Here is a 72,089-nt window from a genome sequence, read left to right as displayed (position 1 = left end):
GAAGTCAACACAGGTTCTCCATTTCCCACTTGCCTTTTTCACCAGGACTACGTTTGCCAACCAGTCCGGGTATTGGATTTCTCGAATGAAGTCAGCCCTCAGGAGCCTCTCCACTTCTTCTTTGATTGCCTGCCGCCTCTCGGGGGCGAAGTGTCTTCTTTTCTACTTCACCGGCCTGCAGGTTGGGTCAACACTGAGTCTGTGCGTACTGACCTCCGGGTCTATACCGGGCATGTCCGCGGGGGCCCATGCAAAGACATCTGTGTTGTCCTGAAGGAATTGGGTGAGGCTGTGCTGAGTGTCGTCGCCCAGAGAGGAGCCGATCTGAACTACTTTTTCATCATCATTTTTGTACAAGGGGATGGAGATGAGGTCCTCGGCTGGCTGAGTTCCCTGGGCTTCATCCTTAAGGTCGAGAAACTCAATTGGCAACGACTCCACCGCATTTTTGCCCTTTAGTGCCATCGCATAACACTCCCTAGATTGCGGCTGGTCCCCCCTCACTTCCCCAACGCCGTTTGGCGTAATAAACTTCATCTTCTGGTGATAAGCTGACCCGACGGCGCGGATCAGGGTCTGGCCAGGCCGTCCTAAAATTGCATTATAGACCGAAGTAGCCCTTACTACTAGGAAGTTGACCATAGCGAAAGCTTGGCAGGGTGGCTCTCCGACGAGGACAGGAAGTTCAATTTGTCCCTCTACCTTGACGACCTCTCCAGAGAAGCTGAAAAGATCTGAATTCGCCGGCCTTAAGCGGTCGTCACCTATCATCTTCCTTTCTAAGGCATGATAGTACAAAATGTCGGCTGAGCTCCCATTGTCTACCAGGATTTTCTTCAGCTCCCAGTTTGCGACGAGCATGGTGAGAACCAGAGCGTCATCATGTGGTAATATCAGGTTGTCAAGGTCCGCATCCGAGAAGGAGATCTCATTCTCCGTCTTCGCCTTCTTGCTGCATGCGTGCATGGCATTGACTCGGCGTGCGTATGCTTTTCGAGCAGCGGACGAGGTGCCCCCAGCTGCCGGGCCACCCATAATTGTGCCAATGACCCCCCTTGGTTGGGAGCGGTGTGCCTCTAGTTGTGGACTGAGCGGCGGAGGAGATTGACCCCGGGCGGGGGACGGTTGTGACCGCCGAGGGCTCCGGCCCTGGGGACCTTTCTCCTTGTGCTCACTTCGGCGGGCGTCGCTTCGGACGTATTTTTTCAAATAGCCCCTGCCAATCAACTGTTCTATTTCCTCCTTCAGCTGCCAGCATTCATCCGTGTCGTGGCCGTGGTCCCTGTGGAAACGACAGTACTTCGACTTGTCTCTCCTGTTTCCTTTGGAGATCATCGGGGTTGGCCACTTTACGAACTCTTCTCCGCTGATAGCGGCCAGGATATTTCTTCGGGAAGTATTGAGAGGGGTGACGTTCTCCTCCCTCCTCTGGGGGGATTTTTCTCTTCTGACGGCCTTGTCATCCCTACGCTGTTTAGCAGGGTTCTTATCTTCAGAGGTTCTCCTTCGATTCGAGTCCAGGGCAGCCAGAGTCTCCTCTACTAATATATACTCCTCCGCCCCGGCCACTAGATCTGCTAGGGAGTGAGGATTCCGGCGGGCCACTGCTCGGCGGAAATCATTAGATCTAGCACCTGCGAGAAGTGCGTTTGTAGCGGCTGAGGGGTCTAGATTTGGCACTTGGAGTGCCTCCCTGTTGAAGCGGCTGACGAAGGCTTTGAGAGGTTCATTATCGTCCTGCCGCAAGGCCATCAAGGATGCTGTGGTTTTCCTTGGCCTGCGGCTGCTCATGAAGTGACGGACTAGGTCTTCCCCGAAGTCGTCGAAGTTGCTGATGGAGTTCGGCCTGATCCTTGAGTACCAGTCCCTTGCCGCACCGGTCAGGGTCGTCGGGAATGCTCGGCAGAGGAAGCCGTCCGACGCACCGTGGAGGAGCATCATCGCCCTGAACGTCTCAAGGTGGTCCACTGGGTCAGTGGTCCCATCATACTGCGGGACAGTTGGCATTTTAAATCCTCTGGGTGCTGGGGCAACCATGACGTCATCGGTGAATGGCGTTCTGCTTGAGAACGCCCTAGAAACGGGCCGGCTTTGGTCCTTAGCCAGCTCTTCTATCCTGTGATCCATCTCCTCTATTCTCCGTAGCATCGGGTCAGCTCTACGGTCTGGTGACCTGTTTCGTTCCACCGATTGGCTGGTCGCGGAACCGGAGTGGCTTTCCGGACTCCTACGACGGGACCTGGATTTGGCTTGCGGTGCGCTCTCTTTGTGAGCTTGGCGCCTTTGGGCAGAGCGAGACCGCGACCTCCGACGGCGGTGAGGCTCTGTCTGTGCATGCCTGGCTATGGGGTGATGGACTTGTTTGGTGGAGTGATGAGTTCGGTCCTCACCGTGGTACGACGACTCTCCCCTGTGGATATCTGGCCTTTCTTGGACAGGCCATGGAGCTTCTGGAGGAGGTTGGGGAGGCGCCTGGAGTAGCTGCTGGTAGTGACCAACGAGAGTTGTCATTTGCTGAAAGAGAGCTTGAACTTGCTCCGGAGTGGGCATGGGGTTGAGGTGTTCCGAACGAGGTTGGCTCTGTTCGGCCATAGCAGAAGCTGCCACCACCAGCGAGGCGATTCGCTCACTCCGAGTCATGCGGGGCAGCACGGCTTGGGTAGTCCGCACGGTTGGCACCCGCGCACTCCTGCACCCTGTCATTTTTGTAAAGTGATCGGAACAGCCTTTAGTTCGGGGTCCCACGGATGGCGCCAATCTGTTAGGCCTAAAATCGGTAACAGATATGACAGTGACTTAAGAGCTGAGCTGGGGGACTCGAGGAGCTGAAGTGAAGGGAATGAGTCTTGTGGAACTGAGCTCGGCCGCGTTCTACACAGAAGCAAACGAGGTCAGAATGACCAACCGGAGTGTTACTCCAGACAGGCCCTTCGACACTCAAGTCAGTTCGAGCAAGAGTGCAGAGCTAGTTTTTTAGTAGTGGGTGAAGAAGTTATTACCCTGTTTATGAGCTTTGGGAGCCCTTTTATAGAGGAAAAATGGGGTAGTTGGGGGAGTTAATGCTCCAAGAGAGGTGCCGACCAGCTATAGGTTCAAGCTCACCTACTCTGCTGTAATTACCAAACTACCCCCGCTGACGCGGGATCTGCGGTGGGCCCCTTCGAGACACGTGTCGACAGCTAATAGGCTGGTCTGTGGTGTCTGTGGCGGGCCCTCCCCGAGACATGTGTCGAAAGCTGATAGGCTGGTCTTTTTACACCCCATCAGTGTCATTGGCTTGGGGTTCAACCCTGATATAAGTCCTGTTGACTTGATTAGGTGCAATGAAAGGAAACTGGTTCAACAAATGGGTGAGGTCAATTAGGTCAGACTCCTGTCATGGAATTGACAAAAACTGATTTTAGCATGAGGCAATCTCATGACAATGAATACACAAGTTGAAACAAGAGATAATACAAACTCATCTCTCCCTTGGATAAAACTAACAGCAGAACTGTAAGAAGGATCATGGTAGGGTAAGCACATGACTTATCAATAATCCTAAAGGATAGCGATCACACTGAAAATGAGTTCAGTAAAATCCGGCAGCATGACGGCCCTAAAAAGGATCGTGGTAGAGTAAACTCATGGCTTATCAATAACTCTGAAAAGGTAACAATCATGCTCAAGGTGTTTATATAGAATCCGGCAGCATGACGGCTGTATAAGGTAATCCCCACAACTCAGCATAAGGGTCAATGAATAGAAACTCAGTAATGTAGGACTCTCAGCAAGGATACTTGCACTCAAATAATGATGGCAAGATAAGCACACAATCAGTAAGCAGAATATGGTCACCACGGAGATATAATCACATGAAGGACTGACCATGAATGACGACGCTTGGTCATGGGTCGGATTTTGCGACCAAAAGATCTATCATGGCTACAGAGACAGCGGACAAGCCATCGACCAGATCTAAGATACAACAAGTAAACAAGCAAGAACCTAACCTAATGAGTAATATATACACAACATGAATGTATGACACAACAAAAGAATGGATATACAATCAAAGTGTAGCAAATAGACTGTGGCCATGAGAGTGACAAGTGCAGGCCACCCGTCAGGTGAATCTTAAAGAATGTAAATATAATTGATTAAACCAGGAATCCCCCACTAGAAATGGGTCCTAATCTAATCAACCGACGGAATCATATACAAACAAGAGATATGTACAATCCGAGAACGAGATGACAGATTATGGTTTCGACAATGGCAAAGGAAATGCCACCAACCAAATCAAGAGAATGTAGATAGGATGAATTAGACCAGGAATACCCACTGAAAATGGGTCCTTATCTAGACAATCAACTCAACAAATGGTGTAGGTACAAGAAGGTAACTACAAACCGACTCAGCAAATAAGTCATGTACAAAGGAACGACACAACTGTACACTCAAGAGACAAAAGGCAGACCATGGTCAGAATAACGATGGAGGAAAATTACTAACCAGGTCCGAAGGCTAGGGAATGAAACAATGTAGCTAATGGTTAGACCAGAAAACTTCATTGATAGACAGGCCCTGTCTAACAGCTACCAAGGAATGATTAGGTTCACAAATTTTTAATGAAACGGATAACGAGGAATCAAGAAATGGGTCATGGTCATAAAAGTGGTGAACAAGAACCATCGGCCTGACCCAAGACTGAAATAGTGAACAAACTCTAATCGGCGATAATAGATAAGAAAATCTCTGTAGAAAGCAGGCCCCGATTTGACAGCCGACAAAACAGATATAAATCCGAGATACAGGAATAATCATATGATAAAGATGACAGGGTAGACCACGATCTGGATGATGACCAAGCAAGAGCAAGAGTCATCGACCGGGTCTGAAAGAATGGTATGACTGAAATAGATAAAGAAACCTTATTCGAAAGGATAAGCCCTAATCTAAGAATAATACACTATACACACATATATATATACATATATATATACACCCTAACCAGGGGCACTAGCCCTAATCTAATCTAGCGGGGTCAAGAAAGTCTTGACTCATGACAAACTCGTGAGTGTACTAGGACTGCGCTGTAGCCACATAAAGCGGACTACCCTAATCTATAAATGGGACAAGGCTCCTGACTCTAGGCTCCACATGTGTAAGCAACACATGTTCGTCCCTATATGAATGCAACATGTACATATATAAACATGGGTACTTTCTAGTTGGATTTCACTAAGTCAGTAAGTATATACATAATATATAAAACAAAGTAGGGCTCCGGACTCAATCTATCGGGTACTATGCGTATGAACCATACATAATATGTATAACACAAGTACACCTAGTGTTATACATAGTATGCTTCATTGCTCATCGGCTGTTGTAAACACAAGTACACCTAGTGTTTACGGCTGCAGCACCGGCGCATAGCTTGGAAATAGATTCAACAGTACCATCAGGGTGTAATAACATCCCAGTCGGGCACGCATTGAATCTATCCCGTGGAGCCAATAATGAAAAACAATGAAAAACAATGAAAGAAATAAAAAATACGACAATGCATACTATGCAGTGTGTGAATCCCTTGTTTTAATTACGCACCTATCTGGTGCCCCTGGATTCTAAAGATAGAATTCCCATTTAAAATGATTTTAGCCCAAATTTCTCCAAAGTTAGTAAAAATGGCATTTTTATAGAGTTAGGCAATGTTTCAAGAACTCCCCAGCAAAGTAGCCAGCCTGTGGACCCCGATCCGAGGGCGGTGAGGGAACGAGTCCCTAACACCCTCTGGATCTCCACAAAAGAAGGAGAGCTCTACCAAGGAACTCTCGAAACTGCTACCACCCTCACAGCATAGCATGAGTGGCGATATAAAAAGAAAGAGATACATCCTGATCCGGGCCAGGGCTCGAAACCAAGATATATCTAAAAATAACTCAGAGTGGCCATCCATGGACACGCCATGGAACCAAAACAAATGCTCTGCTTCCAACAGATAACCAGAGATACAGAAGGTCCATGCCTGGTGACGAATGGAGAAGGTCCAAAGAGCGCCCCCAATTCGCCCGAGTGCGAACACTTGGTCTCTTATGCCATTTTCATTAACTCCAAAGAATTTCGGGTAAAATCATGTGGAATGGGAACAAATATCCCCCGGAAAATGTCTACCTAATCATGCATGACCAGGGGATGAAATAATAACCACACAATAGTAAGATAAAAGATGTGTCGTCTAATGACAACTAGATTGTGAGTGACATGCCTAGCGGGTGTCTAAGTTCTGGTGGACGTACACATGCAAGCTACAGCTACAGGTATAGGGTCTGCACAAGAAAGTAAGAAAATACAACAAAATATACAATATAATAACACAACAAATCTTAAGACTCTAAATGATTTAACCCGAGTCCTTGGATTATCTGATGTTCATCCAAAGAAGCCTACGTATCCCGCCTCCATGAGAATCAAGGCAACGTAGTTCTTCGCACCTATTCTAAGCTAGGATGCCTAAGACACCTAGACCTCTATCTTAGACTCGATCTAAAAGACCGGACTAGTTATTAAAGCTTCTTGAACGATTATTTACATTCCAGTGAATTGTAGATTTTAAGACACCCTATATGCCCTAACTAAATGCAGATTAGCCCTAAGCTAATGCAGGTGGTTCCTACAACCTACGTGTAACTAGGCTGTATGCCCTAAGAAAAACAATAGGATTGCTAACGTATCTAAGACCTAGTCATCAATCGGCGATGTGAATCGCCAACTGACCGGACGGAGGTGTAACAGACTCCTAACTCTAACACAAACCACACACAACAATCAAACAACACATCAAGGAGAAACTCTTAACTCTAAAACAAATGTAAACAAGCACATAACAAATCAAAGACTAAAACCAAACACAAACCCCTAACTCTAAAACTCTCCTTCTAGGACAAAGTCCTAACTCTAGAGGAAGATTTTTTGAAAACAGGTTTATGAAATATTTTTGTACTTTTTTAAAGAGTTTGAATGATTTATTTACAAAGGTTTGGCTGGACCTGGGATAAGAATCCCAAGCTGCACTACGTACCTCATGGAAGAGGATCAAGCCAACGTAGTTCGAAACGAACTTTCCTAATACGCTATAAAACTCAACACTTTAGATTTTTTAAAGGTTTTTTATGTTTTCAAATGTTTTTTGAAGTGCTTTTATATTTTTGATGATTAAAAGGTGTGTTAACACCCTTCAGCTAAAGGAGATCTGATAGAAGAGCCTCCTTACCCACCATATCGCGGTAGAGTAATTTAGAGGGAAACAAGATCTCTAAAGCCTAAGGGGAAAGAAATCAAAATAGGGGGGACTAAAATCCCAAAGAAAATAACAATCTCGAAGAGACGAAAACAAAACTAATGAGCCCTAATCAATCTCCAAAGGAGACGATATCTAATCTGCGAGGAAAAATCCTAAACAAACGAGAGATGAAAAGCTTCTAAACCTAAGGGTAGACTTCTAAACAAAATGGACAGACAAAAACCCTATAAGAAGAATTACTGAACAATCAGTCGCTGAGGAAGGGTCCTGACTAGTTAAACACTCTAAGAGGAGGGAATCTCTTAACCTGCAAAAGTTCTAGGCTAGAAGGAAAGGGGTTGGACAAGACTAGGGTTATATGGTCTCAAAAAAATGATTAGCCTGATATCATATTCAGAAAAAAAAAAAGCTTAGAGAGAAAGAAGCCAACAGCAGGAAATCATCTCGGAGGTAAGGAGCTTCACCATCTCAGACTACACCTGTTTGCAAGTTGCTTGGATCGCACTTCATAATTCAGTTTAAGCAAAAGTTATCTAAATCCAAACAGATTGATGATACATGAGAGGGTAGTAAGATTTATCGCCTATGATACCACTGCCAAAGAATAAGAAAATGAAACATCAAGGCAATGGTGGTCATATTCTGGCAAAATTTTCATAAGAACTTATTGTTCATCCAAATCACATCATGCCCGAGAGTTCATCCTCTAAATGAAAAGAAGCATATCTTATGATTCTCCTATTTCTTCTTTCCTTTTTTTTCTTTTTGCACAACAGTAATGACACACCAACTAAAATGGGATGGGTGTAAGATAAAGACCAAACCATATTAAACTATCATTTCAGCACATTTCGAAACGCAAGATTAAAACTAAATAAGGGTTGAAATCAAGGCCTTGTACCTATTTTATTTATGAAATAACCATGGTCTGCCACAAATACCAATCACTATAGAGAAGCAAATGAATCCGAGAGGGAACCCAAATCTCAGGAAAAATATCTACAACCACAATCAACATCGACAACAGAAATTCCCCTCATTGGCATGCAGATGCAAGGTAAAAAGGCCCATATGAAAATCAAACTTTAAAACAGAAGCTTGCCTTCATTTTGTAAAAATTAGATGGGATTTTGAAGGACAAAATGGAGCCGAGCAAGCTGACACACATACAAGAAAAACATTCAAACTTTCGACCCTTGGAATTTTTGCCATGAAAACTTAGATACAAAGAAATTCAGATTGAAGGCCATAAAGATGAATTGCAAGTCCATCACCATCATGACAAGCAAAATTTCCATTCAAATTACGAATTGAATAAAGAGAGAGAGAGATTGAGATTACCTGCAAATGGAAGGATAGTGGTGTTGGCCGGAGCTCCGGCGATTCCAGCCGGAGAAGACGAAGGAGTGGTGGTGAGGGTGGAGTTGAAAATGGATTTTGGTCAAGAAAACGAAATGAGCTTCTATGGAGGAGGGTTCGAGTGAAATTACAGAGGTGGATGGCTTGGAGGTGGAGATAGAAGATGAGATGAAGTGGGTTTGGGTCGGATTTTGGGGGGTTTTGGCCGGATTCCGGCCAGATGCCCAAAGAAGATAAAGGCAATGGTGGTGGTAGGGTCGGATTCTGGTTAGCAATGGGTTGGATTGAGGGCAGAAACAGGGGATAGGGTGATGGTGGCTGAAAATGGAGGAGAATCCAAGTGGGTTTGAGGAAATTAGGAAGGGGTTTAGTGGTATGTGCAGAGATGGTGGCAGAGGGTTTAGGTTGGGTAGAAATGGGTTTGAGGGTGGGGATGGAGCCGGATTTGCAGAGGTGGTTTTGGGGAGAAGATGGGATTTGATGAGAAAATTAAAATGGGTTTGAGATTGGTGCATAAATGGAGATGGAAATGGGGTTTTGGTCGTTGGGAAGAAGACGGTGATGAAGACCGGATTCTGGCAAGATCGCCGGAATCAATGGTAGAATAGGTGATAGATGGAAACGGGTTTAGGGTTGGTTTGGGTGGAATCTGTCAAAGGTGGTGGTGGATTTAGAAATGGAGAAAAGGGGGTTGAGGAGAAAACGAAGTTGGGGTTTCGAGGGAGGAGACGATGGCTGTAATGGAGGTTGGGGTGGGTTTTGAGGTGGCTGTTATGAATCAAAGGAGAAGAAGAGGGTTTTGGTTAGATCTGAGATGGAGATGTAGAAATAAAATGGGTTTGGGTGGTGGAGAGGCCGGAGGTGGGTTTGGTGCGGCTTTGATGGAGGTGGCCGGCCGGATTTGGGTCGTTCTCCCCGGAGAAGATGATGGTGGAGGTGGCGAGAGTGTGATAAAAATTAGAAAAAAAAGAAGAAGAATAAGAAGGTGGTGGCTACAAGGATGATGAGGCCAGAGTCGGCAGCTGCAGATCCCTTTTCTCCACCCTCTCTTGCGGCTCTCTCTCTCTCTCTCTCTCTCTCTCTCTCTCTCTCTCTCTCTTTTCCAAAATGAGAAAAGCCCTCCCTCAAACCCTAATTCGTTTCCCTTTTAAGGGAAATGATATATTAGACCTCCCCTTTCCTTGCTCTGGACAGCCCTCTTCTTTTGTGATATTTGGCCTCCCCTTCCCCTCTTTGGACACCCAACTTTAAGGTGATTCACCCCCTGCTTTCCTCCATGGACAGCCCATAGCAATTAGCTTATTTTGAATTTTTATTGTCCATAGGGGTGGTCCAAATAAAAGAACCCCATCTATAAATGATATATTCACTCTTTTGCTCTATAGGGAGGGTTAGGTTAAACAATGGGGTTCAAAAAGGAAAATGACAAATTTGACCCCTCTTTCACTTGAACAGCCTCCCATGGTATATTAGGTTCATTTCTTCTATAATCACCCCCCCCCCTTTGAATGAATTACCCCTCTTCTGAATTTGCACCGCGACACTATCGAGGCTTGCTCACTAGGCGAATCAGCTCAGATCTTGACGAAATTTCACAGGGACCTTTGTGGGACCCTAAGCTAGCCTAAGGTGCGATTTGGGATCCTAAAACAATGATTTGAAAAAGTTAAGCACAAAACATGGAGGTGCAGGGTACGGTCAAAATGGGGTGTCTACAAAGGTAAACTGACTCTAAAGAATAGCAGTCATGCTCAAAAACATTTTGCGAAAAATTCAGCAGCATAACGGCTAGACAAGAAAGTCAAGATAAGGCAAACTCATGGTTTTCCTAATTCTAAGAAATAGCGATTATGCTCAAAATGCTCTGGATAAAATCCGGCAGCATAACGACGCTAGACAAGAAAGTCAAAGTAAGGTAAACTTATGATTTTCCTAACTTTAAGAAATAACAATCATGCTCAAAATGTTCTGGACAAAATCCGGCAGCATAACGACGCTAAACAAGAAAGTAAGGTGAACTCAAGGTTTTTGTAACTCTAAGAAATAGCGGTCATGCTCAAAATGTTCTGGATAAAATCCGGCAGCATAACGGCGCTAGACAAGAAAGTTAAGGTAAGGTAAACTCATGGTTTTCCTAACTTTAAGAGATAGCGGTCATGCTAAAAAATGTTCTGGATAAAATCCGGCAGCATGACGGGTATACAAAGGATTCTCACAGCTCAACCAAAGGGTATGCGAATAGAAAAATAGTAGTACGAGACTCTCAATAAGAATACTAATACTCAACTGACAGTAACAAGGTAAACTCACAATCGCCAAATGAAATGTGGTCAGAGGAGAAAGATAATCAAATGAATAACTGACTGCAGATGAGAATGTATGACAACGGATCAACTCCTATAATCAATAGATCAAAGGACAAATCATGGCCAAGGTAATGGTGATCAAAAGCCACTAACTAGATCTAGATTTGAATAAGGAATGGATATAACCGATTGAAATAAATAAGGAATTATAACTAAGAGGAGAACCCTAATATACATAATCAGTATATATAGGTATATATACACATATACATATATCCTAACCAGGGGCACCAGCCCTAATCCTAATCTAGCGGAGTCAAGGAAGTCTCGACTCAAGACAGACTGATGAGTGTACTAGGACCGTACTGTAGCCATGTAAAATGAGTTACCCTAGTCTACAAATGGGACAAAGCTCCTAACTCTAAGCTTTACATGTGTAAGCAACACATGTTCGACCCTTATATGAATGCAATATACTTATATAAACAGGTGTACTTCCAAGTTGGATTTCACTAAGTTAGTAAGTATATACATAATATATAAAACAAAGTAGGGCTCCGGACTCAATCTATCGGGTACGATGTGTATGAACCATACTTAATATGTATAACTCAAGTGCACCGAGTGTTATACATAGTATGCTTCATTGTTCATCGGGTGCTGTAAACACAAGTGTACCGAGTGTTTACGGGTGCAGCGCCGGCGCATAGCTTGGAAATAGATTCAATAGTGCCATCAGGGTAATGACATCCGAGTTGGGTGCGCATTGTATCTATCCCGTGGAGCCAATAATAAGGAAAAACAATGAAAGAAATAAAAAATAAACAATATGATAACATATGATGTGCAGTGTGTGAATCCCTTGTTTTAATTATGCACCTATCTGGTGCCCCTGCATTATAATGATAGAATTCCCATTTAAAATGATTTTAGCTCAAATTTCTCCAAAGTTAGTAAAAATAGCATTTTTAAAGAGTTAGGCAATGTTTCAAGAACTCCCCAGCAGAGTCGCCAGCCTGTGGACCCCAATCCGAGAGAGAGGTGAGGGACGAGCCCCCAGCGGCCTCTGGATCATCCACATGAATGGAGAGCTCTACCAAGGAACTCTCGAAACGGATGCCACCCTCATAGCATAGCACGAGTGGCGATATAAAAAGAAAGAGATATGTCTTTATCCGGAGCCAAGGCTCGAAATCAAGACATACCTAAAATAAACTCAGAGTCGCCATCCATGGATAGGCCATGGAACCCCAAAATCAAATCCTGTGTGCAATGAATAACCAGAAATATATATGGGGCTCGTGCCTGATTACGAATGGAGAAGGTCTGAAATGCACCCCAAATTCGTCCGAGTGCAAGCACTTGGTCTCTTATGCCATTTATTGTTAACCTCGGAGAGTTTTGGGCAAAAATCATGTGAAATGGGAACAATCCTCAGGAGTCGTCAACCTAAGCATGCATTTTCTGAGAATAGAAATAATAAGCACACGAAAAATAAATGAAAGAAGTGTCACATAAACATTGCTAGGTTATGGGTGACATACCTAACTAGTGTCTAAGTTCTGATGGACAAACACATGCATGCTACAGCTAAAGGTATAAAGTCTGAACATGAATGTAAGAAAACACAACAAAACACACAATATGACAACACAACAAATCCTAAGACTCTAAACAATTTAACCCGAGTCTTCGGATGGTCTGATGTTCATCCAAAAAAGCCTACGTATCCCCGCCTCCACAAGAATCAGAGTCACGTAGTTCTTCGCACCTATTCTAAACTATGATGCCTAAGACATCTAGACCTCTATCCTAGACTCTATCTAAAAGACCGGACTAGTTATTAAAGCTTCTCGTCCGATTATTTAAATTCAAGTGGATTGTGGATTTTAGAACACCCTATATGCCCTATCTAAATGCAGGTTAGCCCTAAGCTAATGCAGGTGGTTCCTACAACCTATGTGTAACTAAGCTGTGTTTCCTAAGGAAAACAAAGGGGCGAACTAATGCATCATATTCTAGTCATCAGTCGGCGATGTAGATCGCCAACTGACCGGACAGAGGCGCTTCTATAACTCTAGGACAAACCCCTAACTCTAAAACAAGCACATAACAAATCAAATAAAACATCAAGGAGAAACCCCTAACTCTAAAAGTCTCTACCTAGGACAAAGTCCTAACTCTAGAGGAAGATCTTTTTGAAAACAAGGTTTTAAAGTCGTTTGAATGATTTTTGAAAGATTTACAAAGTTTGGCTGAACTTGGGATACAGATCCCAAGCTGCGCTACGTACCTCATGGAAGAGGATCAAGCTAACGTAGTTCGAAACGAACTCTCCTAATTGCTACTTCTAAAACACTCAACACTTTAGATTCCTTTTCCTTAAGGTTTTCAAATGTTTTTTATGTCTTAAATTTCTGTTGTTTTTGAGTTTTGAATGTTTTAACATGTTTTTGGATTTTAGATTTCTGATTTCACCCTTTTGGTCAAAGACCGGAGGGAACACACAAAGCAAACACCTTGGGCCAAACCTTAGGGCTAACAGGGGAAACCCCTAAACCCGGTAAACTAATGTCAAAGACAAAGAAAAGACCTAAAATCACAAACAAGTAAAGCTCTCATGAGACTATGCTAGTCCCTAACAAGTAAGAACAACGACAATACTAAGGAGAAACTCCTGACTAATAACACTATCAAAAGAGAAGGTAAATGAGTCAAAGACTCTCTAATAATATCAACAAAAGAACGAATGAGTCAAAGAGTCTCTAATAATACTCCTAAAAGGACACATGAGTCAAGGACTTTCTAATAATACCACTAAAAAGGATAAATGAGTCAAAGACTCTCTAATAACACCACCACAAAGGTGAAGGAGCCAAAGAGTCTCTAATAATACCATTAAAGGGAACAAATGAGTCAAAGACTCTAATAAGGACAATTGAGTCAAAGACTTGCTAATAACATCGCTAAGAAAAATAAATGAGTCAGAGACTCTCTAATAAAACTACTAAAAGGACGAATGAGTCGAAGACTCTCTAATAATACCATCCAAAGGACGAATGAGTCAAAGACTCTTTAATAAAAACTACTAAAGAAGACAGATAAGCCAAAGGCTCTCTAATACTACTACCCGACAGATAAATGGGTCCAAGACTCTCTACTAACATCATTAAGAAGACAAATGAGTCAAAGATTCTCTATTAAAACCAAGGTTAACTCCCTAAAGGGGAGGCCCTAAACAATGAGGCTTGCCTCCAAAGGAGCACGGCCTAATGAGACATAGCATGTCTCCTAGTAGGGGTCTAATTTCTACCGGTGTCTAAAAGACTAGTAAAGTCTACTATACAAAGGAGGGGAGCTCTACTTGGACTGAGCGAGTCCCCTAAGGATGGGCTTGGGCTAACGCCTTCATCGCCTCCTTCATTAGCTCATGAGAGTCAAAATATTTGTATACATATACTATTAAACTATGCGTCTATATATTTCACAGAACAAGTGATTTTAAAACCAATTCAAAGCAAATGTAAATAGAAACGCGAACTATTAAATACTTCATGTAACTTTTTTTTATTTTTTTACTTTAGGTATTTCCATTAATAATCAGCATATATTACATGCAATAAGTCATTATCGCAAGAATTCAATATAAAATCAAGAGGAATAATCTACATGTTCAAGGCATTGCCTATGTTACATGAATTCAAGGTCCTAAGGACATCCTAACAGTTACAGGTATTTATTTGAAGCAAGAAGATCAACCTTATGCAATTCAAAACAGGGTAGTACAAATATTGATAAAAGAATCAAAATTTACTATTCTGCCCCACTATTCACCAAGCCAGCATTAGTTTCCACCACCTAATAGCCATCAAGGTTATTTCAACCTTAAAAATTACAGAATAAGAAACTTAAAGGTACATAATAAAAACGCTAAATTAAAGTAACACTATAAAGGCTTTAAGAACTACCACTCTTTTTCCTATTGATAGATTTTGAAACTTTTGGTAGTAGTAATCAGGAAATTACAAAGCAATTGAAACCAAACATCAAAATTGAAGAATCATAATAACATACCTGATGTAAATTCATAGTATTTGACAACCCTACTTAATTCATATTCTTTACTACATAAGCATGACCAACCTTCTCATTTATTCACAAAAGACTACCTGACACACTGACACAAACACTTTGATATCATTTTCACAAACTCACTCAACATCATCATTCTATTGGACCTATACTACATGACATAGTAAACTCCCTATTCTTTTAAAAGAACAAATTATCAATCAAATAAAAGTATCAAATGAAATTAGGCTCATAGCCAAGTAAGGATATCCAATCATTCCACTTTTACACCAAGCAAGCATAGGATATGATCGCATAATCAGCTCCATCGACCTCTACTTCTAAACAAATGACACATCTTATTATTTATTATGTGACAATGACTTTGTACCAACAATACCTTTTCATGCCCTGATTTTACAATGTCAACTATCTGAAATACTAGCACAACTCATACACTCGGATTTCAAATTATGTCATCTTGATAGCAATCTTAGACTTGGTGAAGTTTATCTAAGTAGTGATGCATGCAATACTAATCTGTGATGCGGAAATTCCAACACAAATACTGAACTTTATGGGACAACAGAGAATCATATTTCCTTGACGACTTTTATAACAGAACAATTGTCCAGGAATTACATAATTCTACACCAAAAATTTCTCATATATATAACAAGTCCAAGGAAGAAACTAGGTGTAGCTCACACCTAACACACGATCTTAAGCCTAGGGACACATGACCGTAAGAACAGGACTGCAAAAGACTTAGAGATTATGCATCTGTACTAAAGTTCCCATGTGACTATGAAATTAAAAGAGTGTCAATCAGCGGGCATTTACACTACGACATCTACTATATTCACATACTAACCTACAGTTTGGATTAATTCCAACTTTCTACATATCATGAAATAAAGAAAACTATGCATAAGCAAGAAAATGGACTTCATGTGATATATAACACTGAAGGATAATTATAGTATCTATACTCTCAAATATCATAACTTTTCAAAACAATGTGTAGACACCCCATTTTGACCGTACCCTAAACCTCCCGTGTTTGAGAAAAACCCAACCAAATCAATTAACTAGGGCCCCAAATTTCTTCCTAGGATAGGTTAAGGTCTCAACTAGGTCCCTGTAAAATTTTGTCGAAATCCGAGCGCGTTTGCCTAGCGAACGATCCGAAGAAGTGTTCGCAGTGTAACCGGAAAAGGGGGGCGAATTATCCTGGAACGGTGCCGAACCTGGGCCGAATAGGACACGTAATTTCGCGCGCCTATCAAAATTTCGCGCGCTCATCATTTTTGGAGTGCCGATATCAATCTCCCAAAATTCTCTTTAAATACGCATTTTCTCTCATTTTAAAAAAAAAGATCTGTGAGAAGAGAAAAGAGAGAGAAACTCTGCGCTTTCTAGAGAGAGAAAACGGATCTCAGATCTCATTTTCATCTTCTCCGGCAGATCTCCGGCCGGTGAGCTTTTCTGTTTCTCTTTTTCATTTTTTTTCTTTATCCTCTCACAAAAAACCATAACTTGAAGTCCTTCAAATCTCCGGCCGATCCCCTTTTCTAGATCCTAAAATCAAAACCGTAGATTTGCTTAACCAAAGCCTCAGATCTGTAAAAAAAAAAAGGAGAAAATTAGAGCATCAGAGAGAGAGAGAGATTAGATCTAAGCATTGAAACCCCTAACCTTCGTGGATTTTTTTTTTCGATCATCTTCTCCGGTGGATCCGGCAAGGTTCCGATCATATTCCGATTTATTTCCCCTTTCTTCTCCGGCGATCCTTGCCTTTTCCGGTCATTTTTTTTTGGTAAGCTTTCGAAGAAAAGGCAAGCTCAAAGTTCAGATTCAAGAAGAAAAAAAGAAGCACGGATTTTAGTGTTTCAGGTATTTTCTATTCGGTCATGATTTTCTATATCTCTATTTCAGTACAAAATGAATGATATTGTTATTTATAAATCTTATTTTTTTATGTGATCCTTAGATTTTGCTGTTATGATCAAGAAATGTGGTTTAATGACAATTTTTTTTTGTTTCGATGAGATTATTATAGTGATTTCTTCTTTAACTAGGTTGCAGATAGATTTGCAATTTTTTATTTTTATTTTTTTAGCAGATCTTAGTATGTATTTCTTAGAATTTATTAATTGATTTTTGATAAGTGATATTATCTCTTTTGAGATATAAACTAGCAATGAAATAGAATAGATTTTCCATTTTATTTTCATAATCTAGTTTGAGCAGTTTTGTTCATTTCTAAAAAGTTTCATTTTCATTTATTATTATGATGATTATCTGTAGGAACATTATTTGATACAAGGTATTTTCATGCCCTTGCTTAGTGAGTTCCACCTTGTATTGGATAACATAGGAAATTTTGGTTTGTTCAAGCATACGCAAAATAATAAAAGATATTATCTTTCATGTGTGAAGTTAAGTCAATTGATCATTTGTAAAAATCATTTGAGGCATTCCCTCCCATGTGTTTTGATAATGCTCCAATGATCATTTTATTAGGATATATATATAAGTGCTGGTTTTGACCCTCTATTATTGATGTTGATAGTCTGAAATTAGTAACTAGATTTTCCGTGAGTTATTTCCTTCATGTCCATCCATTAAGTGATTACTATTATGGATTTCATTGCGTTACCAAATGATTTTGAACCTATTAAGTAACCTTTGTTAGAGTTCATAATTAATATTTGAGTCTGCAAAAATTTTCAAATGAAGCCTAAGTTAATCTTTAGCTTAATGTCCAAATTATGTTTGAGAGTTTGGTGAAGGTTTTAGTAAAATATGGGTGTCGGTTTCTTTTAAATAAATTGTGCTCATATTCTGTTCTTTATTGACGTGTGAGTATTTGAAAATTGTGATGGTGATTGATATGTTAACATTCTAAAAACCAATGCCAAAAGTGCTAAATTGATAAGGTGATACATGTAACTAATTTATGATAAACTCACCTTCCCAGATTAAATTAAAGCATGAGGGGTTTATCAGTTCATGTTTTCTGTTGGCAAAGAAATGATGCCACTTTTGCATATCAAAATGCCTCTCATCCTATAATATGGTTTGTAAAGGAAGTAGGTATGCTGTGAATGTTGTGATGGAAGTGTATCTATTGTTATTACCCATATCCCCATACCCTTGACATTAACAGCCCCTTCTTTTATATACCGATTATTTTAGACCCATTTATTTCAATAAATCTAATGGATTCTGTCATTTTTAGTTTAGTTTAAACTCTTGTTTGAGTTAAAGGTATGAAAATAGATGGTATGAATGATTTTATATGCTTAGGGCTGTTGGTATAGAATCTCTAGATTATTTAAATTTTAGCAATTTGATTAGAATAAGATCTAACTGTTGGAGTTTGGTCATTAAATCTTTTTGGAGATTCATTGCTAGCTGTGTTATGCTTTGTGTACAAGCCTTGAGAATGAGAATTCAACCTCTATATTTGATGTGCTCCCATATCTCTGCAAGAATGATTCTAATGTGTCCATGAAAGTTTAGGAGGAGGAGACCATGTTTCGAATTAGGGTCAGAAATTCTTTAGATCATAGAGAGATTCCCATTCGTTTTGTTAGAAAAATGTCATTAGCATAACTGGAAAAATTCATGTTTTGATAGTGTTTTCTTTCAGCATTTGGCTGTTTAGAACTTTTGGGAATTGCTAACCCGTTTCTAGCAACCATTTAAAGATAAAGTGGTTGGTTGGAATAGTATATAATATGATATTGTTGTGTTTCATTTCAAAAAAAAAAAAAGGGTTTATCCTCATGATTGTATAACAGTGGTTATTGTTTTATTGTGCATAAGAGAATTTGTTCCTTTGGTTTAGCTTCTTGATTTTAAAAAGACATGATTATTATTTCAGGCAAATTTCTTTTAGATAATAAGTTAGATTGGAGTTATTTAAGAGAATAAAAAATGTATCTTGTTTCTGAAGACAATGCCAATTATTTACTGTCAGCCTTTTCATTTACATAGCAGCCCATACACCCCTTTTGATAATGACAGCCCTTATACACTTGACAATGGCAGCCCGCACACACTTTGATAATGGCAGCTCACACTCTTTTTGATACTAACAGCCCTCACATTGTTTTAATATGTACAGCCCTCTTGCCATTTTCCTTCACTTATTTTAATATGCTTAAGCCCAAGTTGTTTAGTAACACTATTCTTGTTATTTTGGTTGAAGTAATATTTCCTCTGATTTTCTCCTCTGTAGATGCAAGGGGATTAGACAAAATTTTATACTTATATATACTTGTAGCATGTTAAATTTCTTCTATGGCTGTAAGTGGACTAGTAATACCCTGTACTTGTAATATGGATGTAAGGTCATGAGATTCCTTCAATCTTCTCCTCATTCTATGCACCCTTTTAGCTCGTTGAATCCCGATTGTGATATCTTTAGTTGCGTGCATAAGTTTGTCAAAGCATGTATATTCTACACTGTTTAGGTCAATGGTATCAGGTTTGAAAGAAGGCTTAAATTCTATATGATCTATTGATTTGTATAGAATAGCATGGTGATAATTTAAAGTAGTAAATCCAAGTCATATTTTGATTGAAATTGGTTACGTTTGGTCTTATTAGAAACATTCAATCTGTCAAGTAGTTGGGTGGTTTTGAGGAATATAATATGATTATGACACTAAGATTACTTGGAATATGACAGTTGATAATTTCATTGTTTGGTTTCCGTAGTATTGAACTTAGTTACATTGTTTCTATATTTATGGTGCTTGCTATTTTTTATTTTTTATTTTTACTATGCCTGTGATATTTGTTTGATGTGAAGGGTTATTGTGCTGGAAATGTTTGGGGGTTAGTTGGAATGTTCTATCAACAGTGACAATAATTTTGGGCTGATAGACTTTAGCTTTGATTGGCACAATTTTGTTTGATACAACTTGATAAGCATGTTGGACATGTCTTGATCTTATATTATTTTGAAGACGGTGCTGATACCCTCTATTGGTCACTAGAACAAAGTGGTCTTGTATATAATAGTGGAGATGGGAAGCTTTTAAATTTTCCTTATCCATTTGGGCTTTTGGGGTTTAGGTTGATTACTAGTTGGGATAATCCTGTTGTTTGATTTTTTTCTGTGGTGCATTAAAGGTTAAAAATTTCCTCATGATTCCTTTAATTTTCACCTAAAGTAGATTATTTAGGATCTTTAGTTAGCTTTATTCATAAAATGATGGTTCACATGGCTTTTATGGTTAGTTACAAGTTTTAAATTGTATTAGTTTTAAAGAAACCTATTCTCTTGTGTGGGGGCGATGAAGGCGCTAGCCCAAGCCCATCCTTAGGGGACTTGCTCAGTCCAAGTAGCACTCCCCTCTTCTATTCAAAAGACTGGACTACTCTTTTATGTGTGCATCCCCTAGACATTAGGTTTCCCTCTCTCATTGCAAGGGCAATGAAAGAGTTATCTAGAGCCCTTCTTAGGAGACAGACCTTGTCTCATTTATCCTAGTGGTTTTCATCTTTTTGAGGAGACAGGCTTTGTCTCTTTTGTTTTTCTCGTCATATCTTTTAGGGAGACATGCTTTGTCTCATTAGGTGGTCATTCTCATATAGATTCGCCCAGTCTCATTAGCACTCCCCTCTTAGGTTTAATGCGCTAGGAGTAAGTCTTTTTCTATTAGCATAGGAGTCTGTCCTTAGCTAGGGAGTCAATCCTTCTTTCAGGAGTCAATCCTTCTTTCAGGAGTCAGTTCTATCATCATAGAGGTTAGATTTTCATCCAACCTCTTATCAAGTATTGTGTTTTTTATCCACTCTTGCAAGGTATAAGATGCTGTCCAACCCTTGCAGAGTCGTGATTCTGTCATTTTCCCCCGCAAAGCATAGGATGATGTCCAACCTTTGCGGGATATTCAAAAGTTTGTCCTACCCTTATGATGATAGGATTTTGTCCTCTTGTGTCAAACACCAAAAACATTTCAAAAACATCTGAAAAACCAAAAATCTCAAAAATCTTAAGTCATTAGAAGCGTACTAGGAAATCTGTTCCGAACTACGTTGGCTTGATCCCTTTTCGTAGGGTACGTAGTGCAGCTTGGGATCCACATCCCAAGTCCAGTCAAACCTTTAAAAATAAAACATTTCAAATCTTCAAAAAATACAAAAATTCTTCAAAACCTTTTCAAAAAGATCTTCCCCTATAGTTAGGAGTCTGTCTTAGCTGTTTGGGGTGTTCTAGAGTTAGGAGGCTGTCCTGATTTGTATTGATATGGTGTGTCCTGTCGCGTGAGTGTCCCTAGAGTTAGGAGGCCTCAAGTCGATCGGGTAGACACTTAGTCGAACCGATGGCTAGACTAGGAAGCATATAGTCAGCCCATGGTTTTCATTAGGTTGCACAGCCTAGTTACACATAGGATATAGGGCCCACCTGCATTAGCTTAAGGCTAATCAGCTTGCATTAGTTAGAACATATAGAGAGTCCTGAAAATTACAATTCACCTGAACTTAAGCAATCGTACAAAAAGCTTTAAAAATCAGTTGAGTCTAGTGGATCGAGTCTAGGATAGCGGTTCTATATGGTTAGGCATAGTAGTTTTGAATAGGGCATCGAACTACGTTGACTCCGATTCTTCCCAAGGCCGGGATACGTAGAGCAGCTGGGATGGACGGCCATCTTGGTCCGAGTCAGGTCGCATTAGAGTTAGGACTCATTTTGTCCAGTCATGTATAGAATTGAATTGTGTTGTGTGTTTTGCCGTGTTTTCTTACTTTCATGTACAGATCCTATACCTTTAGCTGCAGCATGCATGCGTTTGCACATCAGAACTCAGACACCAATTAGGTATGACACTCATAACCTAGCTCTTTAGGCTTGTCACTCAGAATCTAGCTACTCCTAGGTGACACTTCTTTCATTTCTTTTTTATGTGTGCTTATTTTTCATCTCCGAGACATGCATGATCAGATAGACGTCTTCTCGGAGATATTTGTTCCTATTTCATATGACTTTCGCCCAAAACTCTTCAAAATCAATAATAAATAGCATAAGAGACCAGGTGCTTGTACTTGGGCGGACGAGGTGCTCTTTAGACCTTCCAAATTCGTAACCAGGCACGAACCTTTCTTTTATAATCTCTAGTTATCCGTTGCAACAAAGCATAGTATGAGATCCTTGGCCCACTCCCTTGGATGGCGACTCTTCTTTGTTTAAGGTACGCCTCGAATCTGGGCTAGTCCCCGAATCGAGAGGTATCTCACCTTTGTATCGCCACTCATGCTGTGAGGGGCACTTCTTTCGAGAGTTCCTTGGTAGAGCTCTCCATTCACGTGGATGATCCTGAGACTTCGCGCGTGGGGCCCGTTCCCCGCCTCCCTCTCGGATCGGGGTCCACACAGTGCAAGTGTCAAATTCAGTGTAAATGCCAAGTTCAGTACAAACACTGACCCAGTACATTTTTATACATCTCAAGACTTTCAATTTGATTAAACTGAACAAAAAACAAATTTTCAATGAAAACATTCCTTTCAAAACCATTCGCATCCCTTATCTTAACAAAGAAATGTAAAATTGAAAATTTACTCAAAATACAATTTTCAAAACTGAAACTCTCAAAACAAAGTATTTGTGTCCAAATCTTCAACATTTACAAACATGAGAAAATCAAGCAAAACATTTGATTGAAATCCAAGCTCCCTTACTTCAAAATATGAGCTACAATCTGAACACCTCTGACAAGGATTTGAGCCTGGATCTTGAGCTCAACATCTAAGACATAAAAAATTTCATCTAAAAGCTATAGCATTCCATCTATGTTATATATGTGCTTGTGAACTCAAGGGAAAATATTGTACAGTATCTGAAGAAATGAACAGAACTAAAAAATAAAAAAAAAAGAATAACACACATAATAGCATAATCATAGGTGGCTTACATTAACCAATTCTCAGTCATACCTCCCTAAACTAGAAGAGTCTCACCATAGGTGTAAATAATCCCAATGTTATTGTCATGCATTTCTAATGTATTTAACATTCTTATCTTATGCCATTATCAGGACAAAGAATCTCAACCAAACAGTTACATTGCATTTCACAAAAATTGAGCCATATAATCAAGGAAAACCACTATGTCTGACATCATATATTTGTTAACATAAGCAATTGTTATGGACATATCACATTTTTAACACTCCAACAAATGCAATAACCAGGACTGAGAGATTTATAGACTGATAATTATCTAACCTTTCTTACACTAAAACTTATCCATATTTTCAACATGAAAATCCTAGCAAAATATCAATTTCCTAGTGATTATGCATCAAAACACAATGATTCCTTTTTCAAATTCCTAATACGTTACAAGCAAAAGATAAACAAATATTACAGTAAGCATTATTCGAGGATACAAGCATCAAACAACATGGTCACAAACTTCTATCAAAAAATGAACTCAATCAACAAAACAAAGTTCGGTATGACCCTAAGCTTCTCCTAAAAAAAAGATCTATAAAATGGGGAGTAAAACATATATGCAGGCTACAAAGTTCAGAATAAAATCCTTGAGTATATTTTCTTTTAAAGTGAAAATCAGAGAGAAAATAAAGATAATCATACAGAAATCTTCTAGAAAGAGAAATCCACCATAATATATTAAAGATTAGCATAAATCAAAAGACAAATGTCAATGGTGAATAAGAAGATCCGCCCTAAACGATCACATGAGAAAAGAAGAGCGAAATTATTCGTGGTCTGCCATTGAATTTCCAAGAGAACTCAAATTAATGGGGAATCTCATCGAATTCCAAAAAAAAAACTTCGATCCACGACAGATCTAGGAAGAAATATACGAATCTCTTAATTTTACATAAATCAGAGATAAGCCTTTGTAAATTTTTGAAGAAAGACTCCATTTCACTATCATCACATCATCATTTTTTATTTTTATTTTTTACCTATTCATGAGCATAGACTTGTTTTGAAGCATAAAATACAGAATATCCCCCATACCTTAAGGGACATAAGCAAATAAAGAGCATAAATCATGCTTCTCACCTGAGGAATTACTAACGACTTTCCAATTTGATGAAGATTCTCCCGAATTGCAAGAGATTAAACTTACTGAGCCTGAAAATTACCAAAGTTTTGATTCACAAAGGAATAACCAAAATTTTCTCTAGATCCACATTAACAGAGGCCTGATCTGAAACTTTGGCCGGAATCCGGCATGATTCGCCTGAGGGGAAGGGTAAATGATCAGAAAATATAGAGGCAAGTTAGGGTTTCGACAATTTCTCTTTCTGATTTAGGAAAAAGAAACCCTAGCTTGTAATGGATCTAAAGAAAGGATAATGGAGGAATGAGGGTTAGGGTTTCAAATGAGGGAAAAGCAAGGATCTAACAAAAATAAAGGGAATAGAATAATAAAGCAAAGATCCGTACGAAATTGAGGGAAAAGATTAGCCGGAATATGTCCGGAATCCTGCCGGAGAAGATGAAGGAAGATGAGATCTGTTTTCTCTCACTGATTTTCTCTCTCTCTCTCTCTCTGTCTCTCTCTCTCTCTCTCTCTCTCTCTCTCTCTCTCTCTGTTTTTCTTTTAACGAGAAATGAAATCCTCCCTCCCTTTATTTATTTTTTCAATGGTTTTTATACCAAAACAAAGGTTACTGATATTGGTACCGCCCAAAATTGATGGGCGCACCAAAATCAATGGGCGCACGAATATGTTGCGATAAAAAATGGGCTGATTCACCCCCCTTTTATTTACAAATGATATATTTACTCCCTTTTTCCAATGGACAACCCCCCTGCTAACATATTTGGTCTCCCCTTTCCTTCCTTGGACAGCCACCTTTAAGATGATTCACCCCCTTTCCAGATTTGAACTACACTTCTATCCCAGCATTGCTCGCTACCCAAACTAGCTCGGATTTTGACTAAATTTTAAGGGGAACCTGGTGGGACCTTAAGCTAACCTTGGGTGAAACTTGGGGCTCTAAAACATTAGTTTAATAGGACTACCAACCAAATAACGCTATTAGGGTACGGTAAAAAATGGGATGTCTACAGAAGGGTCGTATAACCTCCGGGCAAAATCGCTATGTGCAGCGGAATAAAATCGCATAGTATAAAAATTATACTTCAATTTGGCCCTTAGCCCAGAATTTCTTGGAACTAGATTATATTTTGGTGATAAAATAAATAGATAAAATCATACCTTTGAAGAAGTTACCACGAAGAAGATCGTCTGCTTGATCTACTCCCCGAATCGCCACGAACGAACTTTTCGTCGCGGACACCGCAAGTTGATCCGATGGGATCATTTTTTTATCTTTGTAGAAAGAATAGAATAATATTTATTCTATATCAAGAACTTATCTAAATCAGCCCTTATTTTGAATTGGGAATCTAAGATATTGATGGAGCTCTTGATCTCAAGTTATGTCTTCAATGGAGTATAGTTTTTGAACTTCAGAAGAAAAACAAAAGAGAGAGAGATAGTTGGACGTTTTTCAATATCAAAGGAGAAACAAAAATTTCACTTTTTCAATTCTTACTCTTACGTCCACTCCAAGATGGGTTTTATAGAATTCCAATTCTACAAGTTTTGGAACCTAAAAGTCTTACTTTTTATTTTATCTAAAATAGAAAACCAAGTTTATAAAACCCACGTTTTACAATTTTAAACGTCCAACAAGAGTTGGACGTTTTCCCCTTTATATAAGACATTTGAAACATCCTATAGTTAGTAGACTCAACAATTTTAATTCCAAAAATCTCTCTCTTGCTCTTTATCTTGTAATTAGTTTCCTTTTCCAAATAGATCTTCTCATATCAATAGATATACTTTATTTTGAAAGTTATTTCAAATCTTTTGGAAACTTATTATGGAACGTTTTCTCAAGTCTCCTACTTAAGAAAATTTGTCCCATGTGGGCCACATATAAAACTCATTTTATAATAAAATAATATTCCCTTTTTATTGGACTATAATGCATTTGTTTCAGGGCACCTCTAACACCCTGCTATCACACATTAGGTTGTTATTTCTTCCTGTTGGAATACACCTAAGGAAGTGGAGAGAGTAGAAGACTTCCCAGATCTTTCTTCGTATTTGCATAGGATTATGAAATCATATTTGCTAAAGGATCAAAAGCCATGATCAAAGGTATTTGTGCCTGATCTCTTCTTTTGTTTAATTTCTTGATTCACACGCTTATGAATTGATCACGCAATTTTAGTTTTACAATACACTAAAACTTTGCCCCTGTACCGTAAGTTACAATTTCGGCGTCAAGGTTGGCTAGATGCCAATTATCAGGCGCTTATTGAAAGGACCGATTTTCGAATGAAAGAAATAATCAAATATTGTTTCCAGATACCTCATGGGCAAATTCAAACCAATACCAATAACATGATGATTTCAATTGTCCAATCAATGGCTTGAAAAATAATTAAGAAAAATTGAGCAATTATATTTGTATTCAAGTTCTTATGACAAAAATTGTTAAAATGTTTGAATATAATGATTTCCACGTTATGTCGTATACAAGTTAGCATTTACATTCAAGTACTTAACATGAGAAAATTAGCTTAGCCTATCTACATGATATAAGTTAGCATTTACATTCAAGTACTTAACATGAGAAAATTAGCTTAGCCTATCTACATGATATCAGCATGATACGGACCTTTCATCTGAGGTCTATGACTTCTGGATGACATAACATGAAAATCATCCCCTTCCCATTTCATCACAATCCTACATTTATAAGCATCTTATTAGATGGTTGGGATCATCCGAAAGTATTTGACTCTTTGGTAATGACATCCACATGATGAGGCCTACCTAACGGTGGTGTTTTATCACGCTAATGTCATGTTTGTAGGTCTGCCTTAAGCTTACGGAACCACCCATTGAAAGTATTAAGATAGAATACTCCCTTTTTTGTATAGTATAAAATGTGATTTACAAAAAGAATGATCGTATTCAATATACTTTACAAAGAACCACACAGATCAGAATCTTATCTATCTTACCTGTCACTGTTCATTTGCAGTATTTTGTATACTTTTCTTTATAAAACTAACGCATCATACTCCTATATCTCTTACCATCCTCTCCCATTTTTTATTTTTTGATTGATCGGTTCAAATGGTCAAAACAGCCGTTTCTAAACCCTCCCCACCTCACTGATTACGCCAGCAAACCAAAGCTTCAGCCACTTGTTAATGAAACTCTACATATTAATACTATGGAGTCTCATTAAAAACCCATCTCTTTCTCGCTTTCATCGCTCTAACAAAGAGAAGGAAAATGTCGAAATCTCCAAAGGAAGAACACCCTCAGAAGGCCTTTGGATGGGCAGTTAGAGACACCTCGGGAATCCTCTCCCCTTTCAAGTTCTCTAGAAGGTATCACTCCTTACAAATCCAAGTTTTATATTTTGTTGTTATCCCTTTTTTAATCATGAGATGGTTTATTAGCTCATTTGAATTGAATCATCACTATTGTCCATTTGGGTTAATTTCCCACTGCACGATCCAATGATCTGACCGTTGAATGATGGTTCACGGCACAAAAATCACAAAGAATGGATGATCTTAGCCTTCTGAGTTATAGATGGGGTTACCATGCCCTGAGCTCTGATATCATTTGCAGGGAATTTAACCAGGTAGAACTCACTCCTAAAAGCTACCCATTAGAGAGAGGGTGCCCATTCCCTAATAACATATCCCCATCCATTTCACTTATCCAATGTGGGACTATTTGCTTTTGCGTGGATCCCAAGAGATCGATTAAACAGCTTGGATGAACAGCAAACTCACCTTGTTTTATACTTCTTGATTGGCTGTTTAGAGCTTTTGGGGAATTGGAATAGCCTTTGACAACTGGTTGGCAGTCAATTACAAAAAAAAGCAGTAACCCTTTTTCATCTACGGCTTCTCGTTCCTTTCTCTGTTGTTTTGTATTAAATACCAAAGTTGACAATTTCTAGCCATTGATTGAGCGGCTGAGATCTCATCAACTGATAAAATATTTAGAACGTGCGAGAAATAATCACATTAGGAGCCCGATGATAAGATCGGGTGCACGAACATGTGCTATGTTCGCTAATAAAACCTGCGACCAACGTATCTCAAGTCTCAACCCATTTAATTTAAATAATCTTATTAGTAACAAGTGTTTAACAATGTAAATCCAATTCTAAATTTTAAGAACCTTTGGTAACGTTAGGGAACCAATCTAGAGAATGAAAAAATAGAATAAATAAATAAATAAATAAATTAGGAAGAACACATTTGAAACATCCAGGGAAATGATTTCAGCGCTCCACTGTTTTGATAAACATGCGCTCACTTGTTTGTCGTGTAATATTTAAAGGGTTTTAAGAGCTTTTTGAGAACAGTAATATCCTCTGACATCCTTTTAAATACTACACAACAAACAAGTTGAGCGCATGTTTATGAAAACACTGGAGCGCATAAATCATTTCCCAAAATCTATCCCGCAATGCATGTTTGTCCAGATCTAACCTTTCGAGTGGAAAAATGATTTTTTTTAAGAGGTGCAGAGTGGCTACCCTTTCTGCCCTATCCGTCCCCTCAAAAAGAGAGAGAATAAGAAGTGTGGCCGAAATGAGGTTTAGTACTGGATGAAAAGTATTGAGTTTCAAATAATTAATAAATAAAATCTCTATATAATAATTGATTTGCTAGGGACCATCGCAAAATGCCTTTCGCGGACCGCTGTTGCATGAGACAGCCTCCAATGAAATAAATAGATAAATTTTGTTAAAAAGTGAGCCTATGTGGCTGCTCTCTTATGCAGAGCATCCATCCTGCGAAATACCTTCTATGATGGTCCATAGCAATTCCCATATACTAAAAATGCAAGAGTAAAAGTAGGAGAAACTACTAGAAACCCCCTAGATAAAATCGTATCACATGAATCCCCCAAAATTTTCTTAATTACCAATCACGCCATAAATAGCTTTTAATTTTCTCTTTTACCCATTTTACCCTCTCTTATATCACCCTTACAAATCCCAAAAATCTCTCCATCCATTAATCCTTTTCTCCATCCATTAAACATTTGATCTCTTTCAATAAGTATCATTTGACCTCTCTCCCTCTCTATGGTTCTCTTAATTGAGAAATTTTAGCCATGCATGAGCGTAGACTTGGCAAAAAGTGACCAGGACCCGCGGGTCCACCCGTAAATTCCAAGTCCAGGTCATCAATCTGTGACCCGTTTGAAATTGATCAGCGGGTCCACCCGGCCCGTCAAAACTGGGCCGGCCCGGGTGGATACGCGGGTGCCTGTAGAGAAGTACAAAAGTTTTATTTTGGCCTTTTTTTCCGTAATTGTCATAACTTTTTAATTTTCTTTGTAGTTTTTTTGGTAATTATCATATTTTAATACATTCTTTTGGTATTTTTTTTGTAATTTTTCTACTTTGCTTACATTTTTCCGTAAGTTTTTCATTTAAAACTTAGTACCCGCATGATTATTATAAATTGCTATTATTTATTGCTAGCCTCCGCCAAGGTGGCTAGCGAATCCCTATACAAAAAAAAATCTTAAAAACATACGTCAAAAATCCGGGTGACCCGCGGGTCGACCCGGCCCATACGGGCCTGGTGCGGGTCCAAGCTCAATGACCGGTAAATTTTCTTGGTCATTTTGACCCGGCCCGTTTGACCTGGTCCCGTACAGGTCGGGTCAAACCCGGCCCTGCCGCCCGTGCAGCCCAAAAATATAGTGGGCCCACATTATTTTGGTGATCCAAGCCATTCATTAGTTAGTCCCTGACATGGATAGGAAGTGCCCCGAAAATCTCCTCCGTAGGATGATCATAACCCTCCAGCAAATGAATGGTACACCAAAATAATGTGGGCCCACTATATATTTTGGCTGCATGCACGGCCATCCACCATGTAATTTCTCTAACTGAGAGAGAGAGAGAGTTAACCAAAAAATGAGGACATCTCTATATGGTGGGAGTGTGAGAGAGACCAGTGAGTTAAGAGTGGGATGAAGAGATTTTAGGAAAGAGAGAGAGAGAGAGATCTGGAGAGATTTTAGAGGAGAGAGAGAGGGATTTTAGGGATTTGTAAGGGTGATAAGGGTAAAATGGGTAACAGGCAAAATTAAACGCCCATAAACAAATTGAAGATGTAACTAGGTTCACCACAGTTGTTTTAGCTTGACGCGCACATGAAAGTTGTGTACCCAAGCATATCTAGTCTTCTTCCGTCCTCAACCCTTAAGAAAACTAATTTTCTCTCTATATAAGCCCAAAAGTTGTCTTTATTCACAACTAATGTAGGAATAAAGTTTTAACACTAAAGACAAAATCCATATCCATTTATTTTTTGCAACAAAAGACAACATTCTTTTAAATTTTTTTAATATTTCTTTTAAAAACACTTAAAAATAACATTTAGTTGAAGTATCCATCTGACCCTATAAATTCAGGATTAATTTAAATTTTTTTTAATAAAGTGTGCTTACCAATATAAATCATGATTACTCTTTTGATGTGTGTGCGGGCCGTGTGTGTTCATTGGTAGATAAGTTGGGATTGAACCTCCGACCTCTTTCGTTTGATATTTTTTTTTACAGAAGATTCAAGGACTTTTAAAATCATACATGTTTTAATTTGTATGAGAAAAATAATTGTCATTTAGGTTTTAATTAAAAAATATTTAATCCTGTTTACATTCTTTTCAGAGCGACCGGTGAAAAAGATGTCAAGTTGAAGATACTCTACTGCGGGATCTGCCACACCGATCTCCATTTCTCCAAGAACGATTGGGGAAATTCCGTTTACCCTATTGTGCCAGGGTAATTATTGTTATTCCAAATGATTTTAAAAATATATTGAACCATATTTATTTTCATTTTCCTAGTCATTGGTATTATCAATAAATAAAATATGAAGCTTTAAAAAATGTGTAACGATATTTAAAATGTGTGTCATTAAAAATAAATATCAATGGGCATTTCTTATGATATGCTTCATTTAATTAGTGAAAGGATTTTTTTATTTGGGAGCTGATATTTTAACTGTTTGCTTTGGATCTTCCACCCTTTTATCACTGGGTCAGAGCATAGCTAGCAAAACGTCATTTTAAATGGCATTTTCTGGAAAAAAAGGATGTTTTATTGGTTTGCGTTTAATATTCGGTTTAAAACTTTTACAGTTAAAAAAACTCCATTTTGCGATTTGATCTAATGCCCTTGATCCCACTCCCCTTATCCCACTCTCATCGGATGAAAAAGATGTCCTAAATATGTCATTTAAGACAATCAATTTCGGGTGCCTCTATCTTTGGAATGAAATCTCCGTTCGGCAACAGGCCTGGACTGACTGGGTTGCCCTTCATGGGACATCAGATCAATGGTACCGATCACCAAGCCCATACGCCATGTGATGTGCATATGTGCTCGGTGATCAGGACCATAAATCAACGGTCCTTATATCCCTAATCAGATTTCATGGATCCCATTCTCTTAACTTGATGGGATTTGGTCCACTTCACTAACTTAGGTACCTTCCATTTAAATGTTTTATTGGCTTGTAATACTTAGTGTCGATTTCCAAAGAAAGAACAGCTCCATGTTTTCCAAGGATAAAAATTCAGCTTCCCGCATTTACTGAATTTTTTTCTCTCAGGAAACTTTCTGTAAAATAGGATTTTCCAATGTTTGATAACTCATTTAATAAGTAAAAAATTTATTAAATAAAAATTTTCATTACTGTAACTCATCCTTTGGTGTGTATTTTTTTCCCTTGGATAAATTCATTAAGGTTGCTACTTGGGTCGGGTTTTAACCGACCCCGCATTGACCTGAGCCAAAAATAACAGTCGGGTTTAGAAATCATGGGTCTTGGCTGTTAGGAGAATTAGGGTTTAAGCAAGGATGCTTAAAGCATTACACCCAAGGTATCTAATTTGGAATACCTAGTTTATTGCCTCCAGCCCATATATATATATATATAGATACACTAGGGTTATAAGAGGTTAATGGGCTCCAACCCAAATGGGCCCACTACACCTGGTCCATTACCTATTGGGCTTATATTAGAACATACATGGGTTGTATTATATACCCAACAATCTCCTCCTATGTTCTACATATAGCACAATCCAATAGATAGATAATGTGATGTCCAAACAAAATTATTGAATCATCCATATCACCATATCAATAAAGATTTGTAATCCAACTGAAAACAAAATACTTTAAAACATAACCAAGAGTTTTAGAAATAATCTAAACTCAAACATAAGCAGTTTCATATGTAGGTGAACTATTTAATCAACGGAAAAGAAAATAATAGTTCCCACTGCACTATAAGGATTCACTCATCAAGTAAGTCATCCTCATCAAGATCCAAATTGAGGCAATCTCCTCCATTTTCACCAATTCCTGTAAATTATCAAATATGAATTTCATTAAAAAATGAATCCAATCATTTATGTATTTTACTAAAAGTATCTAGTTCTACCAGAAGAACTTAGTACAATTTCATAATGGCTGAAAAATAAATATCAATATCAATAAGCATCAATGTCAAGTTTCAATCAAGAACAAGACCTAAACAGTTTCTTTACAAAGAACCATTCCATGTTTCCATTTGGAATGTTACAGGCATCATATCCAAATTGAGTTAAGCTGTATCATCAAGTTTGGAATGAAACAACCTTTCCCAAGAAGGACATGTCATCAAATGTGGAATGACATAAAGATAACCGTAAGCATCATTGAAACATATCAAGTGCTTATCTTGGCCAAGATAGGGAGATTCGAAAAATTCAAAATAATATGAATGTAGGTTAAGACACGTCTACACAGTCTTTAACCCCATCTCTCCCGCAGTTTTGAATATTCGATCTTTGTTCAGTCCCTTCGTAAGAGCATCGGTCATATTATCCTTCATCTCACATCAACCAAAGTGATAATACCTTGTTCTAGAAGATAATTCAGCGTGGCATGTTTCAGCCTGACATGTCTCCTCTTACCATTAAAGAGTGAGTTTTTCACAATCGTAATTGTAGCTTGATTATCACAGAACAAACTTAAAGAGTTAATCTTTAAATGGGTCAATGGAATGTCCAGGATCAGATCTCTTATCCACTCTGCTTCATCTCCTGTAGAAGCTAAAGCATAAAGTTCCGATTCCATAGATGACAGAGCAATACAAGTCTGTCTCTTTGACTTCCATGCAACAGCGGCTCCACCCAGTGTAAAAACATAACCACTGGTAGATTTACTGTCTCCTAATTCTGAGCCCCGTGATGCATCAGAATACCCTTCCAGGATAGGAGGATGGCCATTATAACATAGACCATATCCTTGAGTACCCTTAAGGTATCTCATCAGCCTCATAAGGGCATCCCAGTGCTCATGGCCAGGATTACTAGTGAAACGACTCAGCATGCCAACTGTAAAGGCTATGTCTGGCCTAGTGCAACTCATAGCATACATGAGACTACCAATCAGTTTAGAATAATCTAACTGATTTATACTGTCTCCTTCATTAGAGATCAGCTTCTTGGTATAATCAAATGGTGTCTCAATCGGTTTACACTCACTGTATCCCCATGTAGAAAGTAGTTTTTCAATATAATGGGCTTGGCTAAGAGTAATCCCTTGCCTTTCAAAACTTACTTTCATACCAAGAATGGTGTCAACCACACCAAGATCTTTCATGTCGAATTCTTGAGCCAAAGTGGTTTTCACGTCACTCACTACAGAGAGATCGGAACCAAGAATCAACATATCGTCTACATTCAAGCAAATAATCGCAACCTTATTCGACACAGAACGATAGTAAAGGCATTTATCTGAGTAACTGGTCTGAAAACCAAAGCTCTTTACTACCTTGTCAAATTTTTGATGCCACAATTTAGGTGCTTGTTTAAAACCATAGAAAGATTTGTGTAACTTACAGACTTTGTTCTCGAAACCTTCCATGACAAACCCTTTAGGTTGGTTCATGTAGATTTCCTCTGTGATGTCTCCATTAAGGTTACATCCATTTGATGCACAACATACTTCTCAATAGAAGCCAAAGCAAGAAGAATTCTTATTGTTGCCAAATGACAGACCGGTGAGTAAACATCAAAGTAGTCTATCCCACTGACTTGAGTATAGCCTTTAGCTACTAAACGTGCTTTATACCGAGCTATGGATCCGTCAGGATTAAGTTTCTTCTTCAAAATCCATTTACAGCCCACAGTCTTAGCCCCTTTTGGCAAATCGACTAGCTGCCAAGTTTGATTTTGTAACAGAGAGCTCATTTCATCATCAATGGCTTCTGCCCACAACAAAGAGTCCCTAGATCTCATCGCTTCCTTATAGGTTGATGGATCATTCTCTACATGGTAGGTCACAAAATCCTCACCAAAGTTCTTGGGTACTCTTTCTCTTGTAGAAACTCTTAAAGGTTCTGATGTAGAAATCAGTGTAGGACAGGTGTCAGAAGTATTCTGTTCAAACTCTACATGCAATTCTGTAACCATCTCAGTATCGCCAGGTAGGTTCAAACCATGATCTCTGAGAAATTTATTCTCAAAGAATACTGCATCTCTAGATTCTATAACCAAATTGGTAGATAGATCCAAAAACCGATCAGCAGCACTATCTTCTGCACCACCTAGATAAACACAAGTGTTTGTTTGAGGTCCTACCTTAGGTCTTCTAGGGTCTTGTATCCTCACATAAGCAATACAGCCCCAAGTCTTAAGAGTGTCATATCTACAAGGATGTTTATGCCATAACTCATAAGGAGTAGAGGGCAACTTAGAGTGTGGTACTCTATTCAGGACGTGATTTGCAGTTAAAGCTGCTTCTCCCCAATAGCTAGTAGGCATGCCAGCTGCCAATAACATAGAGTTTAACATTTCAGTTAACGTCCGGTTCTTACGTTCATCTATGCCATTAGATTGAGGTGAGTAAGGAGCAGTGGTTTCAAGTATTATGTCCTGAGAGGCACAAAATTCCTTGAACTCTGTCAAAGTGTATTCTCCTCCTCGATCACTCCTAAATCGCTTAATTTTCAAGTTCAATTGATTTTCAACACGATTCTTGAAAATTTTAAATTTATCAAAAGCTTCATCTTTCGATTTTAGGAGATAAATATGAAAATATCAAGAAAAATCGTCTATAAAAGTGATTAAATACTTCCGACCACCTCTAGTAGTGAAACTTTTAAAGTCACAGAGGTCAGAATGTATTAATTCAAGAAGTTGTGTGCTCCTAGAAACCGAACGAAAAGGTTTTCTAGTGATCTTGGTTTGGGCACACACTTCACATTTGTCAAATCTAATCGATGTATCTAAAGGTATATTATAAGTTTTAGCAAGTTTGACCATTTTCCTATAGTTCACATGTCCCAATCTAGTGTGTAACAACTTAGGATCAATCAAAGTGGAACTAACCTGACTAACGGTTTCATTTGCTAAACTCAATCTATACATACCATCGATTAAGAAAGCACAGCCAAAATAATAAGAGTTAACAGTTAAAGTTACTCTACCACCCAAAAAGGATGAACACATGCCAGCATTGTTCAAGAGACTAATAGAAATTAAATTCTTTTGAATAGCAGGAACTACTTTAACATTTTTTAAAGATAGTATTTTACCTGAAGAAAGGACCAGGTTCGCAGTTCCAGTGTGAGTCACTTTTGCCTCAGCTCCACTAGCCACTGTAACGGTCTCTTTCACGCCAACAGCATCCGTAAGTAGTTTCTTCGAGTTGCAAACATGGCAGGTGGCTCCTGTATCTAACCACCAGTCTGAAGAAGTACTGGCCTTACCATTGCCTAACATGGCAATAAAATTCTTAGGCGCAGCACTGCCCATCATCATATGAGCTTCCTTTTGTGGTGTGTCAGATTTAGCCTTCTTAGGTTGTTTACACTCTGCAGCAAAGTGACCTCATTTCCCACAGTTGTGCCACTTGCCCTTCTTTTTCTGAAAGATAGTCTTTTTGGCCTCCAACTTGGGATGGTCACTTTTAGGTGACTTGGATTTCCGAGGAAATTTCTTGGGATATATTACCACGTTAGCAGCAGATTGTTGCTGTCTAACCATCTCCAAGTTATTCCTAGCTCGATTCTCATCTTCGATTCGAATGAATCGTTTGAGATCATCCAGTCCCACTTGCACATTTTTCCGATACATCTCGGTTTTGAAAGAGTGCCATGCAGATGGTAACTTGTATATAATAGCACCCACAAGAAACGAATCACAGACAGCTATTTTTTCATTATTTAACTTAGATCTCAAATTCTCTAGGTCAGTTACTTGAGGAGTGATTTCCTTGTTTTATTGAAACTTGAAATCCATGAATTTGTCCACAAGATGGGTCTTGGACAATTCCTCCTCCTTGAATTGAGCATCTAAGTTGTCCCATATTACTTTAGCAGTGTTAAATTTACTATAGGTTTCTGCAAGACGATCTGAAAGACAATTCAACAAGTAGTCTTTGCAGAAATCCTCATCTCTAAGCCATTGAGATTCATCAACTTCTTCATCCGTCTCAGCAAAGGTACTCAAAACAGTGTAAAAACAGTTCATGTATTTTAGACTGAATTGAGTCTTTCGCTTCCATGAGGTAAACTCAGATCCTCCAAATGATTGAAGTTTGACCATCTCAAATGGAAGAGAACTCTTTTCCATTAAATTATTTATATGAAATAAAAAGTGAAAAGATTGCACCTGATTGGCGAATTGCGAGAACCCAATCCAAGAAATCGAATCCAAGAACCCAAGTTCAAGACCGAGCACCAAGAATCGAATCCAAGCCGAGCTCCAAGAATATGATATGGGTTTTGTCCCCAAAAAGTAATAATCCGGCAAAGGTAAAAGTACTCGACCAAGAGTTACACTCGGATCCACCAATGCCACAAAGCTCGGTTCGACTAAGCAAAAAATATTCAAAAGTGATCTTGACACCAACAACTGAAACTCCAAGAGGGTTTCGATATTTGTGCTTATGGCCAAGAGAGTTTCGGCAAATGTTCTACAAGATAAAATCTATGGCCAACAGGGATTATACCCAAGACAAGTCTCAACCAACAGGAATTTCACTCAGCCGTTCAAAGTGAAAACAAGGTCTGCTATTATAAACGATTTCTGAGGAAACCCATTCACTATCAGTAGAAACCCAAATCGGCTTTGGTTTGGGTTGGACTGCCGTGTGAATAGCAAGGTAGGAGAGAGACAAACTACTTCTATGTGTGAAGAAAACCCACACCCAAAAAGAAGTTTCTGTGTGGGAATATCCACACGCCCAAATCTGCTTTATAGAGTTCGCTAAGAGAAACCCACCATAGTGTTCTGCTCCACAAGGATTTGCAGGTGTTAATAGAAGAGGGTTTTCGGTTTAAGGGGGATAACAAACACAATTCTCAAGCAACTAGGGTTTCAATCAATTCAACCAACTAAGGTTTCAATCAACTAGGGTTTCTCAAACCCTACAGGCCCAAACAAAATCTGTGGGATAAGAAACCCAAAAACCACAAACGAATTTTGAGGCCAAGCCCTAAATTGATTTCGGTGGAATAGGAGAGAGAGTAGCAGTCGTTGTTGGTGGCTGCTCTTCAATTGAGATCGAAGGATATCACGCCCAAATTTAACGTAATGGAGAAGAATCCCACGCCCCAAAAAAAAAAACATATTAGGGTTTTGTAATGCTTTAAGATTGTTAGGAGAATTAGGGTTTAAGCAAGGATGCTTAAAGCATTACACCCAAGGTATCTAGTTTGGAATACCTAGTTTGTTGCCTCCAGCCCCTATATATATATAGATACACTAGGGTTATAAGAGGTTAATGGGCTCCAGCCCAAATGGGCCCACTACACCTGGTCCATTACCTATTGGGCTTATATTAGAACATACATGGGTTGTATTATATACCCAACATTGGCTTGGGTCGGGTTTCAGGTTGAAAAACCCAACCTAATCTCGAGTTGACTCGGGTATAAATTAAAAAAACACCCCGAGACCCAACCCGAATTTTATAGGTATGCTATGATTTTCTTAACCATCTACTAAATAACATGCAAATTTATTTTCAAGTATAGTGAAAGAAAGGGAAATGATAAATGCACCCCTTTTCATCACTAGGGACACCCAGCAGCAGTGTATCAATGACTGCAAAGAGGCTGCTGTACTTCACGTCAAAAAGATTCAACGGATTTGATTGCCACCTCTGCAGTTGGGTGTCCCATGTGATAATGAAAAGGGGTGCATCTATCATTTCCCAAACAAAGGATACCATATTTAGGAGTGCATTTTTTTCCTTGGATAAATTCATGACAAAAAATTTCAAGGAATGAAAATACTTTTTGGTAACACATTACTTTTAAAAATACAAAATTGCTACTGAAAACAAAGACTGGCAAATTCAACGGCTAAGATGTTATCACAGGCATGAGATTGTAGGCGTAGTGACAGAGGTGGGGCAGAACGTAACGAGACTCAAAGTTGGAGATAAGGCCGGCGTAGGGTGCATGGTTGGTGCCTGCCATTCATGCACTAGCTGCGAACAGGGCTCGGAAAATTACTGTAGTAAGTTGATACTCACTTACAATGCCGTTTACCGTGATGGCACCCCAACATATGGCGGGTACTCTGATATTATTGTTATAGACGAACACTATGTGGTTCACTTCCCGGAAAACCTCCCCCTAGACGCGGGTGCACCATTGTTATGTGCTGGGATCACAGTCTATAGTCCGATGAAACGTTTTGGACTCAGTGAGTCGGGTATGCATTTGGGAGTGGTCGGACTCGGCGGACTCGGTCATGTAGCCGTGAAGATTGCCAAGGCTTTTGGAATGAAGGTTACTGTGATCAGCACATCTCCTAGCAAGGCTGAGGAAGCAATTGGGCAACTCGGTGCTGATTCGTTTCTAGTCAGTCGTGACCCCACGCAGATGGAGGTAAAAAAGGTTTTACTTTTTACATGGGTTGCGTTTTTTGGAGTTTTGATTTGAACATGTGATTATCTATTGAAAATGAATTACTATTAGGGCACGTTTGGCTACCATGAACATTTTTTTCATGATAAATCTGTATCTCCAAGTGGAGATGAGGGTGAAGTGGCTAAAAACCAAGAAACAAAAAACAGGAAACTAGTGTCTCTGATGATGAGAAATGACAAAAAATTAGGAAACATGATCGGATTTTGATTAGAGATTTTTGTTTCCTGATTTTCAGGCCTGTCTCACCACTTGGAGATGCTAGTTTCCTGATTTTTAGCCATCTCACCCCTCTCTCATCACTTGGAGAAGCCAGTTTATCATTAAAAAATATTCTTGGTAGCCAAATGTGACCTCATTTCCATATTTTCTTGGGAAATTGTATTCCACCCTGGAATGTTTTTCCAAATATTTTGTTCCTCGAAAAATCTTTTCCCATAAATTGTTTCCTAGATCCAAACGGCCCCTAAGGCCCTGCTTGTTTTGGATTTTCAGAAACCATTGTGAGTTCAAAACTGATTATTGGACTCAATGAAACTTAACTTAGAGTCCAATTATCATTTTGGAACCACAATCAGATCTCAAAATCCAAAACAAACAGAGCATGTCCTTATGTGGATGGCAAGGAAAACTTTATTGATGGAAATTTTTTCTTGGGAAATTATTTTTCTTCACGGGCACGTCTGGCTGCCAGGAAATATTTTTCCTCATACATCGCCATTTGCAAGTGGAAATTAGGGTGAAGGCGGCTAAAATTCTGGAAACAAAATCCTAAAATGAGTTGAGAAGTTACTAAAAACCCGGAAACGATTGATTCCGTTTTGAGTAGAGATTTCAATTACCGATTTTTTTGCACCTTCTCTTCACTGGAGAGGCCGTCTTCAGGATTATGTTTCCTGATTTCTCTTCAATTTACACTTGGAGATGGCGATTTGTCAGGAAAAACATTTCTTGGCAGCCAGACGTGCCCTACATGATTTAGCAGGACATGATAAATTTATGATTAATTTTGAGGGGATATCATCATAAATTGAAGTTCCCTCTAAATAAAGTTGAATAGGGTTGGTTTTCAGTTAGACTAATCTCAGCCATACACACAGTCGAGTGAATGGGACTAATATCTAGCTGACGTACATAGTGGAGACAGGTAAAATCCACTCTAGTTCAAATTATCTTTTCCAGTGCCTAAAAAGTTGGAAGAGGAAGTCTAAACTGAAGGGAGCCGTTGCAAAAAAGAGGTGAAAGAGCTCTCCTATTGGCTACACATCACCATCATGCATTAATAACGGCTGAAAAATCAAACATGAAGGTGATGTGTAGCCAATGGGGGAGCCCTTTCACCTCTTTTTTGCAAGGGCTCCCTTGAGTTTAGACTTCCTCAAGGAGGAATTATGCGAAATATTTTTTCTTTCCAAACTTTTCCAAAACATTCCTGTAATCTAAGGAGCTGTTTGGATCTATGGAATAAAGTTCTCGAGAAAAGTTCTTAGAAAGTTGGTTTTCCAGCATTTGGTTAACTCATTTTCCATGGAACTTAATTTCTAGATAGCAAAAATTTTAGTATTTTATAGGAAAATTTTGTTCCTGTGGCAACTCTTGAATCATTTTTCATGTAATACTTTTCAAGGATAACTTTTTACAAGAAATTCTTTTCTCCAGAACATCTTCATGGAAATGGGCAAATTCCTTGATTGAAATCGATCATCTAATAGGACAAGTAAAGATCACAACAATGTAACGATCCTAACTGATCAATCCAAAAATCTCACCAACGATCGATGAAGCGTCATCTATAGTGATAGTATCCTCCTTTAGATACTGCACATAATTTATATTTTCAAGAAAGAAATGTCATTTTTTTGTGACGTGTAGGTTTTCAAGGGATCAATGGATGGCATCATCGACACCGTATCTGCAGTTCATCCGCTCTTGCCGTTGATCGAACTATTGAAGGTGCATGGAAAGTTGGTTATGGTAGGCGGGCCTGAGAGGCCGCTCGAGCTACCTGTTCATCCCCTACTTGAGGGTAAGAGAACATCATATCTATCTATCTATCTATCTATCTATATATCTATCTGTGGTACCCGATCCCGCGAGAGGGGTGTGGGGCGCGAGCCGCCGCTCTCTCTCTCTTGGTCTCTCGTATCCACGCGATTGGCGTGTGCATTTTATTATTGATTTGAATTAATCTTTCCTGTGAACTTGGGATCACTAAGGCAATCCGAATTCCACACGAAAGAGACTGACAGAGTCGCCACCTAGATGTGGGATCTAGGACCCGTAATTAACCAGAAATCTAGACTCGCTACCTGGTTACGAGAATGGAAGGTATGGGGAGTTATCCACCACATGCACCATTCTTGCCCGATAATCGGTCTTCGATTCCAAAAGCTAACTCTTTTAAATTTATTTTAAATGGCTCATTCAACTCTATGTTAATGTGCGAACTAAGTGACATGCATCCTATGATCTAATTTCAATGTGAATCCTAAATGTGTATCTTGATTTATTAATTTGTCTGGATTCAATCTAAGTGAAAGTTCTCCTAAAATTCTAATTTCATGGAAAGTCCTAAGTGATTTGATTAAGCATTTACAAGAAAATTAATATACAAAACACCACAATTTGTTTGTGGTGCCGACTCGCGGGTGGTATGCCATCAGACATCCAAGCTGCCTACGTACCCAAGCCTCACTGGGATCAGAGTCGACGTAGTTCGGTGCATTTAAGCTAAGCTACATATGCCTAACTCAACTAGGACACCGATCTAGACGGGATTGACTGTTTCAACAGTTTTAGGAGAAGTTATTTAATTCAAGTTGAGGATTTTATTATCTTAGGATTTCATCTAAGATGCTATATGATTCTCATCTAAATGCAAATGGTCCCTTAGACTAATGTAGGTTTGCCTACATCCTAGTTTACTAGGCTTGTCCTAGGGAAAGATTGGGTGACTAGTGTAACTAGACCTATGGCACGGTTGCTATACATAGCAAACGTCCGTGATGAGGCTGGACTCCTAACTCTAGGACTCCCTAAAACCTAAGACTCCCTAAAACTTAGGACACGACACGACACCGGTGTTCCTAAATTGGGCTCTAAGGGTCCTTACGACGGAAACCATAATCCAATGGTTCCGAGAGACACGAGATGAATCGAGATGATGAATAGTGTGAGGGAATGGGAAAGATAGAGAAAGGTGCGACTGAACTTGGGAGTGCCAAATTGCCTACGTACCCCGTGATGGGGATCAAGCCACACGTAGTTCCACTGGGGAGGTTGCTTGGATTTTGGAAAACAGGTTTGGTATTTGGATCAGGAATCGGGTTTGTATTTGAGCATTGGACTTGAGATTCAAAAACATTGATATAGCAATGGGATTTTGGAATTGGGAATTTGCATCAAAGAATTGAGCATATTGGAATCATCAAGGGTTTGAATTTTCGGAATTCAAAGTGGGCGGGCTTATGAGATTCGGCCAAATGGATTCAGACATGCGACTCGGATTGTGTTGGGATATGACTTGGTTGGATTGGGTTAATGGTTAGGGTCAAGTGAGTCGGGTCTAAGTTAGAAGCAAACCCGAGACTAGCCATGGTCTAACTAGGAGGAAGCAGGGTACAAACCAGGGTGCGGACCAGGGTGCACCAGGGTGCGAACCAGCAGGGAACCAGGGTGCGAACCAGCAGGGAACCAGGGTGCGAACCAGCAGGGGAACCAGGGTGCAACCAGCAGGGAACCTGGGTGCAACCAGCAGCGAACCTGGGTGCAACCAGGGTCTAACCAGAGTGCGAACCAGCAGGGAACCAGGGTGCGAACCAATATCGAACCAGGGTGCGAACCAGTAGGGAACCAGGGTGCAACCAGCAGGGAAGCAGGGTGCGAACCAGTAGGGAACCAGGGTGCGAACCAGTAGGGAACCAGGGTGCAACCAGCAGGGAACCAGGGTGCGAATCAGTAGGGAACCAGGGTGCAACCAGCATCGAACCTGGGTGCAACCAGCAGCGAACCTGGGTGCAACCAGGGTCTAACCAGAGGCTAACCAGGGGGAAAACAGACCCTACATGCTTCCTAACATGGTTTTTCTTTTAAAGTAAAAGATATGCATGAAAACAGACCCTACATAGAATTGAAATAAATGCCTACCTCTTTGGAAACCCACTTTGTGTTTGATTTTTCTTTGATGGTAATTCCTTGAAGATGATTCCTTGCTTGATAATGACTGCTTTTGATATATATCACCCAACGTATAAAATCACCCGATCCGGCAAGGATGGCCGAACCCTTGAAGAGATGAGGGAGAGGGATGAATTTTCTAAGAGAGGGGTTCTTTTTCTTTTTTGTTGGATGGTGGGATGAGAGGGTATTTATAGGAGAATGGGATAGGAGGTTAGGTGAGGTTAGGTGAGGTTAGGTAAGGTTAGGTGAGGTTAGGTGGTTAGGTGAGGTTAGGTGAGGTTAGGTGAGGTTTGGATGGTTAGGATGAGAGGAGAGGTTAGGTGAGGTTAGGTGAGGTTTGGATGGTTAGGATGAGAGGAGAGGTTAGGTGGTTTTGGATGGTTAGACCCAGGTCAAGATCTGCCATTGATCTAACGATTTACGGAAATCGGGTCTCGGAATGGAATCAGGGTTCGGGCTATGAAGTGACCCTATCTTATTTTGTCCCGATTGATGATCCGTAAAGTCAGATCAAGATATTAATGACCTAAAACATATATTAGGTTATTGTTGGTTAAAGTAAAGCAAAATGTGGGTGTCTACAGATGCCCCTCTTTGGTAGAGACGACGTAGTCATCGAATACCAAAGTTAAAATGACAGAACCATTTTGCGTAACTTTAATCGACAAAGGAACCCCCTAAACACAATGCAACCTAATATAATGCAAGACCTTAGATGAAATCCTAGAATTGGAATGCAATAAAACAAACCCGCTGCGGTGCCGCTGGCAACGAGAGAAATGGGATACCATTTTCAAATGGATTTTCGGAGGGAAAGGAATATCGCTTTTGAACAGCTTCAGAGGAAATGAGACGTCATTTTCAAATGGTCTCAGAGAGAATAATGGATGACTTTTGAAAGATTCTTAATGAAAATGCAGCATCATTTTTGAATGGGCTTGGGCAAGATAAAATACCGTATTTATACGGATTCCAAGGAAATGAGACATCATAGTTGTATGATGTTCAAAGGGTATAAGAGATCATTGTTGTATGGACTTGAAGAGAATGAAATACCGTATTTGTACGGATTCCAAGGAAATGAGACATCATAGTTGTATGATGTTCAAAGGGGATAAGAGACCATAGTTGTATGGACTCGAAGAGAATGAAATACCGTATTTGTATGGATTCCAAGGAAATGAGACATCATAGTTGTATGATGTTCAAAGGGTATAAGAGACCATAGTTGTATGGACTCGAAGAGAATGAAATACCGTATTTGTACGGATTCCAAGGAAATGAGACATCATAGTTGTATGATGTTCAAAGGGTATAAGAGACCATAGTTGTATGGACTCGAAGAGAATGAAATACCGTATTTGTAAGGATTCCAAGGAAATGAGACATCATAGTTGTATGATGTTCAAAGGGGATAAGAGATCAAAGTTGTATGGACTCGAAGAGAATGAAATACCGTATTTGTACGGATTCCAAGGAAATGAGACATCATAGTTGTATGATGTTCAAAGAGGATAAGAGACCATAGTTGTATGGACTTGAAGAGAATGAAATACCGTATTTGTACGGATTCCAAGGAAATGAGACATCATAGTTGTATGATGTTCAAAGGGGATAAGAGACCATAGTTGTATGGACTCGAAGAGAATGAAATACCGTATTTGTACGGATTCCAAGGAAATGAGACATCATAGTTGTATGATGTTCAAAGGGTATAAGAGACCATAGTTGTATGGACTCGAAGAGAATGAAATACCGTATTTGTAAGGATTCCAAGGAAATGAGACATCATAGTTGTATGATGTTCAAAGGGGATAAGAGACCATAGTTGTATGGACTCGAAGAGAATGAAATACCGTATTTGTACGGATTCCAAGGAAATGAGACATCATAGATGTATGATGTTCAAAGAGGATAAGAGACCATAGTTGTATGGACTCGAAGAAAAGAGGCACCGTTCACAAACGGGCTCAAGGAGAAGACAAGACCATTCACAAATGGACTCGAGAAATGAGGCACCATTCACAAACGGGCTCAAGGAGGACGATACCATTCACAAATGGATTCGAGAAAAGAGGCGCCATTCACAAATGGGCTCAAGGATAAGACAAGACCATTCACAAATGGACTCGAGAAATGAGGCACCATTCACAAACGGGCTCAAGGAGAAGACGAGACCATTCACAAATGGATTCGAGAAATGAGGCACCGTTCACAAACGGGCTCAAGGAGAAGACAAGACCATTCACAAATGGACTCGAGAAATGAGGCACCGTTCACAAACGGGCTCAAAGAGGACACGAGACCATTCACAAATGGACTCAGAAAATGAGGCACCGTTCACAAACGGGCTCAAGGAGAAGATGAGACCATTCACAAATGGACTCAGAGAATGAGACACCGTTCACAAACGGGTTCAAGGAGAAGACGAGACCATTCACAAATGGACTTGAGAAATGAGGCCCCGTTCACAAACGGGCTCGAAGAATTTAGAGATTTTTTATGAACTTGAATTTGACGTAGGATTGGATTTTTTTTATTTTTTTTTAATTAAGGATTTGGATTTGATAAATTTTTTATTTTTGGAAAATGAGGTACCGTCCGCAAACGGGCTCAAGGAGAAGATGAGACCATTCACAAATGGCCTCGAGAACAGAGGCACCGTTCACAAACGGGCTCAAAGAGGACATTAGAGCATTCACAAATGGACTCAGAGAATGAGAAACCTGTTCACAAACGGGTTCAAGGAGAAGACGAGACCATTCACAAATGGACTTGAGAAATGAGGCCCCGTTCACAAACGGGCTCGAAGAATTTAGAGATTTTTTATGAACTTGAATTTGACGTAGGATTGGATTTTTTTTTATTTTTATATTTTTTAATTAAGGATTTGGATTTGATAAATTTTTTTTATTTTTGGAAAATGAGGTACCGTCCGCAAACGGGCTCAAGGAGAAGATGAGACCATTCCCAAATGGCCTCGAGAACAGAGGCACCGTTCACAAACGGGCTCAAAGAGGACATTAGAGCATTCACAAATGGACTCAGAGAATGAGAAACCTGTTCACAAACGGGTTCAAGGAGAAGACGAGACCATTCACAAATGGACTCGAGAAATGAGGCACCTTTCACAAAAGGGCTCAAAGAGGACATGAGATTTTTCATGAACTTGAATTTGACGTAAGATTGGATTTGTTTGAATCGGGGATTGGATTTGATGAATTTTGGATTTTTTTTTTTTTTTTGAACTCAATGAAATCGGGGACATTATAGATCGTGCCCAGTAAAGATATTGGAAACCAAGACTTTGACGAATGATGAGACGACCAACCTTATGAACGAAGAACCATTAGTAACAAGAATGGATTAGGAACACTTTTATGAAACTTCAACAAGATTTTTCTCAATGAGACTGTTGGTCTTGTCTTCTGGGGATTTTGATAACTGAAACCTTGAACAAGATACTTGAAATTGGTAATTTAGAACAACGGCTCTCTAACATGGAAAAGCGGGATCTGTTTTTTGACAGGTGCTTAGATGAACATTTCTTGACCAGGATAGTATTTAACTAACCGGAAGGAAATTCTGAATTTTAATGGTTCATCTTTCTGAGAAATTGGCTCAACCACCATTGCATCTGGGGCTCTTCCAAGCTTAAGGTGCCTTCCTGGGGTATGATCTTTTTACGGAAGCTGGGCTTTCTGATGTTTCTACTTCTGAACTCTTCTGAGTTGATCTTCTTTGAAATGTAGCTGTTTGACTAGATTCTCGAACCCTTTCAGGTATAATTGCAGGGAGCTGCCTAGGCCGGGCCTCCTTCACCAAGACAGTTACATCATTTGGACATAGGAACGACGATTGACTCTTTCTAAAGAGAAAACTTAGATGAAAGGCACTACTCAAAGGATTGAGCAGCCCTGAAGGAGTGAACTTAGAATAACAAAGATTGACTGACTATACTGACAAACACAGTGATGCTTCTGACTTAGTTAATATTTTGTTTGGTAAGTCTATCCTTTCGAGGAATAGTTTTTCAATTGGTAAACACTGGACTTTTTCCTTAAAACAGTAATGCCTCAAGGATTTAATTACGCCCCCTAAGATTGCTTAGCTTCAATGCCCCCAGTTTTGAGGATGTTACTTGAATTTGTTTGAACTTCAGTTAATCTTCAGTCTTGATATCGGATGTGGCCTTCTTATAATGATTCTCTTACCGTGACCAAGTCACCTTTTTGGGGTTTTTAACTTGGCGGACCGTGCTAGCCTTAACTTTTGCCTGAATCGCCTTTCTAGGTTTTCGATTCAGCAGGCTGTCCCCTTAGCTTTTGCCTAAGCCGCCCTTTCGGGTTTTCAACTTAGCAGGGAAATGATCTTAAATTTTGCCTAGACCGCCCTTTCAGGTTTTCAGTCTAGCAGATCTTCAAACTCCATTTTTTTTTTATTCATCATCATTTTTTTTTTTTTTTGTTTCGGGACCTAGATCATTAGTTCTGAACACCGGAAGGACTTTATAGGTAGGATAGGGCTTTTCAAAGAATGGCTTAAGGTTCAACAAAGATTTCGACCGAACCTGTGAATAGGTTGCCTACATATCCCAAGGTAGGAATCAGGTCGTGTATAGTTCAGGGCGAATGCCCCTAGTTTGAAGATAAATTGTTCGAAAGTTTATTGATTTTTCTTTTTTTTTTTTCTTCTTTCTGGAATAATTGACTTCTCTTCTTTAGGAACTTGTCCCCTTTTTTTTTCTGAAAGGATTGAATTTCTTTTTTTTTTTTTGGATTGATTGAATTGCTTTTCTTTTTTGAATTGACCGAACTCAGTTTAACCGAGCTGCCTACGTACCCCAGTGTAGGGATCAGGTCTCGCGTAGTTCGGGGGAATGCCCCAAGTTTGATGGGTTTTCAAGAAAATTTGATTTAGGCTCGAAGGGTTTGCAAATCGGTATTCTTTTGACATTGGGTTTTGATTTTGGGATTTAATCGGCCAAAGGAGGCCTTTCGATGTTCAGATTGGGAATCGATCTAGGTTACTAGAGTCCCTCTGGTACTGATTATTTTTTTTTTTCTCTTTTGTTTTTTTTTCGCGGAGTTTGACGGCATTTCCAGGTAAGAGATAATGGATCTTCTTCTTTCAAGATTCTAATACGTGCTTTTGACTTTCATAGAGCGAAACTTGTTCTTTGACATCCTCCATCTATGGATTCGTACTCTCGATATCTGATGATCACTTTTCATTGTTTGCTCTTGAACTTTTCATCTTGAATTTGTTGGCTTTATGAATTTGAGAACCAAGGTCATTGATTGGAAATATGAAAGTTGTTTCCACTCTATGCCCCTTGTATAGCATATATCTTCTCACTTTCTTCATTTTCTTTGAGCTTTCCATCTATGTCTTGCCCCTGGTATCGGTTGTAGCTTTTCTAGACAATCTTCTTATTCTTGAAATAATTTTATCAATTCTTCACACTCTTTAGAGGGTAATGTATTTTCAATCGGCATTCACTGAATCAAAGTTTCAGTGCCAGTGTTTATCATTTCAATTTCATCTTTGAAAGGTTGGGATTGGCGCTCCTCCTCTCGTTCAAGTAATTGCTGTGACTCAAGTGGAGTTTCGTCAATTTTGTCCTCATTTGAGGAGGGAGTCTTATTTTAAGATCAGAAGCACACTTAAGAACAGACACAAGTGAACTTTTTGGAACTGACTGAAATTTTATTTAAAGAAAAGCTATTACATCAGACGACCTATCCTGAACATGCTCACGATTCACAACTCTAAATAAGAAAGAGAAACAGAAGATAACTTGCCTGGACTAGGCATTGACCTTTAACTGTAAGACCGGACTCAACAATTATACTGACCACGATGACTGACTCAACATAAAATAGTAAGTGACTAAAACTTTAACTGCTGCAACTGTTTGGCGTTGAAGGCTCGGCGAAGGCTGGTTCGTTCTGAACATCATCATGGCTGATACTTTCAATTTTGGACAATGATGACTGATTCGCATAGGGAAATGCCCCTAGCTCAATGATTCTGAGAGTGAACTCTGAAGGACTTAGCAAAATAATCTTGAAAAAGGTAGCCCCTAGAGGAGGAACAGACCAGGGGTACAAGCAAGATTGGATTATCTGGACCAGGCATGATCAGATCATGAGAACGCATAATCGAAAGATTGTGAGATTCTGCATCTGCCAGTTAGGGGATGGCATGAAGGTACGATCGAATCGTATGACAGAAGAACGAAAGACGCACGATCAAAAGATTAGATGAGATAGCATAAGATTGCTTTCAACGGATAGATCATGAATGACTAATCCTATGAGATCTTTGAAAATTATGGGATTTATATCCTAACCCAAAGGGAAATTTTTTTTTTTTTTTTTTTTCACATTTTATCAGTGTTACCTGAAGGCATCAACCCTAATCCTAATCTATCGGAGTGGAGAGAGAATCTCGACTCATGCCTTTGTTCGTGTATCTAAGGACCGATCGTAGCCATTGGAAGATGGACTACGGCCTAATCTAGACACAAATAGGTAGAATATCCTAAACTAGGCTCACACACGTGATGCACATGTGTTCGTATATTACATGCATGTGTGGGTTAATCTAGGGGTAAGGCCAAGAGTTCCCTTAGCGCGAATCCATGTTCGATATACTGTACCAGTGTCCGGCGTATCAGTACGTGAACAAGGGATCCGTTTACGTACCATAAAGGTACTAGGCTAAGGGTGGAATGCTTCTCTAGCACAGAGGCACCAGGTGATGAAATCCCAGTCAACCATGCTAGATAACACTCCGGGTTCCTAAAATAGGATGTGTGTGCACGTGAGATGCATGGTTTAGATGCAAGTGATGTAAGTGTGTGCAATATGTTTGCGCAATCTATGATGCCTTCAGGTTTTGTTAAATTAAGTTTGAGTAAAATGTGATGAGAAAATAAAACAAGACAAACTAATCTAACAAGTATAGAGTTTTTATGAGCCATTTAAAATTAAATTCAAATGAATTATCTTTTGAAGTTTTAATGAAGTTAGGTGATCCCCAGCAGAGTCGCCAGACTGTGGTACCCGGATCCCGCGAGAGGGGCGGGGCGCGAGCCGCCGCGCGCTCTCTCTTTTGGTCTCTCGTATCCACGCGATTGGCGTGTGCATTTTATTATTGATTTGAATTAATCTTTCCTGTGAACTTGGGATCACTAAGGCAATCCGAATTCCACACGAAAGAGACTGACAGAGTCGCCACCTAGATGTGGGATCTAGGACCCGTAATTAACCAGAAATCTAGACTCGCTACCTGGTTACGAGAATGGAAGGTATGGGGAGTTATCCACCACATGCACCATTCTTGCCCGATAATCGGTCTTCGATTCCAAAAGCTAACTCTTTTAAATTTATTTTAAATGGCTCATTCAACTCTATGTTAATGTGCGAACTAAGTGACATGCATCCTATGATCTAATTTCAATGTGAATCCTAAATGTGTATCTTGATTTATTAATTTGTCTGGATTCAATCTAAGTGAAAGTTCTCCTAAAATTCTAATTTCATGGAAAGTCCTAAGTGATTTGATTAAGCATTTACAAGAAAATTAATATACAAAACACCACAATTTGTTTGTGGTGCCGACTCGCGGGTGGTATGCCATCAGACATCCAAGCTGCCTACGTACCCAAGCCTCACTGGGATCAGAGTCGACGTAGTTCGGTGCATTTAAGCTAAGCTACATATGCCTAACTCAACTAGGACACCGATCTAGACGGGATTGACTGTTTCAACAGTTTTAGGAGAAGTTATTTAATTCAAGTTGAGGATTTTATTATCTTAGGATTTCATCTAAGATGCTATATGATTCTCATCTAAATGCAAATGGTCCCTTAGACTAATGTAGGTTTGCCTACATCCTAGTTTACTAGGCTTGTCCTAGGGAAAGATTGGGTGACTAGTGTAACTAGACCTATGGCACGGTTGCTATACATAGCAAACGTCCGTGATGAGGCTGGACTCCTAACTCTAGGACTCCCTAAAACCTAAGACTCCCTAAAACTTAGGACACGACACGACACCGGTGTTCCTAAATTGGGCTCTAAGGGTCCTTACGACGGAAACCATAATCCAATGGTTCCGAGAGACACGAGATGAATCGAGATGATGAATAGTGTGAGGGAATGGGAAAGATAGAGAAAGGTGCGACTGAACTTGGGAGTGCCAAATTGCCTACGTACCCCGTGATGGGGATCAAGCCACACGTAGTTCCACTGGGGAGGTTGCTTGGATTTTGGAAAACAGGTTTGGTATTTGGATCAGGAATCGGGTTTGTATTTGAGCATTGGACTTGAGATTCAAAAACATTGATATAGCAATGGGATTTTGGAATTGGGAATTTGCATCAAAGAATTGAGCATATTGGAATCATCAAGGGTTTGAATTTTCGGAATTCAAAATGGGCGGGCTTATGAGATTCGGCCAAATGGATTCAGACATGCGACTCGGATTGTGTTGGGATATGACTTGGTTGGATTGGGTTAATGGTTAGGGTCAAGTGAGTCGGGTCTAAGTTAGAAGCAAACCCGAGACTAGCCATGGTCTAACTAGGAGGAAGCAGGGTACAAACCAGGGTGCGGACCAGGGTGCACCAGGGTGCGAACCAGCAGGGAACCAGGGTGCGAACCAGCAGGGAACCAGGGTGCGAACCAGCAGGGGAACCAGGGTGCAACCAGCAGGGAACCTGGGTGCAACCAGCAGCGAACCTGGGTGCAACCAGGGTCTAACCAGAGTGCGAACCAGCAGGGAACCAGGGTGCGAACCAATATCGAACCAGGGTGCGAACCAGTAGGGAACCAGGGTGCAACCAGCAGGGAAGCAGGGTGCGAACCAGTAGGGAACCAGGGTGCGAACCAGTAGGGAACCAGGGTGCAACCAGCAGGGAACCAGGGTGCGAATCAGTAGGGAACCAGGGTGCAACCAGCATCGAACCTGGGTGCAACCAGCAGCGAACCTGGGTGCAACCAGGGTCTAACCAGAGGCTAACCAGGGGGAAAACAGACCCTACATGCTTCCTAACATGGTTTTTCTTTTAAAGTAAAAGATATGCATGAAAACAGACCCTACATAGAATTGAAATAAATGCCTACCTCTTTGGAAACCCACTTTGTGTTTGATTTTTCTTTGATGGTAATTCCTTGAAGATGATTCCTTGCTTGATAATGACTGCTTTTGATATATATCACCCAACGTATAAAATCACCCGATCCGGCAAGGATGGCCGAACCCTTGAAGAGATGAGGGAGAGGGATGAATTTTCTAAGAGAGGGGTTCTTTTTCTTTTTTGTTGGATGGTGGGATGAGAGGGTATTTATAGGAGAATGGGATAGGAGGTTAGGTGAGGTTAGGTGAGGTTAGGTAAGGTTAGGTGAGGTTAGGTGGTTAGGTGAGGTTAGGTGAGGTTAGGTGAGGTTTGGATGGTTAGGATGAGAGGAGAGGTTAGGTGAGGTTAGGTGAGGTTTGGATGGTTAGGATGAGAGGAGAGGTTAGGTGGTTTTGGATGGTTAGACCCAGGTCAAGATCTGCCATTGATCTAACGATTTACGGAAATCGGGTCTCGGAATGGAATCAGGGTTCGGGCTATGAAGTGACCCTATCTTATTTTGTCCCGATTGATGATCCGTAAAGTCAGATCAAGATATTAATGACCTAAAACATATATTAGGTTATTGTTGGTTAAAGTAAAGCAAAATGTGGGTGTCTACACTATCTCTACCATTGGATCGGATCATGTGATTGGTGTCACCCACATATGGGGGGTCCAAATGACGTAGATATGTGGGTCCCTAGTCGTCTACAAAAAAATGGATAATGGGATCCACATGCATCTTTTGTTGCAAACAATGAAATTGCTTCTAATTTTTTTCTCGCATAATTCTCTATACTTTTTTTTCAATTTTAGGCCCTGTTTCGATTGTGGGAATTTTCTTGAAAAGTTTCCTCGTTCGATTTCATATGAAAAAAAAGGGCGCTGATATTCCCTCCTACTCTTGACAGGTAGCTAACGTTAAACGTTAGGCTTTAACGTATATCACGTTTCCCACCATTTGACGTCTCTCTCTCTCTCTCTCTCTCTCTCTCCCCCCCCCCTACACACACAGACAAAACAGGAACAGTTGGTGGGCCCAACAGAAACCGTTGGTGGAATGGTGGGCCCATCTTTGAACAACGTAGGCCCCGCCCATATCACACCATAGGATGATCCAAACCGTCCATTTGATGGGCCATAAACGTAAATAGGTTGGTCCCAAAATATCATTTCCATAGGCTGATCCTAGCCCTCCGATCTAAATAGAAACTACATCTTATGCAACCTCTATAGATTGTAGGGTTGTGATCATCCTAAGGAAATGATTTTTGGGGCACAACCTATTTACATTGTGCCCCATCAAATATATGGTTTGGATCATCCTATGGAGTTGGTCGTACAGTAACATTAAGGCCCGTCCACAACATAGGATGATCCAAGCCGTCCATGGTTTGGATAATCCTATGGAGTTGGTCGTACAGTAACATTAAGGCCCAATCATAGGCCCCACCGATATTTTTCAAATTGAAGTGTACTGCCCACAACATAGCTTCTTTAGAGAAGAACATGGAACTTCTCATGAGTACCTTCATGACAAGCAAACATAATATGGAGAAGCAAATTTCTCAACTCGCCACGGCTTTGCATGAGAGGGAAAAGGTTAAGATGCCAAGTCAATATTTTGAAAAGGAAAATTATTTCTAAAATTTTCTTTTTTTTTTTTACCGATGAAAAAGATGACTTGAATGAAAGATTTCAATTTTTATTTAGAGGGACATTCTTTATGATGTATCCCTCTAAATTAGCAATAATTATGTATTTTTCCTCTAAAGCGTGGTAAGTCAAAATTAACCCAAGAATTTTTTTTGTCACAAATGTTATTCTTGCAATCTAAACAGGGCCTGAATTTATCATTCAAAAAGAAAAAAAAAACCACAAGGCCTTAATTTATAATGGCATCCGTCCATATTAACTATATCATCTCCCTCTAAATTGTCGAAAAGAAAGTAAAAATTACTAGGAATATTTTTCCACAAGAAATCTTTTTCCTGAAATCCAGGCAGGGCCTTAGTCTCTTTGATTAGGTTTAAGTCAAGATTAAAGAAGTGAGAATACTTGATTTTGAATTCACAGGTGGGAAGACTGTGGCGGGAAGTCTTATAGGCGGAATGAAAGAGACCCAAGAGATGATCGATTTTGCCGCCAAGCATAATATAACAGCAGATATCGAGCTTGTTCCAATGGATTATGTGAACAAGGCCATGGAGCGGCTCGCCAAAGCTGACGTTAGATATCGGTTCGTAATAGATGTTGGAAACACCTTGATGGCTTCATGAATAGCCCATTGAATCGGGGTCGACATGATCGAAAATTCATTGCTTTTCCTTTTCAGTCAGTTCAGGAAGTCCAAAACTTGTTACAGAATAATTCTTCCTTTATTTTCACCAACACCACCCTTTGGTGTTTATGATTATGTTTTAAGAATAAGGCTTCTATTCGTACTTCTATAAATTGTTTACATATATTCTTAGGGAAATGATATATTCACCCCGAGCCACCTCCCGCTCTCCAAGTGTATTTATGACTACTCTTTTTACTTTACAAGGGGTGGCCCAGGGAAGAAAATGGGCAAATATATCACTTTCCTATTCTTATGTAGCCCATCGGCGAAATGCCTTCTGCGATGGATGCTAACAGATCCTTATAATCTTATTTGCATAAAAACTTATTGTTCATGTTTTCAAATCCCCTTGAAAATCATTTTTTATAGTTCATAGAAGGATTTGAAAAATACAAGTTTAAAGCCCAAAGACCATGGCCCAAAGTCACTTAGGCTAAAACTTTCAAACATCAAGTTTCAAAGTAGGGCCGGTCTACCGGGCCATCCCGGGCAACCGTGGAAGGTTGGCTGGAATTTCAGCAACTTCCAAACAATAGTGGGCCGGTCCACCGAGGCTTACCCGGTCGATGCGGATAGGTTTTCTGGAAATCCAGAAACCATCCAGGAAGGTCTTGGCGGGCGACCGAGGACATCTCAGTCGACCGCGCTGTGTTTTTGTGCAAAATATTATATCAAACTGATAGCCCTTGGAGGGTGACCGCGGATAACCCGATCGACCTCGACAATTTGAATTTTGAAATTAAAAAGGAGCGCCTGATAAGGGCGGTCGACCACCGTACCCCGGTCGACCGCCCCCAATCTGGAAAACTAGCCGTTGGGGCCTGCGCAGGCTACTTTTTCTTGACCGTTTTATTACGGTTTTACCCCCAAATGGTCTAAAATCTATTAGGGCTATATATACACCATTAAAGACCTTCATTATATCCTTTTGAAAACATTCTTCTTGAAACCCTAAAGCTTTAAATCTTCAAATCAAAAGGAATCTTCTTCTACCTCTTGTGCATTTATTTTTGCATTCATTTCTTGTCAAGAGGATCTCCAAGAGCATTTAGTTTCAATCATTTTGAGAGTTAGTGAGTTTGGGAGTTGTATTTGTGTAGACACCCCCATTTTGCTCTGCCTTAATCGATAAATAAATTAGGGTTTTTCCATCGGTTTTCCAATGTCTTTCCTTCCCGCGTTTGTTACATTTCTAAATATTTTTGGTTGTTTCCGTCGTGTTTCGTATTTTCCCGCTAAATGTTGAGAAGGATTATTCAGAAAAATCTAAACCAGAGAGAATTGGGACCCGTTTGGTGGGCCCGCATTGGGTGCTTCGATTAAATTTGGATCGAGAAAGTTGGACCCATTTGGTGGGGCCGCATGATGCATTTTGATTAAATTTGGACTCGTTTGGTGGGCCCGCACTGAACATTTGTTTAAAATCGAATCAACCGAGGGCCCACATTGTGGGGCCCGCGTTGTGGGGCCTCAGTGGGGCCTCTTGTGAGGCCTCTTATGAAGAGCAATGATGGTAGCTCTCCACTAAGACAACATGATGGGCCCCCCACTAAGAGCAATAATGATGGACTCTCCACTAAGAAACATGATGGGCCCTCCACTAAGAGCAATAATGATGGACTCTCCACTAAGAAACATGATGGGCCCTCCACTAAGAGCAATAATGATGGACTCTCCACTAAGAAACATGATGGGCCCTCCACTAAGAACAATAATGATGGATTCTCCACTAAGAGGGACAACATGATGAGCTCTCCACCAACATATCTCTCTCTCTCTCTTTCTCTCCCTATATATATCTCCCTTCCCATCCATAAGAGGAAAAAAAAAAAAAGAGGAGAAATTTATCTTCCATTATCTCTTTCTAATCACTCCCTCCAATCCCTCTCCTCAATATATTCTTCCATCCCTCTCCCTAATATTCTTCTTCCATTATCTCTTCACTCCCTCAATCACTCCCTCTAAACACTCTAGAGAAAGCGAAAGACGGCGGAGCGGATCGGCGGCGGCAGGATTTTTTATATTTTTTTGGATTGGGCGGAGATCTTCACCACAGGTAGGTGCATTGTTCTCAAAATATTTCTGTATTTTTCCGAATTTTTCTGATTTTTTCCGCAAATTGTGTTTTAAAAATGGAAAACTCTTCAAAAAACATCTTTTGACGAAGAAAAATTAAATTATATACCAAACAGATTCTAAAATTAATGAAATTTCGTGGGAAAATAATATGTTACTGATTCATTTTACCATGAATTTGTAAAGAGTTTTGGAGTTTATTTGGTATATTATTTAATATTTTCTTTGAAACTTATCAGATTTTAGGAGAATTTTTACTAGCATCAGATCATCATTAAAATTCATAAAAGTTTTACAGTAGTCTTATCTTCCATATTACTTGTTACTGTAAAATTTTCGTGTGATTTGGATCTGTTTTAATATGGGATGTAGTGTTAATTTATAATCTGGTCTGGAAATTGTAAAATCCGAAATTGGTAGTAAATAATTTCTAAAATTCATGAAAATCTCACTGCATGCAAGTTTGATTCATATAGTATTTCTGTAGAAATTTCATAGAATTTAGAGTTATATTTCTACTAGTTTATGTGTTAATTGTGCAATCTGGACATTTAATGGTTTAATCAAGATTAAATGTGAATTTAATGTAAAAATATGCAAAACTCATCCTGTAAGCTACATACATTTTCATCTTGCTGCTCTAGAAATTTCAAATCATTTCGAATTTATTTGCAACAATTTCACTTGTAAAACCGCTCATATGCTTAAAATTGATAAAATCCATGGAAAATTCGAAATTAATTGAAAATCATATAAAAATTCCTAAAGAACTTTAAAATTCTGTCACATGTTCACTCCTTAATCCATTGAAACAGAAATTTTAGGATCTTTAGATTTTCCTGGAAAAATGGCCAGTGCATCCATAATCGTATCCCAATTGCAACTTGATCTTTGACAATTTGAATATTTAAGTTATAGCATGTTGTTGGCTCCGAGGTTAGTGTCCACGGAAATCCTGAGATTCTGCCAGGCAATAAGATGCTATAACCTAAGTATTAAATTGCACAAGGAAAGAGCGCACGATTCCCTCCTTTGGATGCCATTCAAGGCCGAAATTGGTGAACCCTAGAACCATTGGTAATCCTTAAATGTCTAGAAACTGAAAATCTTCGAAATCTGAAACTCATTAACCTCGAGAACTTAAATCGATTTATCTTGTGTCTTTCGGAACCATTGGATTATGGTTTCCAATCTAAGAACCATTAGAGCCCAATTTAGGAACACTGGTGTCGTGCCGTGTCCTAGGTTTTAGGGAGTCCTAGAGTTAGGAGTCCAGCCTCATCACGGACGCTTGCTATGAATAGCAACCGTACCATAGGTCTAGTTACACTAGTCACCCGATCTTTCCCTAGGACAAGCCTAGTAAACTAGGATGTAGGCAAAACCTGCATTAGTCTAAGGGACAACTTGCATTCAGATAAGAATCATATAGCATCTTAGATGAAATCCTAAGATAATAAAATCCTCAACTTGAATTAAATAATTCCTCTTAAAACTGTTGAAACAGTCAAATCCGTCTAAGTCGGTGTCCTAGTTGAGTTAGGCATAAGTAGCTTAGCTTAGGTGCACCGAACTACGTCGACTCTGATCCCAGTGAGGCTTGGGTACGTAGGCAGCTTGGATGTCTGACGGCATACCACCCGCGAGTCGGCACCACAACAAATTGTGGTGTTTTGTATATTAATTTTCTTGTAAATACTTAATCAAATCAGTTAGGGTTTTCCATGAAATTAGAATTCTAGGAGAACTTTCACTTAGAATGAATCCAGACAAATTAATAAATCAAGATACACATCTAGGATTCACATTGAAATTAGATTCTAGGATGCATGTCACTTAGTTCGCACATTAACATAGAGTTGAATGAGCCATTTAAAATAAATTTAAAAGAGTTAGCTTTTGGAATCGAAGACCGATTATCGGGCAGGAATGGTGCATGTGGTGGATAACTCCCCATACCTTCCATTCTCGTAACCAGGTAGCGAGTCTAGATTTCTGGTTAATTATGGGTCCTAGATCCCACATCTAGGTGGCGACTCTGTCAATCTCTTTCGTGTGGAATTCGGATTGCCTTAGTGATCCCAAGTTCACAGGAAAGACGAATTCAAATCAACAAATAAAATGCACACGCCAATCGCGTGGGAACGAGAGACCAAAAGGAGAGCGCGCGGCGGCTCGCGCCCCACGCCCCTCTCGCGGGATCATGTCCCACAGTCTGGCGACTCTGCTGGGGACCACCTAACTTCATTAAAATTTCAAAAGATAATTCATTTGAATTTAATTTAACTGGCTGATAAAAACTCTATACTTGTTAGATTAGTTTGTCTCGTTTTATTTTCTCATCACATTTTACTCGAACTTAATTTAACAAAACCTGAAGGCATCATAGATTGCGCGAACTTATTGCACACACTTACATCACTTTCATCTAAACCCCTGCATCTCACATGCACACACGTCCTATTTTAGGAACCCGGAGTGTTATCTAGCATGGTTGACTGGGATTTCATCACCTGGTGCCTCTGTGCTAGAGAAGCATTCCACCCTTAGCCTAGTACCTTTATGGTACGTAAACGGATCTCTTGTTCACGTACTGATACGCCGGACACTGGTACAGTATATCGAACAGGGATTCGCGCTAAGGGAACTCTTGGCCTTACCCCTAGATTAACCCACACATGCATGTAGTATACGAACACATGTGCATCACGTGTGTGAGCCTAGTTTAGGATATCTTACCCATTTGTGTCTAGATTAGGCCGTAGTCCATTTTCCAATGGCTACGATCGGTCCTTAGATACACGAACAAAGTCATGAGTCGAGATCCTCTCTCCACTCCGCTAGATTAGGAGTAAGGTTGATGCCTTCAGGTAACACTGATAAAATGTGTGAAGATTAAAAATTTTCCCTTTGGGGTTAGGATATAAATCCCATCATTTTCAAAGATCTCATAGGATTAGTCATTCATGATCTATCCGTTGAAAGCAATCTTATACTATCTCATCTAATCTCTTGATCGTGCGTCTTTCATTCTTCTGTCATACGATTCGATCGTATCTTCATGCCATCCCCTAACTGGCAGGAGCAGAATCTCACAATCTTTCGATTATGCAATCTCATGATCTGATCATGCCTGGTCCAGATGATCCAATCTTGCTTGTACCCTTGGTCTTTTCTTACTCTAAGGGCAACCTTTTTCAAGAATATTTTGCTAAGTCCTTCAGAGTTCACTATCATAATCCTTGAACTAGGGGCATTCCCCTATGCGAATCAGTAATCATGGTCAGTACAATTGTTGAGTCCGGTCTTACATTTCAAGGTCAATGCCTAGTCCAGGCAAGATATCTTCTGCTTCTCTTTTTTATTTAGAGTTGTGAATCCTGAGAATGTTCAGGATAGGTCATCAGATGTAATAGCCTTTTCTTTAAATAAAAATTTCAGTTCCAAAAGTTCATTGGTGTCTGTTTCTTAAGTGTGCTTCTGATCTTAAAATAAGACTCCCTCCTCAAATGAGGACAAAATTGACGAAACTCCACTTGAGTCACAACAATTACTTGAACAAGAGGAGGAGCGCCAATTCCAGCTTTTCAAAGATGAAATTGAAGTGGTAAACACTGGCACTGAAACTTTGATTCAGTGAATGCCGATTGAAAATACATTTCCCTCTGAGGAGTGTGAAGAATTGATAAAATTATTTCAAGAATAAGAAGATTGTCTAGAAAAGCTACAATTGATACCAGGGGCAAGACATTGATGGAAAGCTCAAAGAAAATGAAGAAAGTGAGAAGATATATGCTATACAAGGGCCATAGAGTGGAAACAACTTTCATATTTCCAATCAATGACCTTGGTTCTCAAATTCATAACATAAAGCCAACAAATTCAAGATAAGAAGTTCAAGAGCAAGCATTGAAAAGTGATCATCAGATATCAAGAGTACGAATCCATAGATGGAGGATGTCAAAGAACAAGTTTCGCTCTATGAAAGTCGAAAGCACGCATAAGAATCTTGGAAGAAGAAGATCCATTATCTCTTACCTGGAAATGCCGTCAAGCTCTGTGGAAAAAAAAAGAAAAAAATAAAATAATCAGTACCAGAGGGACTCTAGTAACCTAGATCGATTCTCAATCTGAACATCGGAAGGCCTCCTTTGGCCGAATAAATCCCAAAATCAGAACCCAAGGTCAAAAGAATACCGGTTTGCAAACCCTTCGAGCCTGAATAAAATTTTCTTGAAAACCCATCAAACTAGGGGCATTCCCCCGAACTACGCGAGACCTGATCCCTACACTGGGGTACGTAGGCAGCTCGGTTAAACTGAGTTCGGTCAATTCAAAAAAGAAAAGCAATTCAATCAATCCAAAAAAAAAAAGAAATTCAATCCTTTCAGAAAAAAAAAGGGGACAAGTTCCTAAAGAAGAGAAGTCAATTATTCCAGAAAGAAGAAAAAAAAGAAAAATCAATAAACTTTCGAACAATTTATCTTCAAACTAGGGGCATTCGCCCTGAACTATACACGACCTGATTCCTACCTTGGGATATGTAGGCAACCTATTCACAGGTTCGGTCGAAATCTTTGTTGAACCTTAAGCCATTCTTTGAAAAGCCCTATCCTACCTATAAAGTCCTTCCGGTGTTCAGAACTAATGATCTAGGTCCCGAAACAAAAAAAAATGATGATGAATAAAAAAAAATGGAGTTTGAAGATCTGCTAGACTGAAAACCTGAAAGGGCGGTTTAGGCAAAATTTAAGATCATTCCCCTGTTAAGTTGAAAACCCGAAAGGGCGGCTTAGGCAAAAGCTAAGGGGATAGCCTGCTGAATCGAAAACCTAGAAAGACGGTTCAGGCAAAAGTTAAGGCTACCACGGTCCGCCAAGTTAAAAACCCTGAAGAGGTGACTTGGTCACGGTAAGAGAATCATTATAAGAAGGCTACAGCCAGTATCAAGACTGAAGATCAACTGAAGTTCAAGCAAATTTATAAGAAGGTTACAGCCGGTATCAGGACTGAAGATCAATTGAAGTTCAAACAAATTCAAGCGACATCCTCAAAACTGGGGGCATTGGAGCTAAGCAATCCTAGGAGTTGTAATTAAATCATTGAGGCATTACTGTTTTAAGGAAAAAGTCCAGTGTTTACCAATTGAAAAAAATATTCCTTGAAAGGATAGACTTACCAAATAAAATGTTAACTAAGTCAGAAGCATTACTGTGTCTGTCAGTGTAGTTAATCAATCGTTGTTATTCTATGTTCACTCCTTTAGAGCTCCTCAATCCTTTGAGTAGTGCCTTTTATCTAAGTTTTCTATTTAAAAAGAGTCAATCGTCATCCATATGTCCAAATGATGCAACTGTCTCGGTGAAGGAGGCCCGGCCTCGTCAGCTCCCTGCGATTGTACCTGAAAAAGTTCGAGAATCTAGTCAAACAGCTATATTTCAAAGATGATCAACCCAGAAGAATTCAGAAGTAGAAACATCAGAAAGCCCAGCTTCCGTAAAAAGATCATACCCCAGGAAGGCATCTTAAGCTTGGAAGAGCCTCAGATGCAATGATGGTCGAGCCAATTTCTCAGAAAGATGAACCGTTAAAATTCAGAATTTCCTTCCAGTTAGTTAAATACTTTCCTGGTCAAGAAATGTTTATCTAAACACCTATCAAGAGGCAAGTCCCACTTTTCCATGATTATATCCAAGAGAGCCGTTGTTCGAGATTACCAATTTCAAGTGTCTTGTTCAAGGTTTCAGTCATCCAAATCCCCAAAGACAAGACCAACAGTCTCATTGAGAAAAATCTTGTTGAAGTTTCATAAAAGTGTTCCTAATCCATTCTTGTTACTAATGGTTCTTCGTTCATAAGGTTGGTCGTCTCATCATTCGTCAAAGTCTTGGTTTCCAATATCTTTACTGGGCACGATCTATAATGTCCCCGATTTCATTAAGTTCAAATCCAAAATTCATCAAATCCAATTCTACGTCAAATTCAAATTCATGAAAACCTCTAAATTCCTTGAGCCCGTTTGTGAACGATGTCTCATTCTCTGAGTCCATTTGTGAATGGTCTCATCTTCTCCTTGAGCCCGTTTGTGAACGGTGCCTCATTTTCTGAGTCCATTTGTGAATGGTCTCGTGTCCTCTTTGAGCCCGTTTGTGAAGGGTGCCTCATTTCTCGAGTCCATTTGTGAATGGTCTCATCTTCTCCTTGAGCCCGTTTGCGGACGGTACCTCATTTTCCAAAAATAAAAAATTTATCAAATCCAAATCCTTAATTAAAAAAAAAAAAATCCAATCCTACGTCAAATTCAAGTTCATAAAAAATATCTAAATTCTTCGAGCCCGTTTGTGAACGGGGCCTCATTTCTCGAGTCCATTTGTGAATGGTCTCGTCTTCTCCTTGAACCCGTTTGTGAACGGTGTCTCATTCTCTGAGTCCATTTGTGAATGGTCTCATCTTCTCCTTGAGCCCGTTTGTGAACGGTGCCTCATTTTCTGAGTCCATTTGTGAATGGTCTCGTGTCCTCTTTGAGCCCGTTTGTGAACGGTGCCTCATTTCTCGAGTCCATTTGTGAATGGTCTTGTCTTCTCCTTGAGCCCGTTTGTGAACGGTGCCTCATTTCTCGAATCCATTTGTGAATGGTCTCGTCTTCTCCTTAATCCCGTTTGTGAACGGTACCTCATTTTCTGAGTCCATTTGTGAATGGTCTCTTATTCTCCTTGAGCCCGTTTGTGAACGGTGCCTCGTTTCTCGAGTCCATTTGTGAATGGTCTCGTCTTCTCCTTAAGCCCGTTTGTGAACGGTGCCTCGTTTCTCGAGTCCATTTGTGAATGGTCTCGTCTTCTCCTTGAGCCCGTTTGTGAACGGTACCTCATTTTCTGAGTCCATTTGTGAATGGTCTCTTATTCTCCTTGAACCCGTTTGTGAACGGTGCCTCGTTTCTCGAGTCCATTTGTGAATGGTCTCGTCTTCTCCTTAAGCCCGTTTGTGAACGGTGCCTCGTTTCTCGAGTCCATTTGTGAATGGTCTCGTCTTCTCCTTGAGCCCGTTTGTGAACGGTACCTCATTTTCTGAGTCCATTTGTGAATGGTCTCATGTTCTCCTTGAGCCCGTTTGTGAACGGTGCCTCGTTTCTCGAGTCCATTTGTGAATGGTCTTGTCTTCTCCTTAAGCCCGTTTGTGAACGGTACCTCATTTTCTGAGTCTATTTGTGAATGGTCTCATGTTCTCCTTGAGCCCGTTTGTGAACGGTGCCTCGTTTCTCGAGTCCATTTGTGAATGGTCTCGTCTTCTCCTTGAGCCCGTTTGTGAACGGTACCTCATTTTCTGAGTCCATTTGTGAATGGTCTCTTATTCTCCTTGAGCCCGTTTGTGAACGGTGCCTCGTTTCTCGAGTCCATTTGTGAATGGTCTCGTCTTCTCCTTAAGCCCGTTTGTGAACTGTGCCTCGTTTCTCGAGTCCATTTGTGAATGGTCTCGTCTTCTCCTTGAGCCCGTTTGTGAACGGTACCTCATTTTCTGAGTCCATTTGTGAATGGTCTCTTATTCTCCTTGAACCCGTTTGTGAACGGTGCCTCGTTTCTCGAGTCCATTTGTGAATGGTCTCGTCTTCTCCTTAAGCCCGTTTGTGAACGGTGCCTCGTTTCTCGAGTCCATTTGTGAATGGTCTCGTCTTCTCCTTGAGCCCGTTTGTGAACGGTACCTCATTTTCTGAGTCCATTTGTGAATGGTCTCTTATTCTCCTTGAGCCCGTTTGTGAACGGTGCCTCGTTTCTCGAGTCCATTTGTGAATGATCTCGTCTTCTCCTTAAGCCCGTTTGTGAACGGTACCTCATTTTCTGAGTCCATTTGTGAATGGTCTCATATCCTCCTTGAGGCCGTTTGTGAATGGTACCTCATTGTCTGAGTCCATTTGTGAATGGTCTCTTATCCTCCTTGAGCCCGCTTATGAAAGATGTCTCATTTTCTTCTTTAAAAAAAAAAAAAAAAAAAAAAAAACCGCTTGAGAACGATCTTTGTTCTTTCTGTTCGGAATCCATTCGAAAGTGGTATCTCATTCTCTCGTTGCTCGTTTGTGAACGGCACCGCATCAGGATTTCTTATTATGTTCTAATTCTAGGATTTCATTTAGGGCCTTGCATTAGGTAGTAAATGTTTGCGTCTAAGTTCCGTTTTGTGTAGAGTCTTTTGTCGATTAAAGCTACGCAAAATGGTTCTGTCATTTTGACTTTGGTATTCAATAACTACGTCATCTCTACCAAAGAGGGGCATCTGTAGACACCCCCATTTTGCTCTGCCTTAATCGATAAATAAATTAGGGTTTTTCCATCGGTTTTCCAATGTCTTTCCTTCCCGCGTTTGTTACATTTCTAAATATTTTTGGTTGTTTCCGTCGTGTTTCGTATTTTCCCGCTAAATGTTGAGAAGGATTATTCAGAAAAATCTAAACCAGAGAGAATTGGGACCCGTTTGGTGGGCCCGCATTGGGTGCTTCGATTAAATTTGGATCGAGAAAGTTGGACCCATTTGGTGGGGCCGCATGATGCATTTTGATTAAATTTGGACTCGTTTGGTGGGCCCGCACTGAACATTTGTTTAAAATCGAATCAACCGAGGGCCCACATTGTGGGGCCCGCGTTGTGGGGCCTCAGTGGGGCCTCTTGTGAGGCCTCTTATGAAGAGCAATGATGGTAGCTCTCCACTAAGACAACATGATGGGCCCCCCACTAAGAGCAATAATGATGGACTCTCCACTAAGAAACATGATGGGCCCTCCACTAAGAGCAATAATGATGGACTCTCCACTAAGAAACATGATGGGCCCTCCACTAAGAGCAATAATGATGGACTCTCCACTAAGAAACATGATGGGCCCTCCACTAAGAACAATAATGATGGATTCTCCACTAAGAGGGACAACATGATGAGCTCTCCACCAACATATCTCTCTCTCTCTCTTTCTCTCCCTATATATATCTCCCTTCCCATCCATAAGAGGAAAAAAAAAAAAGAGGAGAAATTTATCTTCCATTATCTCTTTCTAATCACTCCCTCCAATCCCTCTCCTCAATATATTCTTCCATCCCTCTCCCTAATATTCTTCTTCCATTATCTCTTCACTCCCTCAATCACTCCCTCTAAACACTCTAGAGAAAGCGAAAGACGGCGGAGCGGATCGGCGGCGGCAGGATTTTTTATATTTTTTTGGATTGGGCGGAGATCTTCACCACAGGTAGGTGCATTGTTCTCAAAATATTTCTGTATTTTTCCGAATTTTTCTGATTTTTTCCGCAAATTGTGTTTTAAAAATGGAAAACTCTTCAAAAAACATCTTTTGACGAAGAAAAATTAAATTATATACCAAACAGATTCTAAAATTAATGAAATTTCGTGGGAAAATAATATGTTACTGATTCATTTTACCATGAATTTGTAAAGAGTTTTGGAGTTTATTTGGTATATTATTTAATATTTTCTTTGAAACTTATCAGATTTTAGGAGAATTTTTACTAGCATCAGATCATCATTAAAATTCATAAAAGTTTTACAGTAGTCTTATCTTCCATATTACTTGTTACTGTAAAATTTTCGTGTGATTTGGATCTGTTTTAATATGGGATGTAGTGTTAATTTATAATCTGGTCTGGAAATTGTAAAATCCGAAATTGGTAGTAAATAATTTCTAAAATTCATGAAAATCTCACTGCATGCAAGTTTGATTCATATAGTATTTCTGTAGAAATTTCATAGAATTTAGAGTTATATTTCTACTAGTTTATGTGTTAATTGTGCAATCTGGACATTTAATGGTTTAATCAAGATTAAATGTGAATTTAATGTAAAAATATGCAAAACTCATCCTGTAAGCTACATACATTTTCATCTTGCTGCTCTAGAAATTTCAAATCATTTCGAATTTATTTGCAACAATTTCACTTGTAAAACCGCTCATATGCTTAAAATTGATAAAATCCATGGAAAATTCGAAATTAATTGAAAATCATATAAAAATTCCTAAAGAACTTTAAAATTCTGTCACATGTTCACTCCTTAATCCATTGAAACAGAAATTTTAGGATCTTTAGATTTTCCTGGAAAAATGGCCAGTGCATCCATAATCGTATCCCAATTGCAACTTGATCTTTGACAATTTGAATATTTAAGTTATAGCATGTTGTTGGCTCCGAGGTTAGTGTCCACGGAAATCCTGAGATTCTGCCAGGCAATAAGATGCTATAACCTAAGTATTAAATTGCACAAGGAAAGAGCGCACGATTCCCTCCTTTGGATGCCATTCAAGGCCGAAATTGGTGAACCCTAGAACCATTGGTAATCCTTAAATGTCTAGAAACTGAAAATCTTCGAAATCTGAAACTCATTAACCTCGAGAACTTAAATCGATTTATCTTGTGTCTTTCGGAACCATTGGATTATGGTTTCCAATCTAAGAACCATTAGAGCCCAATTTAGGAACACTGGTGTCGTGCCGTGTCCTAGGTTTTAGGGAGTCCTAGAGTTAGGAGTCCAGCCTCATCACGGACGCTTGCTATGAATAGCAACCGTACCATAGGTCTAGTTACACTAGTCACCCGATCTTTCCCTAGGACAAGCCTAGTAAACTAGGATGTAGGCAAAACCTGCATTAGTCTAAGGGACAACTTGCATTCAGATAAGAATCATATAGCATCTTAGATGAAATCCTAAGATAATAAAATCCTCAACTTGAATTAAATAATTCCTCTTAAAACTGTTGAAACAGTCAAATCCGTCTAAGTCGGTGTCCTAGTTGAGTTAGGCATAAGTAGCTTAGCTTAGGTGCACCGAACTACGTCGACTCTGATCCCAGTGAGGCTTGGGTACGTAGGCAGCTTGGATGTCTGACGGCATACCACCCGCGAGTCGGCACCACAACAAATTGTGGTGTTTTGTATATTAATTTTCTTGTAAATACTTAATCAAATCAGTTAGGGTTTTCCATGAAATTAGAATTCTAGGAGAACTTTCACTTAGAATGAATCCAGACAAATTAATAAATCAAGATACACATCTAGGATTCACATTGAAATTAGATTCTAGGATGCATGTCACTTAGTTCGCACATTAACATAGAGTTGAATGAGCCATTTAAAATAAATTTAAAAGAGTTAGCTTTTGGAATCGAAGACCGATTATCGGGCAGGAATGGTGCATGTGGTGGATAACTCCCCATACCTTCCATTCTCGTAACCAGGTAGCGAGTCTAGATTTCTGGTTAATTATGGGTCCTAGATCCCACATCTAGGTGGCGACTCTGTCAATCTCTTTCGTGTGGAATTCGGATTGCCTTAGTGATCCCAAGTTCACAGGAAAGACGAATTCAAATCAACAAATAAAATGCACACGCCAATCGCGTGGGAACGAGAGACCAAGAGAGAGCGCGCGGCGGCTCGCGCCCCACGCCCCTCTCGCGGGATCATGTCCCACAATTTGCCTTTAAGAGGCCTGAGAGCTTTTATTCTTTTCTTCCTTATCTTTTCTATTGCAAAGAGGAGTTCTTTCTTCAAGGCGGTGTGCAAAGAAGAAGAACGTCCTCAGAGGCGGATTGTATTACAAGGGTTTGTTCCCTTTGTGGAGGTGGTGATTGTTTGTAGCGCTTGGTGAGGCGGTGTTGTGAAGTCTCACAACAATGGAGAAAATCCCAAGGAAAGACCAAGTACTTGGGTAGTGGAGTAGGTCAAGTTGTGACTGAACCACTATACATCGTCGTGTAGTCTCCTTACTCCTTCTCTCCTCTCTTGGTGTGATTGGTAATCTCTTTCCTTTTACTTGAATATAACTTGAACAAGGGTTAGAACAATCTAGGTTAATCTCATATTCTCTTGTAAGTTTAAAAAGAAAATTTTAAAACACCCAATTCACCCCCCTCTTGTGTTGCCCTTTTGGGATTTCACTTGGTATCAGAGCACTAAGCTCTTATAGAGATTTTCGATCCAAAAATCTATAATAGAAAGATCCATGGCAACAAATAAACCTCCATATTTTGATGGATTAAACTATGGATATTGAAAAATTAGAATGTCTTTTCATCTTAAATCCATTGACTTTGAAATGTGGGAGCTAATTGAAGAAGGGTATATTGAACCTACCACAGAAAGGAAAACTTGGAGTGTCGTAGATAAAAAGAAAGGTACATTGGATGCTAAGGGAGTGACACTACTATTTTATGCACTATCTCCCGAGAAATTCAATAGAGTCTCGAATTGTTAGATGAAAAAGGAAATTTGGACCACTCTTGAGACAACCCATGAAGGGACAACTCAAGTTAAAAAATCTAAAGTTAATATGCTAATTAGTGATTTTGAAGCTTTCAAAATGCATGAAGGAGAATCTATCTCCGACATGTTCACTAGGTTTACTAACATTGTTAAAGAGTTGAATGCTTTAGGAAAGACCTATACAAACTATGAGTTGGTTCAAAGACTCCTTAAATGCTTCCTGAACTCATGGGATCCAATGATCACGGCAATTGAACAATCAAAGGACTTGGATACCTTACAACTTGATGACCTCATGGAAAACCTCATCACCAATGAGATGAAGATGAAGAAAAGGGAAAGCAAAAGAAAAATGAAGAAGGACGAATCAAGGAAGAAGGATGTAAGGTGAAGGTAGATAGTGAGGAAGAGGATAGTGACAGAGAGTTAAACATTGAAAACTTAACTACGAAAATTGCTCTCCTCACCAGAAGGATCAGTAAATTTGGGAGATTTAATCGGAAGAATAGAAGTGCTAGAAGGAGTAAATCCCCAAAGAGAGACACAGATAGAAGAAGAAGAGAAAAAGATGATGATCCGGTCCAATGCTACGAATGTGGCAAAGAAGGACACATTCGTCCCAAATGTCCTTTATTAAAGAAGGACTCGAATAGAAGAAGAGGAAACTATGACAAGAAGAAGAAGAGCTTTAGCGCAAATTGGGATGGTTTGAGTGACTCATCCGGGACCAACTCAAGTGGAGATGAGAAATCAAATTTTGTATGTTACATGGCAAGCGATCCCTCAAAACTCAATGTAAGTCAAATTTTATATTCTTTTATTCAAAATAGTGATAGTGATAGTATTAGTGGTAGTGAAAGTGATGATGATAATGAAAAACCTACCATGAAACAGTTAATAGAAACATGTCAAGAGGTTAAGGAAGCACTACTTCTTGAAGTTTCCAAAAAGTAAAAATTGAAAAAGTCTCTTGAAAGATAACCAAGGACTTTGGAAATTTGAAGAATGAACTTAATGAGAAATCTTCCTTAAATGATAAACTTGTTATGGAAAACACTCTATTAAGTGAAAAATATGACAATCTTAGTTGTAAATTTGACTTTGACCACTTAAAAGAGAAAAATGATAAACTCTATAGTGATATTGAAAAACTATGTGTTGAGAACAAAAGATAAAATGTTGATTATGATAAACTTGTTCTCAGGCATTCATGTGGAAAGAAGAAACTTGATGAGATCTTAGAGAGCAAGATTTCTATTGGGAAACGTGGTATTGGTTACCAAGATTCCCAAAAGAAGGCAGCTTACAAGAACAAGTTTGTTAAGTCCAAAACTTCATACACTAGTTTTAGACCATTTTCTCCTACATGTCATTATTGTGGAGTACTTGGACATTACAACTATGGATGTAGACTGAGAAAATTATCTCACCTTGTTTGGGTAAAAAAAGAACAAGTCTTGTGATACTAACATTGAAGGACCCAACATCACTTGGGTACCTAAAGTCAAGACTTGAACCTTATTTTGTAGGGGTGCTTGAGCTCAATATCTATAACGGACAAATGGTACTTGGTGTGGACCCCGATCCCGAGGACGGTGCTGAGGACACGAGATCGTCTGTAATCCTCAAAAATCTCCACTATGTGAAGGAGAGCTCTACCAAGGAACTCTCGAAACGGTGTCACCCTCATAGCATAGCACCAGTGGCGATATAAAAAGAAAGAGATACATCTTGATTTGGAGCCAAGGCTCGAAACCAAGACGCACCTAAAATAACTCAGAGTCGCCATCCATGGATAGGCCATGGAACCCCAAAACAAATCCTCTATGCAATGGATAACTAGAAATATATATGGGCTCGTGCCTGATTAGGAATGGGGAAGGTCCGAAGAGCACCCCCAATTCGTCCGAGTGCAAGCACTTGGTCTCCTATGCCATTTATTATTAACTTTGAAGAGTTTTGGGCGAAAATCAAGTAAAATGGGAACAAATATCCCCAAGTGAACGTCTATCTAATCATGCATGACTCGGGGATGAAATAATAAGCACATACAAAATAAAATAAAAGATGCGTCGCTTAATCACAACTAGGTTATGAACGACATACCTAACTGGTGTCTAAGTTCTGGTGAACAAACACATGCATATTACAGTTAAAGGTATAAGGTCTGCACAGGATGAGAAATCTAAAACTAGCAGTTAATCATGAAATAAACTAAGATACAGTAGACGAAATAAAGAATAAACAGAATGACAGGCAAATTAAAAAAATAATAAAATAAAACCTAGGCCGAACACATAGCGCCTAATATAATATAAAAATCCTAACACATCCCATCTAAAAAGCAATGAATGATAGATATGATAAGCAGCAATGAAATAAAAAAAACCTAGGACGAACACATAGCGCCTATCTACATCAGGGCGAATACATAGCACCTAATATAATATAAAATCCTAACGCATCTCATCTAGAAAGCAGTAAATGACAAATAGGATAAGCAGTAAAGCAGTAAAGCGCTACAGCTAACTGATAATCAAAGCAGGTAATTACTACAGTTAAGCATGCAGGTAAAACAAGTAAACAGGATAATACTACAGCTAAGAATGTGAGTAAGCGAAGAAATGAACACACACTATCATGATCCTATACAAAAATCATCATAAATATACAAACACAAGCCCTAAAGTGCTAACAACAGACCCTAAGACTCTAATGCTTAAACTCGAGCTTTAGATGATCTGATGTTCATCCAAAGAAGCCTACGTATCCCCGCCTCCACGAGAATCAAGGCAACGTAGTTCTTCGCACCTATTTTAAGCTATGATGCCTAAGACATCTATACCTCTATCCTAGACTCGACCTAAAAAATCAGACTAGTTATTACAGCTTCTTATACGATTATTTAAATTCTAGTGAATTGTGGATTTTATGACTAAATGCATGTTAGTCCTAAGCTAATGCAGGTGGTTCTTACAACCTATGTGTAACTAGGCTGCGTGTCCTAAGGAAAACAATGGGATCACTAACGCATCCTGGACCTAGTCATCAGTCGGCGATGTGAATCGCCAACTGACCGGA

The 72,089-nt window shown here is 39.6% G+C and overlaps 1 protein-coding gene across 1 annotated transcript; it reads left to right on the top strand.

The window, feature by feature from the left end:
- The first annotated feature begins 27,280 nt into the window (after window positions 1-27,280).
- On the top strand, window positions 27,281-54,840 carry LOC143856297 (cinnamyl alcohol dehydrogenase 2-like). Its single transcript, XM_077366479.1, has 5 exons — window positions 27,281-27,441; window positions 30,764-30,877; window positions 38,480-38,993; window positions 40,905-41,058; window positions 54,417-54,840. The coding sequence occupies exons 1-5, from the start codon at window positions 27,344-27,346 to the stop codon at window positions 54,617-54,619; spliced, it is 1,083 nt and encodes a 360-aa protein (XP_077222594.1). The 5' UTR covers window positions 27,281-27,343; the 3' UTR covers window positions 54,620-54,840.
- Window positions 54,841-72,089: the final 17,249 nt, after the last annotated feature.

The sequence above is a fragment of the Tasmannia lanceolata genome, unplaced genomic scaffold (genome assembly GCF_043159265.1).
Source record: "Tasmannia lanceolata isolate RefF3 unplaced genomic scaffold, GAP_Taslan_0.1 ptg000023l, whole genome shotgun sequence".
Lineage (NCBI taxonomy): Eukaryota > Viridiplantae > Streptophyta > Magnoliopsida > Canellales > Winteraceae > Tasmannia > Tasmannia lanceolata.
This window is presented reverse-complemented; position numbering and strand designations above follow the sequence as displayed.

Excerpts from the sequence above, each read along its gene's own strand:
- LOC143856297 (XM_077366479.1), top strand. The coding sequence starts at position 27,344 with ATGTCGAAATCTCCAAAGGAAGAACACCCTCAGAAGGCCTTTGGATGG. Across the intron at positions 27,442-30,763 it reads CCTTTCAAGTTCTCTAGAAG|AGCGACCGGTGAAAAAGATG; the intron begins GTATCACTCCTT and ends CATTCTTTTCAG. Across the intron at positions 38,994-40,904 it reads GTGACCCCACGCAGATGGAG|GTTTTCAAGGGATCAATGGA; the intron begins GTAAAAAAGGTT and ends TGTGACGTGTAG.